The sequence below is a fragment of the Watersipora subatra genome, chromosome 6, assembly GCF_963576615.1.
Source record: "Watersipora subatra chromosome 6, tzWatSuba1.1, whole genome shotgun sequence".
Classification (NCBI taxonomy): Eukaryota; Metazoa; Bryozoa; class Gymnolaemata; order Cheilostomatida; family Watersiporidae; genus Watersipora; species Watersipora subatra.
The window spans coordinates 5,757,799-5,829,887 of record NC_088713.1 but is presented as its reverse complement, the minus strand read 5'-3'; the positions used below and the strand labels follow the sequence as shown (position 1 = coordinate 5,829,887).

At 36.7% G+C, this 72,089-nt stretch overlaps 2 protein-coding genes and 1 long non-coding RNA gene across 3 annotated transcripts; 2 read left to right on the top strand and 1 right to left on the bottom strand.

Annotated features, from left to right (window-relative positions):
• The first annotated feature begins 19,335 nt into the window (after nt 1–19,335).
• On the top strand, nt 19,336–26,172 carry LOC137398946 (uncharacterized). Its single transcript, XR_010979075.1, has 3 exons — nt 19,336–19,453; nt 22,031–22,094; nt 25,981–26,172. It is a non-coding gene; the product is annotated as an uncharacterized lncRNA (long non-coding RNA).
• Nucleotides 26,173–40,777: 14,605 nt separating this feature from the next.
• On the top strand, nt 40,778–42,094 carry LOC137397983 (piggyBac transposable element-derived protein 4-like; the record flags this gene model as incomplete). Its single annotated transcript, XM_068084083.1, has 2 exons — nt 40,778–41,837; nt 41,943–42,094. Coding segments are annotated over exons 1-2 (1,212 nt in total), but the record flags the coding sequence as incomplete, so codon positions are not given.
• Nucleotides 42,095–64,498: 22,404 nt separating this feature from the next.
• LOC137397982 (uncharacterized) lies at nt 64,499–68,824 on the bottom strand. The gene is given in 1 exon segment (XM_068084082.1): nt 64,499–68,824. A coding segment is annotated over 1 exon segment (4,326 nt).
• Nucleotides 68,825–72,089: the final 3,265 nt, after the last annotated feature.

Genomic DNA, 72,089 nt, shown 5'->3' with positions numbered 1-72,089 from the left:
GAGATGTGGCAATTCATAGACAATACAACATCGTATAAGAAACACTTACCTTTTTGATGTGGAAAGTAGGTGAGAAATGTGTTTTTCCAGTGGCTCCAAGAAACAAACGTTTACGTGACCTTCTCGGTACACGATGGCAGTAAATATTAATTGCATGAAAATAACTACTCGTTAATTTATTTTATTTAATGAATAGTAAATTTGTATAGCTGTATAGACACCTTTGTATAGGCCGCAGAACTCAGGAAGGTGCTTTCTAACACGGCAGAAAATGGTTTTTTTAAAAAGCGTGCTAACCAGGGATTTCGGTTAATGCGCCCGAGCGGTGAAAAAAGAAACAACAGAATCACCGCACCTTTATATAAGCCGCTTGGCTTAAATCGTCAGAGAAAAGTAGCGGCTAATAGTCCATATTACGATATTGAGTATTCATATTAGTTCGGTTGGCTTCGTTCGACTGAATGGAAAAAGAAAGACCGCTCTATAATTTATTTACCGTTACTACACATATTAATTCAGTTTGCTTCGTACGACCGAAATTCATACGACGATAAAAGAAAAGACCGCTCTATAAGGCGGACAATCAATCAATCAGACAACGATTGCAGTTTATATAGTAGATAGTTTCTCAAATATTAAAATACCTTAAACAAGTTTTATATTGCTACATTAACAATTTTTCACTTTCTATTTATTTCTATGTTACAAATTTCAATATCCATCCATGCTACTTGTGAGTTTGTGCTTTCCAATTTGAAATTGAATAATAATATCCAATAGTTCTTGTCTACTTCGACTGTAAAACTTATGAATGTTGATTCAGCATTGTAAATGGGGAATATTCACTTAATATCCAATAAAGTAAATGTATTGGAAGTCGACCACAAAGTATATTTACTTAAAGACAATCACACATTTTCGACTTTGAGTCAACAACGCTCGCTCACTTTCGCAGTCGATTCAACGACAATCGCACCCATTTCAGCCGAGTCAATGACGATCACTCGCTTTGGCAGTCGAGTCAACGACGATCGCTCGCTTTCGCAATCGAGTCAACGACGATCGCTCGCTTTCTCAGTCGAGTCAACGACGATCACTCGCTTTCGCAGTCGAGTCAACGACGATCGCTCGCTTTCGCAGTCGAGTCAACGGCGATAGCTCGCTTTCGCAGTCGAGTCAACGACGATCACTCGTTTTCGTCGTCGAGTCAATGACGATCGCTCGCTTTCGCAGTCGAGTCAACGACGATCGCTCGCTTTCGCAGTCGAGACAACGGCAATCGCTCGCTTTCGCAGTCGAGACAACGGCGATCGCTCGCTTTCGCAAATGAGTCAACGACGATCGCTCGCTTTCGCAGTCGAGACAACGGCAATCGCTCGCTTTCGCAGTCGAGACAACGGCGATCGCTCGCTTTCGCAGTCGAGTCAACGACGATCGCTCGTTTTTGCAGTCGAGACAACGGCAATCGCTTGGTTTCGCAGTCGAGACAACGGCGATCGCTCGCTTTCGCAGTCGAGTCAACGGCCATAGCTCACTTTCGCAGTTGAGTAAACGACGATCGCTCGTTTTTGCAGTCGAGACAACGGCAATCGCTCGTTTTTGCAGTCGAGACAACGGCAATCGCTCGTTTTCGCAGTCGAGACAACGGCGATCGCTCGCTTTCGCAGTCGAGTCAACGGCCATAGCTCGCTTTCGCAGTTGAGTCAACGACGATCGCTCGCTTTCGCAGTCGAGACAACGGCAATCGCTCGCTTTCGCAGGCGAGACAACGGCGATCGCTCGCTTTCGCAGTTGAGTCAACGACGATCGCTCGCTTTCGCAGTCGAGACAACGGCAATCGCTCGCTTTCGCAGTCAACAACGACGATCGTTCGCAGTCGAGTCAACGACGATCGCTCGTTTTTGCAGTCGAGACAACGGCAATCGCTCGTTTTTGCAGTCGAGACAACGGCAATCGCTCGTTTTCGCAGTCGAGACAACGGCGATCGCTCGCTTTCGCAGTCGAGTCAACGGCGATAGCTCGCTTTCGCAGTCGAGTCAATGACGATCGCTCGCTTTCGCAGTCGAGTCAACGGCAATCGCTCGCTTTCGCAGCCGAGATAACGGCGATCGCTCGCTTTCGCAGTCGAGTCAACGGCGATCGCTCGCTTTCGCAGTCGAGTCAACGACGATCGCTCGCTTTCGCAGTCGAGTCAACGACGATCGCTCGCTTTCGCAGTCGAGTCAACGGCGATCGCTCGCTTTCGCAGGCGAGTCAACGACGATCGCTCGCTTTCGCAGTCGAGTCAACGACGATCGCTCGCTTTCGCAGTCGAGTCAACGACGATCGCTCGCTTTCGCAGTCGAGACAACGACGATCGCTCGCTTTCGCAGTCGAGACAACGGCGATCGATCGCTTTCGCAGTCGAGTCAACGACGATCACTCGTTTTTGCAGTCGAGACAACGGCAATCGCTCGTTTTCGCATTTGAGACAACGGCGATTGCTCGCCTTCTCAGTTGATTCAACGACGATCGCTCGCTTTTGCAGTCGAGACAACGGCGATCGCTCGCTTTCGCAGTCGAGTCAACGACGATCGCTCGCTTTCGCAGTCGAGTCAACGACGATCGCTCGCTTTCGCAGTCGAGTCAACGACGACCGCTCGCTTTCGCAGTCGAGACAACGGCGATCGCTCGCTTTCGCAGTCGAGACAACGGCGATCGTTCGCTTTCGCAGTCGAGTCAACGACGATCGCTCGTTTTCGCAGTCGAGACAACGGCAATCGCTCGCTTTCGCAGTCGAGACAACGACGATCGCTCGCCTTCTCAGTCGAGTCAACGATGATCGCTCGCTTTCGCAGTCGAGTCAACGGCGATAGCTCGCTTTCGCAGTCGAGTCAACGACAATCGCTCGCCTTCGCAGTCGAGTCAATGATGATCGCTCGCTTTCGCAGTCGAGTCAACGACAATAGCTCATTTTTGCAGCGAGTCAACGACGATCTCTCGCTTTCGCTTTTGAGTCGATGACGATCGCTCGCATTCGCAGTCAAGTCAATGACGATCGCTCGCATTCGCAGTCAAGTCAATGACGATCGCTCGCATTCGCCCTCAAGTCAATGACGATCGCTCGCTTTCGTAGTCGAGTCAATGACGATCGCTCGCATTCGCAGTCAAGTCAATGACGATCGCTCGCATTCGCCGTCAAGTCAATGATGATCGCTCGCTTTCGCAGTCGAGTCAACGAAAATCGCTCGCTTTCGCTGTCGAGTCCATGACGATCGCTCACTTTTGCAGTCGAGTCATCGACGACCGCTCACTTTCGCAGTCGAGTCACTGACGACCGCTCGCTTTCGCAGTCGAGTCAACAACCACCAGTCGTTTTCGCAGTCGAGTCAGCGACGATGTCAAAGCGATTTTGCATCGAATCAATTAGGTTCGAGTTGACTGCGATCGCATATTTTTGATAACTAGTATTATTGCTTTTTGTTTGTATAATATTTAAAACTACATTCGTTTGATTTTAAATTAGTGTTTGTAGTTTTTGTATTGTTTTTTTACAGATGCGCTCTTGTCCGCAGATATTGCTCTCCTGGATGTATGCGGGCCAATGTAGTTCTACAAGAAACTGTGGTTCAATTGGAAGTGTCTCGAGGCGGGTAGATTATTAATTGATCCTGTCGACACTAACGTCATCAGCTGAGGTGGGTCGGAAGTTCAAGCTGCATTCCATGGGAATAGTGCTGTACGATAAAACGATATTGTACCATAGGTGTTGATTTTGTGTGGGGCGATATCATTTAGGGCATTTTGGAATTTGATTCTGTAATCGGGCATATTGACGTTTTCGATATCATGTCGAGATGATAAATATGTGCTTAATTGGCAGAACCAACATCGACTACGGCTTTCGTGACTTTTGGCTTCCGCTATCCTCTAGAAACGGACAAGCAAGGTAGAAATAAGTTTCATGAAAGTTTCCTAATTAAAGTTAGAGAGAAAAGACAACTCCTTTTTTTGCATTTGACGCAATTATCTCCTTTGTATCTCTATTTTTGGTGAAGCGTCACAATAATCTATATCCAGAGAGCATAACACCAAAGTTTTGATGCTGAACGATATCGATAGCTAAAAGGGTCAATATATCATTTTGGTACGTGGTATCATATCGCGCAGCACTGCATGGGAGTAATTTTTACCATATGCAATAATTACTCAACATATTAGCCTAATGCCTTTCAAAACCGAGCTTGTATGTCAGTTTCTAGTATTCCATATCAATATGTCTGTTATAACATAATTAACTACTTTAACATAATTACATAATATTACAACCCTTAGCCAAATACCATTAAAAACATGATAGCAATCATAATACATTAAAAAAGGTATTTAGTTCACAATGGTTCTGGTTAACTAAAAGTTCACTTGTGGTTGTGATCTGCAACAAACTGTAACAGTATTATGTAGCATAATATGGAGCAGTAGCAGTACATAGCAGTCTATACAGTAAGTAGCATACTGTATGGAGTTCTTACTTTGGAGACAGACGTAGCGGCTAATCGTAGTTTGAAATAGACATGACAGCGACATGTGTGGTACTCCACAATGTTGTGACACTAAGCAACATAAATGATTTTACATTATTTTATCTTAAGCTACCCAAAGCATAAATCTAATGTTGTTTTTAAAATTCAGTTTTTGTACTTTTCTTCAGACTTGAAACTTGTCATCGTGCTTTCACTTTTGACTGGCTTCTTTGAAACTTTCAAACAATGCTATTCTCGTAAGCTGTCTCTAACATCCTAGTCAGGTCGAAAACCATTTCCTACCTCAAATTTGTTTGAGGTAGGAAACGGTATCTCAAATTTGAGATACAAATTTGTGTATCTCAAATTTGTATCTCAAATTTCTCATTGGTTGAACACTCGTGTGTCGAGGTATAACTGTATACTCGTGTGTACACACTGCATGGATCTCGTAAGTCGATAGGTGCTTTTGAAACAATGTTTACTTAAATATGTATTACTCATCCGTAAGCCGACTCTAGTATTCTACAATGTTCTGGAACAATTATATTTTGAATTCGAGTCAAGTTTTGCTATTACCGAATAAAAATCAACTTTCAAAGTTTAACTTTTTCCATTCAATACAATAAATAGGGTTGTTTGAGATGTTTAGAATGAGCTTGTGTATGACGCACACTATTAAACTGGAGTTAACTCTTTCCCCACTACAACCGCGTAATACGGCTTGGCAAAGGGTTTCAGTACAACAAAGAACTGCATGATTAGTGGGTTTTACGGAATATGTGATTACGTCCCGTTAAATAAATTAATTTGGTGGCCAAAGAGTTACTACTTTATCACTATTAACTGTTCTATATCATTTATAGCATTTTATACTCTAACCTATAAATTATCAAACAGTAAACAGCTCCTACAGAGGACTAATTAGTCTCTTGGCTCCATGCCAATTGACATAGTTAGTAGCCAATAGGAAGAGATACTGTTGTAGCAACAGTAGCTGGCTTGAGAAGACGTTATGTCAGACACAATGTCTCAGCTGGTGTTGATCACAGCTTAGATTTTAAATTTCACTGTTCTAAATTCGCTGTTCTAACCAACCTAATTCAAACAGAGTTTTGAGAGGCCCATTTCGAAAACAGCATCGCTCAGGCTTTCTTGCCAAATCAGGTTGAAAAAGGTTTTATTAAGATCGCATAAAATTTACTGTAAAAGCTAGGCCGGAAACACATCAGTGATAAAAATCTTGTGATGGCAGTGTTGAACTTTATTAAAATAACTAAAATACATAATGAAACTTAGCATCAAGTATGTGTCTAGTAAGTTAAGTTTTTCAAGTTAAATTCAACATTTAAGTTATATGTCTGCCTCAAAAGTAAGCACTCTAAAGGCCGGGCCACACGTATCGTGTAATTTCAACTAATCTGGGAAATTCCATTCGTACGAAATTTCTGACCTGCCACACGGAGTTTCCCCACCACGGATTTGTACGAAACTAACTTTCAACTAGCCAATCATAACGCGGTGATAAATTGAAGCCGATTCCGTTTCAATCATTTGCTTCAGTACAAACACGCGGGTCAGATCTAAAAAAGATAACGATTTGTGAGTTTCCAGTCGCAATTCCTAATTCCTAAAATTGGTTGCGGAATGTACACGTAAATTAATTTCGGCGCCTACAATATAACTGCGCGTTAATAAGGTCGTTTCTATGCAACTACAAAACTGCTAATGCTAGTTGCACTGAGTAGTTGTAGTAGGCTGTTGTTGTAAATGGTTTTAGTATACTTTTGAATAGAGCTTGTACATTAATAATATTATTACGAACTATTACGTATGTACTACATTGCAAAACGGTTCTTTTGTATGACTACAACAGGTTTTGGCTTGTCCACAAAACCGTTTTACTTTTTCTTCTAATTACAATACAAATTTGAACCTGACTTTTCAGCAATTATTAGTCTAGCTACAAAACAGTTATATTTCTATTAAATAAATCCATTACGTCCATGGTGCTACTGATTACATATAATCGCCAACACAGTACACAGTTTTCAATCCGAGTTAGGAACTGCGGGCTAGAAACTCGCAAATCGTTATCTTTTTTAGATCTGACCAAACATGCGCAAAAGAAAACGGCCTTCAACATTCAACTAACCTTTTCAACCGACCAATCAAACAACGAGTCGTAGGAATTTCAGACCTTTCGTCCAATTCAGGATTCGTTCATCGTGCGCAACCATCGATGGACGAATTCGTCCAAATTTCAATTCGTACAAATCGTTTCGTCCAAATTTCGCCGATTTCGTGAGAATTTTGTCTCGTGTGGCCTTACCTTTACAGTAGGTATTGTCCTGCTGTTGATTTTTATGACTCATCACTATGGAGTAATGAGCAGCCTACTAGCCCCTTAATAGCCAGCTTGCAGCCTACTGGCGAGGCAGACGCCTCACCTTTATATCTATCAGTACTGGTGCAAAACCGAAAACAATAGAAAATTTAGACAAGCAAGTTAATGTAAGTTTAGTAAAGAATCAAAACTCAGCTTAAAGTGTGTGTTCAGTGAGCTAAATTAATTCAGGTAAGTTTCAAGTTTTCAAATTTAGTGTACCGAACGCATAGCTGTCAAGTCTCTATTAGACCTCCTCTGGCAACTACGTCTGTCTCAAGAGAAAAGTCTTGTAGTAGCGCATATTGAATTGTTACATTTCATTTCATGTTTTAGCAACAAAGTATTTGTTACTTTTTCAGCATGGCCAATAAATTATAACAACAAAATAACGTTTTTTCACCGTAATATTTTTTTTTAATGTGGGGTGTTTTCATAGTGTAGTAACAAATCAATTTGTAATTAGTTGTTGTATAAAAGAAATGGTGCCTTGAGAAATTAGTAAATTGTCACACGAGCTCAGTCTTAGAATGCATTAAGCTCCTATGTAGAAGTATAATATATTGTAGCATACTTGGTACTAGCTCACTGAGTCTGGACATCAGTATTGTATGTACTTTTGTGTATTCAATTAGCTTTTAATTTATTTGTTGTTTGTATAATCAGAAATCAGTTGCTTTCTGTTGCCAAAATCCTATCTTAATGTGAGTTCATTCAATATGCTTTTACGATGGCCATGTTTGCCTCAATCTGCAAGGTGAAACTGGCAAAAATCGCAAGTCAACCGATTTACACGTATGCAAATTTTTATCAAATGTATTATGTTTGCGAATGATGGAAATGGCACTTACAAATGATGCATAAGATAATAGCGAGCAGGATATTACATTCTAAACATTCTTACACTTCAGTTGTTTTATTTTGATTAGAGTAGTTCTAAATATGCTCTTGTTCAGAATGCTGCTAAGTCTGACAAGATTGTACTACTTATTGACCTGTAGGTCAATATTTAGCACAATCTAATTAGCATAACATCATGCAAATGTCCATTAAAATACTTTTTAATAATGGACATTATAGAACTCGAAGAGGTCGCTCAATGTGTGCACAACTCCAAATCATCATCATTCGCGTCATGGCAACTGGTATTATCTCTGATAAGCTTGACCTTTGGCATGTAAGTTTATTTTAAGTGTTTCCCTTCCTGTGAGTGAGTTCATTTCAAATAAATAGTTGTAACGTTTTGAGATCACTATTTTGATCATAACTCCAAAATTGTTAGTTTGGTAGTAATTGACCAATCAGAAAATGATCAGTAGAAAACTATAGAATGATACTAATTTTAACAAAATTATATTCGACTACTATAGACATTTGTAACATAGACTTGTCAAGACTATTATTGACATTTAAATATACTTAAACTTTTCCATGGATGCAATCGGCTTCCTCGCGTTTCAAATATGTTTTCGAATATGAGGCTAGCGCTAGCATCGCAATCTTTAGCCCATTTTCGATATCGGCATCTTTAATATCCGCATCTTCGATATCGGCATCTTCGATATCCCATCTTTGATATCCACATCTTCGATATCCCATCTTTGATATCCGCATCTTCGATCCCCCATCTTTGATATCCGCATCTTCGATATCCCATCTTCGATATCCGTATCTAGCATCTTCATTTAAAAGCGTTTTTAAATATACGTCTGCCTCGAAGGTAAGAACTCCCTACGGAACATTTTACATTGTAACGTTATATTTTATTGCAGTTCATAATCGCTAAATACATAAACTTACCGTCGGTAACTATAGTTGCTAAAGTTAACATTTTATTTTGTTACTAATTTTTAATATGTAAAGTATGTATTTAAAATGCTGATGATTCTCACAAGGGGCTGTTTGTATTAGATAATCACGATGGCTTTCTATATCCTGCTATACAAAATTTTCGCCTTGCAATACCAGCACTGTGTGATAACCCGTTGCTAATGTCCTTCTTAGCAATGTTACCCTTAGGGGGCTTCTTCTGTTTAAGCCAATGTTTGTAGAACTGTTTTTCTACCACAAGATTTAATACTGCGATAATGAGACAGTGGTTGTATTTAAGAACAGTATATTTAACGATCTATATTACGTAGTGAGAATGTATCATAGAATATGAGCGTAAGAGTATCAGTATGAATGTTGAACTAAAAAGACTTCTCACAAACAAGATCGGGTTCTCTTATATAGGAGAGAATGACTTGCATAAAATATGTGTGGCATGAGTCAAACACAAGATACGAAAAGGTTGCAGAATAATATTTACACAATTAGTTCCAGGCGCACAGACAAAGATAAGCAAGCGATGCGGACAGATAATTAGCGTAGTTGGAATGTTTATGGAGGCTGACACGAATGGTGACACAGACAGTCTTGGCAGGAAAAGATGTTGGTCTTGTAGTAATTGTCAGATGTCAAATGATGAAATGTTATAAAAAAAGTGTTACGTTCTTATTTTTTGTGTATAGTAAAATAACAACTTAATGTATAAAAGATATGTAGCTCTGACATGAGAGTTGTTCTGACATCGGTATGTAGAAACCGCAGCTAGGCAGAGGCAAGATGAAACTAGGTCATAGTCAAGATACAGGTATCTTACACCTTCCTCCTTAGACGACGATACGGCGGTAAATCTTCTTAAGGTAAAAGGAGCAGGGGTGATGAGGTTGGAGGTTCGACTGTCTATTTCTTGAACGAGGCAAAAGGAATGGGGGTAGAGTGTTGGTGACGAGGGGTTCTTCTTTGTATTGCTACCATCGTTCCATGCTTTGGTAATGTCTTTGTAAATGTAATCTGCGCTTACGAGTCTCGCATGTGGCCTGGAGCAGATCGCTGCTACCAAATATATCACAACCAAGGCTGCACCTTCATGTATCTTGTCGATGACTCCCAATTTGCAGTACCCGCTATCCATCAGCATATGTGGTTACTGCTCCTAGCAACAAAAAGCAAAATCTCAGCAAAAGTTGTATCAACATACAATAGTACATTGAGTGACAGCCTAACTATATGAAGCCTTACCTACTAATCAGGCCTCTGACTAAGGTCACTCAGGTGAACATGAAAGAAAAGGAACATAAACTGTAAAATATTAAAAAAAAAATTACAACATGATAAAATACAATAGCAAATAGGTTGCATATGTTGCTCCTCTCCCCTTCGCTCAAGAAAACTTTAGGTGCAATAAAGAAAAATATTAAGGGAGAGAATGCACCTAACACTCAAGATCAAAAGTTCAGCACTAATAATAGGTGTAACATATGCCACGATGCATTTACAGGAACACAGAAAATGCGTTTTCTCTTCTTTTTTTTATATATATATTTTTTTATATGAAACTACCTAACTTTGTGGAAATGAGTGAGTATAGTCTCCGGGCAGCGGCAGTGAACCGTTGATGGCGTCTCCTAGATGCAGTGGGAAATCCTAGTCGGTGTCAAGGTTGTAGTAGGCTGGCTTCTTTGGTTGATGCAAGGGGAAAACGAATTTTGAATGCTAATTCAGCATTCAAGAAGAGTTGCATGCTCGCTAATGCATGCTAATTTTGAGGACCAATTTAGAAAGGGTAAGCCAATTCCTGTTTAGCCAAATCAAATACTCTATGCAATAACCAGCTATTGATAAGAACTCAATATGTTCTAGCAGACTGTATAGTACAATTTATCAATTTCGTACTCGTGCATCCTTACTATTTTCCACTCATGTTTTGCTTATTAATCACCGTCTGCTTTTGTTCCAGCACTTTTTTAAAACTGATTGTTCCAACCGTAATTTAACCACCAATGATTTATCCAAAATTGATTCTCCTGACTTGTACTCTCCTTTCAATTTACTAAACATAACCGAAAATCCAAATTTATTATTTCTAATTGTACCTCATCGTCTCCAAGTAATTACTGACAATCCGCATCTATTGATCCAGAGAGGTATGTAAACTTACAAACTAAACGAGTTTGACATAATTTTGCAATGAAATGCTCTGCTTTTGTATTGGACCAAATTGGGCTTATATAAAGTTAATGTCAAATCGTAGGGGTCGTGTGAGGCAGTGGTGTCTGGCAGTATGCAAGGAGGCAATTTCGGTAATTGAAATTTTGCTACAGTATGCCCAGTCCGGCAAAGCATTGGGGACTGAGCTTGGCACATAGTCAAGAGCGCAAGGAATGTAAACAAGAAACTCATGGCATGTGACATTCCAAGCCCACTACCAACATTCCTTCTAGTTACACTAGGTGGTCTAGAAGGGTGATAATTAGCCTTATTATCGCTATTAAATTGCCTCTGCAAACCGCTTGCACTCACTTCACTTGCACTACTCTTAAGGTTAGTCATCACTTGCTCAGTTTCAGCTACATCAAGTGAAATCAATTCGTAGGCTTGTTCCCTGCTTACCCATTCGCTAGACACAGTAGGAACTACCTTAGCCCTACTGCTGACCTTACTTGTCTCAACATTTATCTGCGAAACCTGTGCTACTTCAAAAACAACCGCGGGTACTATTGTGGCTACACGGTACATTATTGGACCCATTACTTTTGCTTTAACTTCCTGTGCAACTGGTGCCTCAACGTATTCAAAAGCCATGTTGTCAAAAACCACAGTTGTATTATCTCGTGCCTGGTTGAGCGCTACACTAGCTGGCTGTCTCATAGAATTTGCAAGGGGCACTTCGGCCGAAGCATATGCTGCTCGCGGGGGATTTGTGACAGATTGCTCAGTAACTGGAGATTTTTGACTCGCTAGCCAATCCTTGAACCATTTCGGCATCTCGTTTTGCTGGCTATTTACTCTATGCTGGCCTCTATTGCTGCTATTTTCAAAGTTTGGTCTAGGTTGTTGGTACGACTGAAACCTACCCTGCCCTGGCCTTGCGTAGCCTTGCTGACCTTCCCTACTACTCACAGCCTTCTTGTCACAAAATCTAGCTAGATGTTTGTCCGACATACACAAAAAACATTTTCTAACTGTCTTGTCAAACCGTTTGTTTTGAACTGGGTGAGGCCTGCCACTCTGGTAATTTGCGGAAACGTCAGAAACATCAGAAACATTTTTATCTGCTACTAGCGCAGTTTCTACACCAATTGCAGCTCTCAAAATATCTGATAAGTTTTTGCATGGTGTGCCCATTATTTTGTCTCTAATAGCTGAATGCAAACCCGCTCTGAAGTGAAGCAAAATATAAGGGCTGTCTTCCCCAGCGCTTCCACTCGCAACAATTTTTCTGAAGCGTTCATAATACTTGTGCACGCTTTCCGTGCTTCCCTGTCTCACTGCTGAGACTTCCAACGCTACTTGCTCATCGCCTTTGCATGCATTCAACTTAGTTTTCATGAGCCTTTTTACTTTTTCATAAGTTACCGAACTGCCTTCTGCCCTAACAATTTCCTTTAAATATGCCGCAGCAAGATCTTTAAAATATAGCTGTAAAACGAGCACAAGAAGACTTGGGCACCTCATTCAATAAACAACAAGTTTCAAATTGCGTTGAGAAACTATCAAAATCTTCTTCACTTTTCCCAGTAAAACTTAAGCCAAACCTCACCCAGTCGCTCCTACGAGATTGCCTTACCTCATAGCCATTGCGATCTAATAGGTTGCCACCAAAACTTACCTCTGGATCTTCCGCTGGAAGAAAACGGCTCTCTCCCCTCATTGCCGGTCCTCTGTCAGCTATCTCTGACATCCTCTCTGTCAACGTTCGAATCATACGCTCAATACTGTCAGTTTTCCTGTCCACAGCGTCTAGTGCATTCTGCTGCCGGTCCACGACATCACCCATCTGCGCAAACCTCTGGTCGACTCGCTCCATTGGATCTTGAAGACTCACCAATGAGTTTTCCTCACTGTCTCCCATCGCACGCAAAAACTTCTGACACCAGTGTGATAACCCGTTGCTAATGTCTTTCTTAGCAATGTTACCCTTAGGGGGCTTCTTCTGTTTAAGCCAATGTTTGTAGAACTGTTTTTCTACCACAAGATTTAATACTGCGATAACGAGACAGTGGTTGTATTTAAGAACAGTATATTTAACGATCTATATTACGTAGTGAGAATGTATCATAGAATATGAGCGTAAGAGTATCAGTATGAATGTTGAACTAAAAAGACTTCTCACAAACAAGATCGGGTTCTCTTATATAGGAGAGAATGACTTGCATAAAATATGTGTGGCATGAGTCAAACACAAGATACGAAAAGGTTGCAGAATAATATTTACACAATTAGTTCCAGGCGCACAGACAAAGATAAGCAAGCGGATGCGGACAGATAATTAGCGTAGTTGGAATGTTTATGGAGGCTGACACGAATGGTGACACAGACAGTCTTGGCAGGAAAAGATGTTGGTCTTGTAGTAATTGTCAGATGTCAAATGATGAAATGTTATAAAAAAAGTGTTACGTTCTTATCTTTTGTGTATAGTAAAATAACAACTTAATGTATAAAAGATATGTAGCTCTGACATGAGAGTTGTTCTGACATCGGTATGTAGAAACCGCAGCTAGGCAGAGGCAAGATGAAACTAGGTCATAGTCAAGATACAGGTATCTTACAACTGAAACAAATTAAATTCATATGGCAAGGGTTCATTCACTGTACAGAAATTTGTGTTGTAAATCCATAAGACTGCTGGATTTTATTGAAAATTAAAGAAATCATAGACAGTTCCATGCTCGCTGTTTGTGCTATATAAAGTTGTCAAGTAATATATAATAATAACAAAACAATAAATAATAATAGGGCCTATATAAAATTAATATCTAGATGTTCACTAGTCATGTCAACTGAACTGCTGGTTTAGTCACTCGCATTTCGTCTGCAGGGGTTGAAGTAGCCTGTCTTGACAAGCTGTTGTTTTTGCGTAGTTGTCCCCCGTCGAGCGGCGAGCAACAACAGCTTGTCACAAGACGTACTGCACCTGATGTATCAGCTGCACTTATAAGGAGTTGTTCTCTTCCGTCTACGCGGCTCGGCTGCGATGTTATTCCGGTCGCTCCATTGGTAATCATAACGGATTTCACGCAAAATTAATGTAGAAAAGTTAAGATAAGAACGTTTAACTGGCGACCCATCTCTGCAGTAAACTTTATTAGAATTTGAGAACTTAGGCAACAACAGCGACTAAACATGTCGTTATTTGTGCGCTCAGTCAGTTTTATTTCTATTTTTGTATCAGTCAGTTTTATTTGCTCTTACGGATTTTATTTTGAGTTTATTTTATTCTTAAGTTCTACTAAAGTTTATCACAGAAACTGGTCTTTGGTTAAACGTTGTAATCTTGTTTTTTTCTACATAAATTTTTGCGTGAAATCTGTTATGATTACCAATGGAGCGACCGACATAACATCGCGGCCGAGTCGCGTAGACGGAAGAGAACAACTCCCTATAAGTGCAGCTGATGCATCAGGGGCAGTACGTCTTGTGACAAGCTGTTGTTGCTCGCCGCTCGACGGGGAAAACTACGCAAAAACAACAGCTTGTCAAGACAGGCTAGGGTTGAAGATGTTGATCAAAGAAAGGGGTCAGTAGAAAGTAGTGATTTATCTATCTCACACGGTTTTTATTTCTGTTATTGTATATTTACTGCTAAGGTTTATTAAACTTGTAAACATTTAAAAAAAACTAAATGATGATGCTGAGCATTAATATTTGATCGCTATTCATTCTGCCATTTTATATTCTACTCAAACAGTAAACAGCTCTCTAAAGAAGCCGAATAGTCTCTTGGTTGCATGCCAATTGACCTAGTTGGCCAGCAGCCAATAGGAATAGATACTGTTGTAGTGTTGGCTGGCTTGAGAAGACGTCATGTCATACACAATGTCTCAGCTGGTAACAGAACCTTCTGTTGATCACAGCATACATTTTAAATAGAAAACTTGTGGATGTCAATTTATATCACTAAATTTCCATGACTCAGTTAATCAGTGAGTTTGTATCATTCAAAAGATTGAAATGACCAAAACCAGCCAGTCAACCAAATTTTGCTACTCAAATTAATTTCTATTGTTTCATGTTACAAAATATGGAGACAACACATGAAAATGGTGTGCGAGAAAATGCAAGGCGAGCTATTCCATTTTAAACAGTTTTCATACTTGAGTTGTTCTTATTCCAAAAGCATGCTGCCAAGTGAGACAGAAGTGTTTCACTATGACCTCTGTTATAGAATTCCTCATTGTTTTTAACAAATTACCTTTGTAAATCTTCTACATGTGATTTCCATTCAACACTTATTGCATGGTTGCTCAACGTGCACACATTTTCAAATCCGTATCATTCGCACAATGGACAAACATTGTATAGCAAATATAAGATTCGATATAACATGGTTGGAAATTCCAAACAATAACAATAATATCACTTTTTAATCTTTGAAGAACAAAAAAAACAGTCAATTTTTCAAAGAGTTTGTTTGCCTGTCTACTATATCACTAAAATTGTTCAAACTGTTTTACTCAGAATTTTATACCTATAAAATTTTTAAATTTAGTCAGAATTGGTTTCTACAACTAAGTTCCATTTAATTACATTAAAGGTATAGGCTGTCCTACTTAGGATGAGTTCCTTATTGGCTATAAGAAGAGGTTTTACGGTAGAAACATCCAGGTATGGACTTTTTAAATGCTGGCTTTGTTACCAAAGATCATACCTTTATAATTGTTTATATTACATAGAAGTCATGAGCACACAACTTCATCATTTGTAGCTCTGAGCAGTAATAGTAGTATTAGTTGAGTTACATACTGTTATTATTACCATTGTTCATCAACACACTCCTGGTTCAAGATTATGAATGGTAGATCTTATAGGTACTGATATGGATTTGTAGCAGCTTAACCTTTTGAACCCTGGCCGTTCTTGTCAATGCGTCAGTAACCATGGGCAATTGGTCCAACGATCTGAGGTTTTTACACTTGTATTAAATCTATCTAAATGTGCTCATAACACAAAGATATTTGGTGAAACACAAGCAAGAAAGGCGGACAACCCGCAGCAAATGTAATCAAACAGCAAAAAAACAGTGTTTCACCAGTATTCTGACTAAAACTAAAAAATCTGTATGATTTAAAAAACTCGTAAAAATATTTACTTTTGATCTAATGCCTGTTCAACAATTAATTTGATTGGTTTATTCTGTCACTTATAAACAGCATATGTAAACAGTATCATGTGAATGTCGGTATTCCAGTTGTTAGGTTTCTGACATACCCTACAGAATGCTGGCCGTTAGGGTTAAAGTTCAAAGTACTTTTTTGTTCCTTTCGGTGTTTAAATATTAACATGGACTCTCCTAGCCAGTCATGACAAAGCAGCGGAAGTAAATATTAAGCACTCCAAGTACATACACACAAGTGTTTATCACTAGAGTCAGCTGCAGTGAATTCAAAGTCAGCGAATTATTTCCATTTTCCTGTGATACTCAACTCACAAGACTTCTATTTGTGAAATGCAAGATTTTAGTAGAATACTATCTAGCTAGCCCTATCCTTTTAAACTGGTAGAGCATTTATTTAACACTTTTAAATTTGATGAATTTAGCTTGTTTAGTAGTATTCTGCTGGTGAATGTAAGTTTTAACAGAAAGGCTTGTTAAGATAAATTGTATAAAATATTATTCTGCACCCATCTCTCTTTGCTGTTATACATAACATTTTACCTGTAGAACTTGTAGTTGTTAATTTGGGAGGGCCTCTGCCATTTCCATAAAAACACAATAGTCACAAAACTATGAACTGCAGGTTTTGTAGTATCATACTCAATTGCATAGCTGATTCTGTTTATTGTTGAATTCCTTGCATACATGTATTTGTAAAATTTTAACAATGTCGGTTTGTGAATTATTCTGTTGTATTGCTCATTGATAAGAGAGTGTAGTGATTTCCTATGTTCATTGTTTGTAGGTACATGAAGTACAGTGATAGGATTGTCTCACCTCTGCTCTACATCTGGTTGTATTCACATCAATCTCTACTGTTACTTTTATGGATCGTTTCGGCATGGACTGGAGGTGAGTGAATATCTGATGGATATATTAGCAGCTTGAGACTTGAAGCCTGGTTCTCATATACGTCGCAAAGCACCGGCGTCAGCACCGCAGGCTACTAGCGGTGCAATGGGAACCTACGCGCCAAGGACCACCGGTGGTTGCCAGTGACATCGCAATTGTTTCGCCCTGCTCAAATTTCGCAAAAGACCGCAGACAAAACCTTTCCGAAATGCACTGTACGGGTAAAGGTCACCATTATAGGAACGGCATGGCGAGCCTAGCGTCGCAAGCGTTTGGCTGCGCATGTTACCACCAGAGTCTCGCAATCGATATGGGAACCAGGCTTTACACTCTTTCATGTCACTAGTAGTAGCCATTTCATCTAAATAAGACTACTGAAATTGGCACTAGTCCAAACATCCTGTGCCAGCCTTCTATAAATAGCATAGGATGAGTAATTTAGTAATGGTCTGGCCACAGGTAGCGATTAATTGTTCTTTCTGACCGAAATCACAAAACTATATCATTCATCCTAAAATGAAAATAAAACATCTTATTCTTTGAATTATGAGTAAAATAAAAATTTACTTGTTCTTTGTTTGTGCTAAATTATAGACTGAGATCCTAATTATACGATGGCATAATTTTTGTAGAATATGTTAACTCTGTGACCCGTGATTAATGTTTTTGTGTAGTTACCTGAGCCTGGTTCTCATATACGTCGCAAAGCACCGGCGACAGCACCGCAGGCTATTAGCGGTGAAATGGCAACCTATATATGCTCAGGGTACCGCCGGTAGTTGCCAGCGTCACACAATAGTTTAGCGCTGTTCAAAAGGCTGTAGGGAAAACCTTCCCGAAATGCACTGGTACAGGTGAAGGTCACCATTATAGCAACGGAATGGCGAGCGAACTTTTTATTTGATTACGCAATTATGTTTAACGATGCTGATTTATATGTAAACAGATGCCGCCGAGCCTAACGTCGCAAGCGCTATCCTGTGCAAGTTACCGCCGGAGTCTCGCAATCGATAAACCAGGAACCAGGAACCAGGCTTAAGGTGAGCCGTTATAAAGCCAACGTATGCCAGCTTGTCTAGAACCTTCTATTATGTAATTAGGTAATGATGTGTCCTGATCACAGTACGGTTACAATTTTTATAAATTTATCATTTTATTACCAACTTTTATACATAATTATAATAATAGCGTGTATATTAAAGACAACTGTTCTCATTTCATATAGCAATTATACAGAGTCTAGTCTGTTCATAGCAGCTCTCCTTTCCATAGTGTTTCCATTGTAATTGACAAGCTTTGTTGTAAACGCCGTTGTCGTGGAAACTTATTCTATATCACTCGCCTCGGAAAAGAACTAAATTGGATGATGTACTAAAAAGCAAAGAGGCGCTTATAAAAGGTTTGAAAAGAAAACGACAATCAAATTCCAGCCGAAGCTTTCAAGGGGAACTTGAGATTAAATTATTTTAATACTTGATTATTTGAACAGGTCAATGTCTTTGTTTTAGCAGTCGGAATTGGGCTGCAATTGATAATAGTGGTGATTGTCTTCTCATAGATCAGTTGGCCGAAAAGAGAATTTAGATCCTGAAGCTAAAGTGATTCGGTAACAGACTGAATTCCTTTAGATCCTGAAGCTAAAGGGATACAGTCACAGACTAAAGCCCTTCAGCTTCAGGGTTTCAATCATAAATCTATTTATTGTTTTTCAGCTTTAGGTTTTCAATCATAAACATATTCATTGTATTTTAGCTTCACTAGTAAGCTCAGCAGTCCCATTCACCATGAGAGATCGTAATGAGTTATCAGCATGTGCATAATTAACTCTCTCGTTACCAACTTAAATTATTTAACAGGACATACATATGTATCTGTTAAAACCTAATAATTCACATGGACGTGTGTAAATCGTCATAACAGTTGTGCAACACGGTCTATATAAATATTTTCATATTAAATTAATCATAAAATTTTACATCGGCTGTTGAGAACGAATGAATAAGAACAAACACTTTTCCGACTGTTTCTAAAAGGACTGCGAGTGTCTCCTGACATCTGACGATTTATTAATATTAGTAGAATTCGCGGCATTATTATTATTCCTATTGATAAAATATGAATAATCTCTCTCATTAGTACTATTGCTCAATAAAATTCATCAAAATTTCATAGATCTATAAAATTAATAAAGTTTTGTAGATGTAATGCGTCTAATAAGACTGTTCATTGCTAACAACAAATTAAAACGAAAGTTAGTTTTTGCAAAGCAAATCTACCCTTATTCTCTCTGTTGTTGAATTCCTTACATATTTGTAAAACTTTAACAATGTAGTTTTGTGTATTATTCTTTTGTATTGCTCAATGATAAGACAGTGTAGTGATTTCCTATAGTTCATTGTTTGTAGGTACTTGAGATCAGTGATAGGATTGTCTCACCTCTGCTCCACATCTGGTTGTATTCACCTTAATCTCTACTGTTACTTTTATGGATCGTCTTGGCATGGACTGGAGGTGAGTCAAGGTCTGACAAATATATTAGCGGTGGGAGGCTTTACACTCCCCCATCTCACTAGCCTGTCTTGACAAATTGTTGTTTTTGCAGATTTGTCCCCCGTCGAGCGAGCAACACAACAGCTTGTCACAAGACGTACTGCACCTGATGCATCAGCTGCACTTATAATGAGTTGTTCGCTTCCGTCTATGCGGCTTGGTTGCGATGTTATGTCGGTCGCTCCATTGGTAATCATAACAAATTTCGCACAAAAGTCCATGTAGAAAAAACAAGTTTACAACGTTTAACCAGCGACCAGTCTCTGCGGTAAACTTTAGTAGAATTTAAGAATAAAATAAATTGGAAATAAAATCCACAAGAACAAATAAAACTGACTGATACAAAAATAGAAACAAAACTGACTGAGCGAACAGTCAGTTTAGTCGCTGTTGTTGCCTAAGTTCTCAAGTTCTACTAAAGTTTACCGCAAAGACTGGTCGCTGGTTAAACGTTGTAATTATATTTTTTCTACATAAATTTTTGCGCGAATTTCGTTATGATTACCGATGGAGCGACCGACATAACATCGCAACCAAGCCGCTAAAACGGAAGAGAACAACTCCCTAGAAGCGTAGCTGATGCATCAGGTGCAGTACGTCTTGTGACAAGCTGTCGTGTTGCTCGCTCGACAGGGGAACAACTCCAAACAACAACAGCTTGTCAAGACAGGCTATTATCCCACCAGTAATTGCCTTTTCATCTAAATAAGCTACTGAATTTGGCACTAGTCCAAACATAGTGTGCCAGCCTTCCATAAATAGCGTAGGATGAGTAATTTACTTAGTCTCTGTACAGGTATAGTGTAGGACACCTGGTTGAGTCAGTGTAGAAGGCTATGTTCTGCTGACAAGTAGATATGTTTTCATAGGGCTGTAGTAGAGTAATGGTTGTGTGACACCTCATATAGTAATCTGTGTCTGCATATGAAGTAACAGATAAACAAGACCTTTATGCACCTAGGAGTTTGACTAGTTTTTGATTTCAGGGAATCCTGCTGAACCAGTTTTCTTTTATCAAGGTTTTTCTTTTTGATGCAGAAAACAAAAATGGTTTTTGTAACTTGTATTTGGTTACTTGTATTTAAAGTATATATTTGTGACACTGTACACACAGTACTATATAGGTGTATACAATGTTTATACTTTACTATATTAGTTACAGACATACCTCTACAAATGAGTACTTCAACATGCGAGATACTCAAGATACGAGCTGACTTTTTAGCAAGTTCCTTCCTTGAGATACGAGTAACCTTTGAGATACAAGCCGTTTCTCGATGGCCACTATATGGCCAAGTATGCAAAGGCCGCTTTTGACAACAGGATCCTTCAGTATTTCTCTTTGAATCCATTTAAAGAACACTTTTCAAACGGTTGGCTAAAAGTTATCCACAATGTCTGTCTTGAAAGTAAAATCTCCATAAAGTAGTGTACATAATGATGTTACATTTTATTGCAGATCATAAAAACTGAATAGGTATTTGTTAGTTTTAGGGCGCATGTTCGGAATTGCAACAATTAAATACACCATGTTACTCATAATATCATGTTCAAGCGTTTTTTTTACGGCATACTTATAGATTAATTTGTAGTTTGATATTTTGAATAGGAAATATTGCCTTGAGACACGAGTAAATTGACATACGAACTCAGTCTCGGAATGTATTAAGCACCTATGTCGAGGTATGACTGTAATATACTTGAGTGTGATAGGCCTACATATGGGTATGGTATATACCTGTATACGGTTGTGCTGCACGATAAACCGATATCATTCGATGTGACGATTTATTTCCGTGGATGATTTTATACTTTGTCAGTTTTCAAGTCGATATGAATATCAAAACCGATATTTTATTAAGATATCGGCGTAATTTATTTTGCAAAACTTGAGTTGTCCACTCTTCTGATTGAAAGAGAGGACAATTTTTTTTAACTGATTTTGACCAATATCCTTTCATATCATTCATGTTGCAGCCTAACATTATATATTGATACAAGACAACTCCAATGTTCGATAATTTTCGATATTTGATATATTTAGAAACCAAATAATCAAATATACATGCAAAGATATCGTGCAGCACTAGTATACGGTATGTACCCATGTATGGTATGTACCTGTATAGCAGCCTGTGTATGAGCCTATGTTTGGTATGTACTCACTGGTTCATGGTACACGCTTGTAGATGCTATGCACCCATGAATGGTATGCATCTGTGTATGCTATGCTCCCGTGTATACTATGCTCCCGTGCATGGTGTGCGTGCATATATGGTATACACGCGTGTACGGTGTGCGCGCATGTATGGTGTAAGTTAATACATTATATGGTATGCTCCCAACTATGGTATGCACCCATGAAGGGTCTTCGTCCATGTATTGTTGGCCATTAATTGAGTTGCTGTTGTCTTCTTTTGGTGATTGGCAGTTAGCGTTAACATGTGGACAATGCCAAGTGTTACCCGTTACCTTGTGCCATTATTTAGCGTGTTGGAACATTGGATTTTAACAGTTGTTCTCTATACTAATTTGTAGATATGACTAGCACTAGTTAATCCACTTGAAGACTCGCTTCTGTCCACCACTACTACTACTTACAGTAAGTATGGCTGCCTGTATTAGTCACAGTATTATTACCTGTTGTTAACATATGCTTGTACTGCACACTTGAATCTATTCATATTTTTGTAGCCTCAGGGTTTCAACCATAGACCTGTACATTTTATGGTAAGCCTTGTAGCTTTACCCTTTAACTCCTATGGGTTAAGCTAAAAGGCTAAAGGCTTTTAGCTTGCCAGTATTCCCGGCTGCTAGGTGTCAGAAACTCTAGCAGCCGAAATACTGGCATTCACATGGCTCTGTTTACTAAAGCTGTTTAGGGTAACAGCCTAACCAACCAAATTAATTCTTGCAAACTAGGTTAGACCAGAAATTTCGCTTCCATTTGTAACAGATTTCAGATATCTTTACTCTCTTTGTTTCAATAACAAATTTTATTAGAACGCTGTCGCGAACAAACCGATACGACTTGTTTGGTGATAGGTCATGAATGATTGCGATGCAAATACAGGACATGATGATACTAAACTACAATTATCCAGTTCACTCTGATTCATGAAACAATGATGATCGTGTGTTCGATGGAAATGATGCTAATGTAATTGTGTTTTAGCCCACAACGGTGAAAGACTGTTTTTTGCTGTTTGATGACATTTCCTCTAAGTTGCCCGTCTTTTTTTACTTTTGTTTTACCGAATATCATTGCATTATGAACACATTTAGATATATTTAAAAAAAGTTTCAAAACCTGAGCTCGTTAGACATATTGCCCAGGGGTACTGACACCCATTGACAAGGTCATCTAGAGTTCAAATGGTTAAGGTTGTTAATCCAATACCTATTCGTAGGCGTGTAGCATTCAGTTTTTAGTCATAGACCTATTTATATCATTTTAGAATTAATATTTAGTCACCCTTAGCTTTATATATTCCGTCGTAGAGGTATCCATTGGTTGATTGTTTTCATGGCTCTGTAAAATGACCCCTGATTGGTCAATTGTTAGAATTTTTTCTGTACCCATCTTGTTCATTTTAATTGTGTATGTCTAGTGGGGTCCTACCACACAAAGCTGTCGTCAGAATAGTCACTTTTAAAATCACTGTCGTCACTTTTAAAATCACTGTCGTCACTTTTAAAATCACTGTCGTCGCTTTTAAAATCACTGTAACATTTTTCAAGTTGGTAACCAAAACAACCTCTTTCTTCACATTCGTTATTTTAATACAAATATATATACTGGTAGCACTGGGTTGCGTTAAAAATCTGAAACTCGCTCAGTTTGAACTTCTGCTAACCAAAAGCATGGCTCAACCAGCGACCTTCACAAACATATTAGTGATGTTTGGGAGCGTTGCTGATTACTCCGCGAAGAGTGACAGCCGTCTTAGGGTTTTAGAGCTATATTTCTTGTAGTGAAAATAGACCGAGATTGTCTTTATTAATCACTGTCAGTCACAGACTTGGAAACGCATTTGCTGTTAATGTTGTGGCGTTTCATTGCTTTAATTATTTGGCAGTCTATAAATGCTGGGCCAGATGCTTCAAACCAAAACTAGTGAAGCTTCGGTTGACCGTGGTGATTTATGAACAAATAATAAGTTAGTAAAGATACGGCTACACGTAACGAAATTTCTGTTGGTTTTAACCAAAATCACGAAATGATTGAAACAAACAGAATTATTCTGCGCTGCTAGAATCGTGCTAGCGAGCACGATCTCAGCAGCTTTTGCAATTAGTATAGTCCAAGAGACGTATAATGACACACAATAAAAGTATAAGTGCAAATCAACATAGTACACACGATGCAACTGCTTAGATTGCGTTATTGAATGTATTTATTGTTTGAGCGTTATAGCTACAATTTGTTTATTTTGTAATTATATTTATTTTTAGCAGCAAAAGTTTTGTGGTAGAGAATGTGGACATCTCTAACGCAAACAAGTCAGTTGCATCGTATTTACTATGATAACTTTCTGTAATATTTTTCTGTGTGTAACATTATGTTTTCAGACTACATATATCTTAAAATGTGCTAGAGTTGTGCTCACTAACCAACAATAGCGCGACTTAAACAGTGACATCGTGTGTTCTATGTTGAAATGCTTTTGTATTTTTATTGCGTGTCGTTATACGTGTCTTGGACTATACTAATTGCCAAAGCTGCTAGAATCGTGCTCGCTAATAATGTGTTTAATATGTTAAAAGCGTTTCGTCGACAAACTCGGTGGGCATGCACAGCTCAAATAATTCTGTGAATTTCGACCGATTAATTCTGCGTTTTTCGTGATTTCGGCCAGAACTCAGAACCAACGAAAAATTCGTTATGTGCAGCCGTACCTTTAGTAATCCCACTTACCCTAGGACACTTATATTTTGCTAGTATTTAGTTTCGTGAGTAGCTCACAGAGTAAAATTTCAAAGCAACTTAATTTCGCAGCTCTGATGAGTGCGAAAATATAGTGATGTGAAAATAAATGCAGTGGAACAAACATAATTATATTCCTCAGGTTCAGTTCACCGATAAAAAAAATTTCAATTTGCGACTAGTTTGTAATTGTGAACCGCAGGTAGAATGGTATGGGCAAGGTCGATAATGCAATTTGATCGCTTGCTGCCATTTGTTTCTTGGACTATCAACAGACCAGTTTTCACTGGGGCAGCTGGCCGGCTGAGCCGCCCCAACTTTTTGGGAATTTTTTACGGTAAGTACAGTCCAACTCGAAAAACTCGCCCTCAGATAAAATGTAACATTTCATCTCAAACACAAGGTCAACTCAAACGGATTTGTTTGGTCAGTTCTAACGCATTGATAAATTTCTTCAGATAACTCGACCTCAACATCCTATATTCGAAAAGTTATTTGCCCAACGGCCATGGACGCGGTTTTTATCGCTGTAGAATGTCACTTCATTCCAAGCCATAGAGACAAACATCAACTTCTAGTAGTTCTTAGGCATCATTATTATCATCATCAGAGGCAAAATATTTTTGTTAACGACTTTTATAAAGGTTTGCAAAAGATTAGGTTTTATCAATCACCCGCTTGGCCGTGTCCCATCGAAAGCGTAAAAAGCCTCCGAATGAACTTGAAATAAAATCCGCAAAATTGATCTTTGTTAAAACGCTCAAAAGGAAGATATGTTTTTTTTTTTCTGAGCGTATTAACTGCGGTCATGTTTTTTCTATTTTAATTTAAAAACGTCTCGTCAGTCACATCACTTAAAACAAAACAAATCTCAAAAAATTACAAGTTATTGAAGAGGTGTCAGTGGTGAATCCAAACCTTTTCAGAGCCATGCTGCTTGTGTAGTACTACGAGTGTCAGTGCATGTGTCTTATTTTCTTTCAACACACGGTGCTCACTGCATTGATTGATGTCCCCAGCAAACGATAACGCTAACTAATGCATGTGCATTGACATCAAATTCCTATCATTATAAATAATTCCTAATGGGAAAATAATCCTAAATAATTGCAAAATAATAACGTAATAAATTTTGACAGTCAAATTATTTTGTCAGTTCATATTTTAACGATGCTATAGTGGTCGTTAAAAACGTTAAAATAAATGTTGTTATAAAATTCAATTATACAGTATCAATGAACAAAGCTATTTAGTTTCGCTTTTTCGCTCGTTTGTTATGATAGTTTAGTTTCGCACATGAAACTTTCGCGAGAGGATGACACCGCGAAAACGTGAAAGTTAGATGCCGCGAATACATAAGTGTCCTAGGGTAGACAATCCTTGTCAACTCGTCACCTACATTGATAAATGGTTGTCTCGTCTGTCACGTTTTAAATATCCCTGTCTTCGGGTCGTCAGAATTGTCGCAAAGCATGGGAGGACCCCCTCTAGTGTCTTATAGACCTATTCTATATATCCATTGTCACTTTATATTCTCAGAACCATTTCATTCCTTTTTTAGAGTCGCGTTCCTATGGCTGACATAAAATCAAACCCTTATCGCTCAGTACTCGAAAAGAAAAACTGACAGCGTAGATGTAACAAAGAGATTGCCTCTCTGAAGGCAGGTCAAATTATAGTTCATTAAATGACACTTTATCCATGTATTACTATAGGGTCAACTCATAGACGGATTGACTTCATATTCATTTATAGCCTCATTTTCTCTCCAATATTAGTTCTGGCTAGTTTTGACGCTTACAAATGGCCGGTTTGTATACTCGGACTTTTTAAATTTATATGATATTTGTCACTTGAAAAAAAAATTTTTGACAAAAAAATTGGTGTTTTTGCAATTCTGCCAGATTCTTTGTTACATGCTCATATAAGTAAACACGTGATGAGTAATTTCATAAAACTATCATGAAGCCGTTTCACTCTATTGATATATTTCAATAGAATTTACTCAATGTCAATAGTATGCAGGAATAATAGGAAACTGACTGTAGTTTACTATGAATATTGAAATTATAGAGAAATACAGGTCTATGACTATTAAACATACTCTGATGTTAGCGGCTTACCTCCTTGATCTCTTGTTTGTCAAATGTATAACCAATAGGTGGAAGGATAAACATTATTGTCGGAGATCATACTAACCATTGCAGCATCGAGAGTGTACCATCATGAAGTCTTAGAGCCTAACCACAAAATACAAGTCTCTGTGATTGTGAGAGCCACTCGTAAATTGTAAGCGAGTCTTTTCAATGACAACAGAAGAAATTGAAGCAATCTTTTTTAGATTTAGCATGCATTGATGTCTTCTCAATAATACCAGTTGTTCTCTAATTATAAGCCAAAAACGGCATTCCAACGTTGAGAAACAAAACACTAGATAAAGTAAAAATGGCATGGCTTGATGTTGTGTGTATAACTACATATGTGGGTAAATAATCATGTTTTCATAAGGACTTATATAATGAATTTATGGAGCATTGCGTGATGTCTCAGCCCATCATCATGTGAAATATGGGAAGTTAGAGATGAGTGAAAAAGCCTAGCATAACTACAAACATTGAAAACAGTTGAAAACATAGGCCTACCATCGACAGCGAGTCATAAATACTCCATAGTTTAAAAAGAACAAAATTTGACCTAATTTTTCCTTTGGATTAACTTTCGAAATTATAAACCTAGCATTTCTATTGCTTATGCAATAGAAATGCTAGGTTGTTGAAAACAACTTTTTCTGATAAGAATAAATAATATCCAAACAAGCGATTCCATTGCGTATTAGCAAATGATGTCCTTTTCAGTCGATCATTCGCAAACATGCAAATGCATGGCGTATCAAGAAATGTCTTTTTCAGCAAATCATTTGCAAACAAGCGAATCCATGCTGACAAAAATGCATTAACAAAAAGCAAATATATTAGGTTTTGCTAAATACGTTAAAGTTTCAGAGCAGTTTCACATTAGCCAACAGGAAATCAGTTGATATTCAGTGTAGCTCTCCAGCTGCAGTTCTCTCAGTAGTGAAGTCTGGCCATATGTGACTGTGTGAAAGATTATATTTATTTCTGTCAGCCGGTAACTTGTCTTCAGGAATACAGTGACACGTCAGGAAGGTGCTTACTTGTATTCTCCCAAGCATACTCATCTCCTTAAAAACTGCCTCATCGTTTTGTCATTCTTATAATATGCAATAAATAATTAAAATGAATATATGTCTTTGAGAACTGCTCACGTTGAAAAGGGAACGAGCTGTATGGACTAAAATAACGAATGTCATCCGCTCTTTTGTAATAGAAGTTCTGATTGGCTGCCAAATTGCATTTAGACGCTTAAAATAGCATACTGTTTCATATCATGTATTTAAACACCTACAGTACTGCGCATGCTGCTAACATGAAGAGTGCTGCTGTTGGTCACACTTATGACAGGTCATCAAAAACACCAGCCCCTCGATTTGTAGCACTGTGCGTGTCAGTATAAATAGACCTTTGTTAGAGTAGAACCAACTAAAGTGTCAGGATGTTTGTAAGGTCAAAGTCATTGCTCAGTTTCCTTTTGGTTCTTTGGCGCAATGCTGTATTTGCTAGCATTGGTGTGTCCTGGCTGCAGCTGTCTACTCCTTCAGCTTCACTATGCAATTGATTGGAGTGTGTAGCCTGGCATAATGGCCGCTATTTTAATACTCAACATTTAATCCGTTTGCTTGACAGCTAAGGCTATGTTGACTTACTGAAATAGATTGTTTTAAGCCTGGCTCTCATATACGTCACAAAGCACCGGCGACAGCACCGCAGGCTATTAGCAATGAAATGGGAACCTACACGCCGAGGACTGCCGGTAGTTGTAACAACCACCGGCGGCAACGCAACAGTTTAGCACTGTTCAAATTTGGCAAAAGGTTGGGGGCAAAACCTTTCCAAAATACACTGTACGGGTGAAGGGCACCATTTTAGAAACGGCATGACGAGCGAACATTTTATTTGGTTACGCGATTAGGTTTAGCGATGCAGCTTATATGTGAACATATGCCGCCAAGCTTAGAGTTTTGCTGCGCAAGTTACCGCTGGAGTCTCGCAATCGATAAACCTAGGAACCAGGCTTAAATTAGTGTTTAATACTGCTAATGGATTGGTATAAGGTGGTTAGGCATGTCAAGAAGACGTGAAACTGGTTGAACAACAAGTAGCTGAACACGAACAATATGGCTAGTCAAGGAGACAGTGGCTGGACAAGCGGAGGGTGACTAGCCATCCAGAAAGTAACAAGACACACAGACATGGGGCGTGTGAGTGCTTCTCAATATCTGATAGGTTTATGTAATTTTCAACCTAGTTTAAAAGGAAAGTTTTACCTATTGAATTCATGAAGTTCATTAAACATTGAAAATAATTAAACTTTCTCGCTAGTGATTTGCAGATTGTTTTAAATTTATTAAAATAAAGGTTATTTTAATTGTTTATACTTTATAATTTACATTGTGGTAGACTCATTAAATTATATGCCAGACATTTCGAAAGGAGTTGTTTTTTCTTATAGGTTCAAGTCTGTGAAGTACTACAAACCGTTATGTGGTGCTTGTCTAAAATAAAAAGCAACAGATGATTTGTACTACAATATTTGTATGTCTTCTTGGAGTTGTCTAATCAATGTTACCAAACAGCTTTCACAAAAATGTACGTTACTATCTGCAGTAGACACATAAAAGCTAGTTATGCTTTTAATTTTCTCAACTTTTTTTGGTGTTGAAAGGCGCTATTAATTTACATTACAGAGCCTTTTTAATGCGGAGTTATGCAAAAATTTAACTAAAATTGATGTCCTGCTAATAATTTTAACAAATACTGTAGCAAATTTTGTACCAAAACCTTTTGAATAATTTTTGTGCAAGTTTAAATTTTCGTATATTGCTATTGTGTTTCGCAAAATATTCGTTTTTTTGTGTAAAATCATAAATTTGCTACTGAACCTGTATTTTATGTTCTCAAAGCTAAGAAATAAACACTTTAATTTTTCCAGTTGCCGGCGAGTAACTCATAACTATCCCAGCTTTCTTTAACCAAATGAAATTCGTTAAAATGGGTATTCTGTAAACTTAACGACATGAAGTCTTTGTTGTGGGAAAAAAAAAGGAAATTCAATCATGAATAGTCATGTGAGAGCAACTCCTATTTAGCTGAATATTTTCTATAATCTTCATTACTATAATATAAGCCATGCCTGTTCAATGTCATGGTTGGAAGTTAAAAAAAGATGGAATCGTTAGGGACTTGAACCCACAACCTCTGGGTTTTTGGTTTAAATCCCTGTAGTAGTACAAGTTAAGTCAGCAAATGACTCGCGAATTAGCAACCTCTTTGCTAATTAGCGATGTTTTTGCTAATTAGCAAATTATTTGCTAGGAAACAAAGAAGTTGCTAACTGGCAAAGAATTTGCTAGTTACCCACTTCTAGTTAGCAACTTTGCTAGTTAGCAAAGAATTTGCTAGTTAGCAGAGAATTTGCTAGTTAGCAAAGAGTTTGCTAGTTAGCAAAGAATTTGCTAGTTAACAGAGAATTTGCTAGTTTGCAAAGAATTCGCTAGTTTGCAAAGAATTCACTAGTTAGCAAAGAATTCGCTAGTTAGCAGAGAATTTGCTAGTTTGCAGAGAATTTGCTAGTTTGCAAAGAATTCGCTAGTTAGCAAAGAATTCACTAGTTAGCAAAGAATTCGTTAGTTAGCAGAGAATTTGCTAGTTTGCAGAGAATTTGCTAGTTAGCAAAGAATTTGCTAGTTAGCAAAGTTGGAGCGATGTTGTTGGGGACACTTATGACACATGTCAACAAAAACACCAGCACCTTAATTTTTAGCACTGTGTGTGTATGTGTAATAAATTTGTTGAGGCAGACCAGGTTAAGATTTAAGCCTTTCGCTGGGTTAAAGCCCTGCAAAAACAGCCAAAAATCCTGTCACTTATTTCTGAAAATTTAATAAAATCGTTATTCTATGAACATGCATAGATCAAACTGAAATTTATTTCTATTAAAAAATATTTTGGACGCAAACATCCATTTACCTACTATGTACTACTACAAAAAAGCTACAAATATGTACAATTATCCCTTTATGAAATGCTTGGCAGCATTCTTTTCGGTAGACTCAAATACTACAGCGTAACCGTGCGAGCAACCATAACGCTAAATTTTCTGTATATTTCAAAGTTTTAAAAGTTTATATCCTTTCCATCATCTGAATTATTTTTTGTACTGATCAGAGAAAAGATCACTAACCATCGCAAGATCAAATAATTTTATTTTATCGCTTTGAACGTCGAGCCGTATGTTGACTGGTTTTTTCAATTTCCATTTTTGCAAAGAAGTTGCGATTTCTATGGCTTTTAGCACGAGGCAGCGTCTCTCAGATAATCGTTTCATTTTGTAATTCATCGCTTAATATCCTGTTGATGATATTTTAAAATTTTATTAGCGTTCATATATTTTGTTTAATTAATGTTACTGGCGACAGCTTTATAAATGTCTACCGAAAACTACATAAAAGTTGTTTCCCCTCGCAACAGTTAAATGACATTTTGGTTGTTTCCCCAGGTAAAGGCTTAATTGGCCTTCAATAAAAATGGTCAATTTAGCAAAAAAGGCCAATACATCTTTTGTATTTGATTCTTTGGTGCGATGCTGTGCTTACTAGCATTGATGTGTCCTGGCTGCAGCTATCTTAAAGTTTATTATGCAATATCTTTGAGTGTATCCTGGCCTAATGGCTGCTAATTAAATACTCAACATTTAATTCTTTGTCTCATTGGCTAAGGCTATGTTGTCTTATTGATATAGGTTGTCCAAGTTAGTGTTTAATACTGCTAATGAATTGTTAAGAAGAAGTGAAACTGGTTAAACAAGTTGCTGAACATGAACAAGATGGCTAGCCAAGGAGACGGTGGCTGGACAAGCGGAGGGTGACTAACCATCCAGAAAGTAACAAGATACACGGATACATGGAACGTGTGAGTGCGTCACAATATTTAATAGGTTCATGCAATTTTCAACCTATTTTGCAGGGAAATCATCAAACATTCAATATATGAAGTTCGATTAGAACTCTCGAATTTTTGAACTTTCTTAAACTTATGCCCATGTTTTTAAGTTTTAGTTTCATTGTCTGATTGTGACATGCAAATATGCATAGTTGTATAGTTTAAGGGATGCTCTATGATTTACTCATATGTAATGCTACAGTTATACCTCGTCATATGAGTCTCCCAACTTACGAGAATATTGAGGCACGACAAAGATTTCTAACAAATATTTGCTTATAGATATGATGCAAATGTGAAATACGAGCGTACGAGGCGGTTCTCTACGTGGCTTCTATAGAGTTGGCCACTTACCAACAGAGAAACCACTTGCAAAGTAGCATCGTTCGGTTTTCTTGCTGAGCCAGTTTGAAAAGTTATAGAAAGGCTAAAATTGAAGACGAAAGGAAATCAAAAACAACGACAACAAAGGCAAGGCCACGGGTATGTCATATGTGTGCTGAAAGCCGGCACTTTTTACAACTCGCATAGTATTATTATAGATGGTTTTGTTCAGTGGGTAGGAACAGACTAATTTCAGTATATGAATTCACAGTAACGATAATTTTAAAATAATAATAGTTTCAATAATAAAATTAAAATTTACATATTTTACATAGTACGAATTGATTTGAGATAGAAGAGAACTGACATATGAGGTCAGCATCAGAACACAGGATGCTAGCGTGTTGAGGTCTGACTGTATTGTGTTCACTCAGAAGTTTTCATGGTGTCAATATAAATTTCTCAATAGGATGCTACCATTGTATGTGAGAAGCGTGTAAAACTTAGGAGAGCAGAGCGTATAGAGAAATCGTAGCGAACAGAGAGCAGCCACTGCCTAATGGCCATTCTTGTTCATTAGCTCTTGTTGCTCATGGCAGGGATCTCAGGCTAAGAATTACTCGAGCTATTCTTGCTATCCAGTGAGAATTTCTATCAGCATAATTTATGAAATACGATAATGCTAAAACACAAAAGAGCAAGTATAACGCTAATACCAAAGCAAGCAAATGTTATGTAATGTTATCAAACGCTAGCAAACCAAGGGAGGACAAGTCCAATTTTGTTTTCAAAGTAAATTGATAGATATAATAAATTGTCAGATCATAAAGTTATAAAATTAGTCCTGCCGCTAGACTAAAGTTTTTTGATCACATTTAGCTGACTCCCTTTTATATTCGCAACGAGTTAATCTACACCCCTGATAGACTTGGTGCTACTTAACTTGTTTCTAGTTCTAACTGTTTATAACAGTCCTTTATTATACTAAAGAAAAATTATAAATAAAATTATTATTTCACTGTTACTGTGATTATTCTGCAAAGTTTGCTCTGTGGCTTTTTATTTAATCTTTTGTCTGCTGGTTTTCGTAGGCTGCCAAATTAGTTGCACAAGAGTGCTCTCAAACAGTTTAATTTTACTTGCGCTAAAATATGCGAGTAAGCCATGATTCTTTAACTGTTTACTATGTAACTTTTCCCTTAGGCGTTAGAAAAGTTGTAGTAGCTTGGATTACTGGTAAAACTCGAAGGAAACTCGTCTTATGCAGGGGAAGTTACTCTTTCTTTTTCAGCGACTCAAATATCAATTTCTGTTCAAGATGGAACACTTATCTCAACTCAGTTCCCCCATGGGTTTCTTTCGTATCACCATCCATTGCTTGAGATTATTGCTTGCTTCGGATGTTTTTGCAACCAACCACCTTGTGTTGTCAAAGCAATCTACTGAAATTTTAAAATAAATAATTTTATGGGTACATTTCTAGAACCTACATTTTCTAAGTTTTCTAAGTTGCCTTTTTTATAACTTTAGATTTTAGGATTTATTATGAAGAGTTTTGCGTCGTTTGTTCGAAACAAAGTGAGAATTGATTTTTTTACAAAAATATTAAAATATCAAGTCTTCTCGGAGTTGTGTCTCCATTTAACAATTGATAGTTACAAAAACCTGTATCAATGTCTGAAGCATCAGACACGTTTAAATATTGTCAAGCTTTTTGCAACTTTTGAGGGTTTTTGAATATCCCTTTAAAGGTTTAAGATTTAATCTTTCATTAAAGAATGGTTTATGCATGTAATTTATACACATTAACCTGTTTTGCTGTACATGTATTTATTTATAGGTAACTAAGTGTATGTCCGTCATTGCACGGGTAATACAACAATTACCTAACAAATTTTAGTAACTTACCTAAAAAACTAGATCTTTACTAAAATCTTCAATAAAACAATACCTGCATTCTGGGCTGCCTTAACAAACATTACGTGTAATGGTTAACATAGCTAGTTATTAACTTCAAGCAAGCTTTTTAAAGCTTTTTTTGGGTTTGTAGACCTTTTACTGCTTCTATATAAACATGAAAGGGACTAAGAAACGTAAAATGTGCTGCAGCCTCTCATTATTTCATATATAGGACTTTATTTTATATCGTGACTTGACACTGGATGTTACAGGCTTGTATGCGCACACTCTCATAAGAATGCTTTGGAATTATTAAATCATTATAATTGCCACACCTTTTCATTTTACGGTGTCACTTGGTATAAAAGCTGTAAAAGCTAAACAAAAACGTTTTTTGTGTAGTGCTCATTTATTTTTCAATTTAAAATATCCAAGGTTGTTTCTGGCTCCTACTGCATTCTTTCCTGCAGAAAACAAATCCAGATGGCTCTTTGAGTGGAAAAGGTTGCAGTCTCCTGCACTAGAGCAAGTTTAAATTTAGCTTATAAGTAGATTTTCACACTTTATTTTAGGTTTTTACCAGCCTCACTATTTTCTGTCAAAAAGATCTGAAATATTAAAAAACTTTTTTAATATTTCAGATTTTTTAATATTCTCAAAATTTTTCAAAATTATTAAAAACCTACAATTTGATAAGGTAAAGTTGAATTTAAGTTTAAAATTTATTAACTCTATGTAATTGAAAAATTTTAAAATTTTGAAATTTTAAAATTAGCGAAGTGTAGAATTGTTTATATCAATGCCAGGGACAAAAATGTTAAGCTCATATTTGACACTCCCATGTTTTGTACACAACTCTCATGACGACTATGACACAATGAGAGCTAATTAATGTTATTGTCATTATTAGATAGTTTTATATGCCGATGAAACTGACTATTTAAATATACAATATTTAGTATTATTAGAGCTGTCTCTCTTTCCGTTTGTTTGTCTAAAGCCACAGTTGACTGCTGAACAAACAATTGGTTTTACAGACCATATACCAGCAATGGCTTCATAGCACCACTTTAAGTAATACTTACACGCAAACTAAACTTACAGTATTACCTAATTCGTTGCTTGATGGTATAGAGATATGTTTCTTGTTTTGCGGGCAAGAGAACTAGAGTTTAAACCTCGATGAAGACCGATCACTTTTTAAAGAATGGTCTGAAAGGGTGTCTCAATAAATTTGTTGTTGTTGGTTGGGAGGCTATATCAAAAGGTCAGATTTTGTTTAAATATTTCATGGTTCGACAGTTTCAACATAATAATGGTACTTGTTTTGACAGTGAGCAGTCTTGGCTTCAAATCTTGGTGAACCCAAAAGCTTTTTAGAACAATCTCAGTGTGTTTCTATATGTTTGTGTTGCTATGAAAACCCACCCAACCAGTTGAAATTTGTTGGTGACCTCAATATATATGTTATATTAGGGCTTGGTTGTCAAGAGAGGGCTGCTTCTAGGGCAAGGAACGTTTGGCAATTAATTTTTATAAAGGAACCACATCAGCAACTTGATTTGTCTCAGAGGGCCATCAACTTAGGTGTATCTGAGTTTCTTTTGATCCTGCCTGCTGTCTGGTGTCATTGCTTCGTTCGTGAGTTAAATTATAATCTCTTTTGTTAACTAATGTTCTCACTGTAAACTGGAATTCAAGTATGGAGGACATAAATGCAATTACAGACTATTAATCCTTTTGAAAGTACAGCTCTGAACTCTTTGAAGTCGTTTTCTATTATCACTTATCAACTGCTCAATAGACTATGAAAACTGAACTAGATAGAGTGTCCATCTCTCTCTCTTTGCCACCTACTGGCATATTTTTATGCTATGTTACTCATTGAACTGTGCCACAATTCAAAATATGTATGAATTCCAAAAATCATAAAATTGGTGTATCTACATGTAGTATTGAAAATATTTTAATGGTTAACTTGCAACACAATTCACATTACAGTTATTTGGTATCAAAAGAGTCACCATGTTTTACTCTGTTGTGTTGTAAGTGCCAAATATGTGGAAATGTGATTACAAGCTCTTAAAAGCTCAAAAACGGAAAGCCGCCGTCGATTGGAATCTCTTCATTTTGCCGACGTAACCACAAAATTTGGTTATCATCTTGTCACGTATGTTCACATGCAAATTGAAAGGTCAATACAAAGCTCGGTATAAAAATTATCGTAGTACTAGTTTATGACAAACACTTCGGGTTTTACCGAAGACCCCGTATCAAAAATAGATGCTCGCTACTTTACAGTTTTGTTTCGGTTTGGTCTAATTGGCAAGTCGTATTCTAATCATGTGACCTAATACTTCACAAATAATTTCTGCAGCACTTTTCGATTATCACAAGCGACCAACAGGCTCGTCATGATTATCAGACAATGATATGTACTCCTTCAAACTAAGGCTAAAAACTCAAACGAATTTTTACGGTAAGTTATAAGATATCACTGCTAAAAGTGACAGCATTACTATGACGATAAAATAGACGCGTAAGAACAATAGACATATAGTTTTATTGAACGTGTGAAGTATATTTGTAAAAATATTTTGTCGAATAAGGTTGCAAAAAAGTGTAAACAGAAACCATCTCTCACAGCTACACCACATTTGAGCCGTTTTGGAAAGAACATCCAAACTACAGCGGTCTTGTGTGGCTGGGATTTTCTGTTCGTTTTTGAGATTTTAAGAGCTTGTAATCACCTTTCCACATATTTTGCACTTACCACACAACAGAGTACGACATGGTGAATCTTTTCATATTAAATAACGGTAATGTGAATTTTGTTGCAAGTCAACCTTTACGGAGCAGTTTGCTCTAATTTTTGACACGAAATGAAAATTCGCTTTTTTATGGAACTCAAATGTTTGCACTCTCCTACTTTAACATACATATCCAAACTACTCAAGAAACACCACAGCACAAGCTGACAATAAATTTCAACTGTTATCCTTTTGAGGCCATGGTGTATTTTCTGTTTACAGAATCATACTGATTTGTTAAATCTTTAATTTTTGTCCTGCAGTGCCGTGTGAGTTTGGGTTTCATCATTCAACATTTTGGTTATATCTATAACACTAGTTGCTAATAATAAGCCACTAATCAGAACCCAGATATATGTGAACACATTCATCCAGATTTTGATTGGATAGTAAGTTAACCTAGTCATAAGCCAATTCACCGCCATGCCGAAGGTCACGTATTGTTGAGCGTCGTATGCGTGCTGTATGAAAAATAATAATTAGTTGTTATATGTTTAGATATGTAGAATAAAATGGAATTATAATTTGTTCGGTTGTTATTAGTCATGCGAGATAAAGGTTCATCGAGAATCAAATTCATAAAAAGGCATAAAGGGGAACTGACGAAAAAAGGTTTGGGGACCCATGGTCTAACCGATATAATCAGTCTGAATAAAAGTAAAAAATGGAGTTGTTTCCCATTTCTGTGCTCCTAAATTTGATCTTTGTTAGGTGTCAGCCGATGATGTGGAGACATAATCAGTCTACGGTTTCTAAAAAAGTTTTCTATTTTTTTATAAAGTAAAATTTATAACTTAAATTTGTTTTTTCAGTTTGTTAACTTGGTCTTGTAAATATTTTTCTATTTTCTAAAAAATTGTCTAGTTGCTGCACCAAAGAAACAAGTTCTTTTAAGATTTTTGTAGCTCTGATTTGAACGTTCATTGCTTGTATTACTAAAGAAATGCATATTTTGCTTTTGGTCAGCTCGATTGCCAAAGGATATATTTCCCACTTTTGGTATCCGGTTTGATCCTGGTGAAGCCCAATAAAATTTTTCTGGTTTTCATGAAAGTGTGTTTTAAAAATGCCTTGTTAGTGCCTTTTCAGATTTTCTTTACATCAATCATGGCTTGATGGTTTTTGGTATTATTAGTATTGGTTTGGTGTTAAAGGTCCTGGGTTCAAATCCTAGTCAAGTTAGTCTTGTTTTATAAGGACTTGGTTCTCCAAAATGTCAAGCGAGTAGTAATTTCAATATTATTATTTTATTTATTTAGTTATACATTTTTGTACTAAAAAAACATAATTTTTACATGCTTAATTTCTGATTCAAATCGAATCCAGTCAAAGCACAAATGGCTTGGTCACAGATTTTCTCGGTTTTGCAAATTTCCAATCGCGAACCGCGACCAACTCATCTCTCAAAGAGATATCTCAAAAATCGCAAAGCTAGGTTAGGTTTAGCTTGTTTCTTTTGATCCTACCTGCTTTATGATGTCATTCTTTTTTTGTCTTTGGAACTTGGACTACCTTACACTAGGGCTATTTTAAACTTGGATTATGTGCAATTTTCTTGCATTTCATTTTAGGTTTTCGCCAGTCTCATTAATTTCTGTCAAAAATATAAAATATTCGCAAACTTTGAATGTTGAATATTGCAAATTACTTCCAATATAGAGTCAAGTACCTGCTGTAGCGTGTCATTGTATGTTTAAAAGTTTGTTTGTTTGTTTGATGAAATGAGCATCAGTAAAGGTTTGACTGTATCCAATTTTTTCATTTGCAGGTCGCTGTGAAATTTGGAAGGCTGCAACACAATGGCATAAGATTGCGCACATTTTTCAAGAATCTGTTGGTGCATATGCAGAAGCTTGAATGTTTTCATGTTCACAGATGTGGGAGCTTATTGATGTTTGCACCCAATGACTGGCAGGTATGCCTAAACAGCATATAACTGAACCTACATGTAAGATGTTTTTAGATTTACCTGTAGGTGATGAGCTATTCAGTATGTGTGAGACCTATAGGTTTTGATTGCATAATCCTCAAAATTTATAGAAGAATAATAGTGGTGTCTTCTTTTTAAGAAACCAAAAAGCGCGCAAAGCATTCTTAAATGCTATAGCCCTAGGACTTTTGAAAACGTTGTTACGTTTGCAGGCTCAAATAGTTCAACTCTGTATTCATACCAAATCGGTTAGTGTGTATGTTTAAACTGTTATAATTGATTTGTTTATCACTCTTTAATAAACAATAACTGTGTCTAGCACATATCGCTGTAAGTGGCGTGTAGGATATAACTCCGAGTTGACAAATTTGCAAAGAGCTAAACAAAATTAATGATTATCGAGCACCCAATTCCACAAAATTCTGTAATAATTACCTTGCAACATTTTCTAATGTGAGCACTTATAGACTTTGCATAGAGAATCCCAAACACTTGTGTAAAACCAACTCATTAGCAACAAGTTTGAAAAGTCAATTACTTGCAACTATTTAAAACATTTAAAGCATTTTTTTAAAATGTTACAGTGAATGATTGTTTTTATAAATAAATTAAACACAAGGTTGCAAGGCATTTGACTATTTGGGTATCTTCTTTCCAGTGTGAGAGTGGGAGTTTGAGAGGTCCAGGGTTCAAATCCATCAAGTTTTTTTAAGACTCGGTTTCCAAAGAAGTCAAACCACTAAATGCAAAATAATTTTCTTTGTTTAGTTATTAGTCTTTGCACTGACAAACTACATGTAGAATATTTCCATGTTTCAGATTATATTTGATATGGAACTATCCAGAGCGCAAAAGATCTTTTCGGATTTTTTGTACCGGTGTTACATAATTCTAAGTTACTTAATACAGGTTCTCACTGTAAACTCAAACTCGATTAAAGCAGACATAACCCAAATTATATCCTGTTAATCCTTATGCAAAGCTATTGCTTCGGATTCTTTGAAGTTATTTTCAATTCTTTCTTATTAACTGCTTAATAAACTATTAGAGCTGAACTGGATAGTGTGTCCATTTTTTTGCTGTCTACTGGCAGATTCTGATGCTTTTTGTTATGGAGCTACTCCACCATTGAACATCTACATGTATATGAACCACCATATATCATTAATCGATAAAAAAGAAGGTTTGCTTCTCTATAAAGTTATAATGAGTAAGGTGAAAGGTAACTTTAGTGACCATTGCTTGACTGTATAGCTACCAAATATTCATCTATTAGAAGTTGTCTCTTCTTATGCTAAAGATGGTTGCACCCGTCATTCACTCTGTGGATGAGAATACAAGCTACAGACAGTTTTATAGTTTACAATATTGTTAAGATAAGCATTTGCTAATATATTTATCTAAGAGCACATGTCATGCTAGAAATTGAGTAGGGCAAAGTATCAGTTCCTTACGCTGACTATTTACAGGTATTGCTTATGCTTGATGTTCTCGACTGTTTTATTCAATCATTCTTTATGTCTGTGACAACTTAGTGTTATAAAAGGTTTTTTAGATGTTTTGCACTCTTCTACCTTGACATACATGGGACAATTAACCAATAATGCAGCTGCAATTATTTAACATGAATTTCAACAAATATCTTAAGGAGGTCATAGTGTACTTTCCTATTTCTGCACCACGAAGGAATCCCTACGCGCATGCTGAACTTATCCTGATGGGCAGCTATGATGACCTGCAAGCTAAGTGCTCCATTGACAGTTTATACAGTGCCCCATATATCTACAGTTAACTAATAGTTTTAGTCAAGAAAAGTATTGTTATTAGGAGTTGTCAGTCCAATCCGCTTAATTAGTCTGAAAAGTTCGAAATTAAAGCTGTTCACTTTTTGTTTGTAACCGTGGAGATCTTTTTATTCCATTAAAATTTGTTAAGTGTCAGCTCATGTGTACATAAGCACTCTGCAGTCTTTTAAAAATAAACCATCATGACGGAATATATTTATTGCTTCTGTATCTGCAGTGTAATTTAAGTACTCCTTTAACCTTTTGACTCCCGTTCCCGTAATCTTACGGGCTGAGAGCGCAGTCTCAGAGTACCAAACCCGTAATTGCCCGTCAGATCTGAGTCTTCGATACGTATTTTTTAAATTCATTTATTTATTTTAAAAACGGCACTAAAATTTTTAATTAATATTTTTAGGAGTTTTAAAAGATATCACACTACTATTTTGAGGCAATAATGAGTCCATTATACGCATGTGCAAAAAGAACACGTTGCTAAAAGTTGATCGTTCTTTTTGGAAAGCTTATCATCATGAACGGACGCGATATTTCAAGCGCTGCTAAAAAGATTCGTTTACAGGAAGATATCGACTGGTATGAAAGTGAAGCAGAGGATTTCAGTGCAGAAGAATATGAAGAAGAAGATGAAAGTGAAAAAGAAATTCGACAGAGTGAATCGGAGTACGAAAGTGAGAGTGAAACGGCCGGCGTTGAAGGAGGGAGTCATGACGGATTTCAGAGAGGAGCCGATTTAAAACCCAAAGAATTTCATTTTGATGACAGCTTGGCAGGTGTAAGAAGCCGAATTCCTGGTCAGATAAGTATTTTTGGCTATTTAAAGCTGTTTATTACATCGGCCATCATGAATATTATAGTTAATGAAACAAATAGATATGGCCTTCAAAAACATGGCGATGCCTGGCAGCTTGTCGATGAAAAAGATATTTGGCGAATTTTTGGTTTAATTTTGCTTATGGGTATTGTTAAAAAGCCTACTCTGTCATCTTACTGGTCTACTGATCCTTTGTTATCTACGCCAGTGTTTAGTAAAATGATTTCAAGAAACAGGTTTCTAATGGTTTTAAGCAGTTTGCATTTCACTGACAATTCGGAAAACCCTGCTGGCAATAAATTGTTCAAATTAGGAAGTGTTTTTGCCATGATATGTGACCGGTTATCTTCTGTTTTGCTGCCTGGTAAATTTATATCTATAGATGAAAGCTTGCTGGCTTGGAAAGGGCGACTCAGCTTCAGACAGTATATTCCATCTAAAAGATCTAGATTTGGAATAAAGCTGTTTGCTCTCTGCGATGCTGTCTCTGGCTATGTGCACAAGCTGTCTGTGTACATTGGTGATGAGCAGGAGCAAGCCGAAGGAACTGGTAGAGGAGTCACTCACAACATAGTCATGAAATTAATGAGTGGTTTACTAAATTTAGGTCATTGTTTATTTATGGATAATTTTTATAATTCGCCAGAGTTAGCAGCTGAACTTGTAAAAAATAATACTCATGTTTGTGGAACTTTGCGTCCAAACAGAAAAGGTGTCCCCAAAGATTTGAAAATGTATAATGGAAAATTAATTAAAAAAGGTCAGACAACAAGCTTTTCTAATGGGGAAAGTATGGTTGGCTGTTGGAGAGATAAAAAATATATTTCTGTAATTTCAACTATGCATAAAAACATGGATGTCGCAGATACAGGCAAAGTAAATTATAAAGGGGATAAAGTTTGCAAACCAGCTGTTGTTTTGGATTACAACAAATACATGGGGGGAGTTGACAAATCGGATCAAAATTTGCATTATTATATTGCTGCGCGTAAAACCATGAAATGGTATAAAAAACTATTTTTTCATTTATTAGATATTTGTGTATACAATGCGGCCATAGTTTATAGAATTCATAGCAGCTGTAAAATAACTGACTTGCAGTTTCGACAGAAATTAATTCATCAGATATTTGAATATACCGGTTCTTGCCGCAAAAACAGTACTCCCCGCGCTTCAACTTCTTCTACTCATCGAATAGTGACAAATAGTCCAGGGAAAGGTAGACCGGCAAAATACAGAATTTGTAGGCACTGCAAAAAGCGCGGTGATGACAACAAACCTAAGCGAAGCGAAACTAAATTTAAATGTCTAGCATGCGGAGTACCTTTGTGCGAGTCGTGTTTTGATGCTTACCATGCTAAATAAATTCATTTTAAAACTTATTTAGCGTGTGCAAATTCTTCATTGCTTTGTATCACTTGCTTTTGTACATACACTTGCTAAAATGTCATTGTCTATGTATTGTATTTGTTGTACATTTACAGGTTGTACTTGTTGTGCATTTACAGGTTTTATTTGTTACAGACTGCCCTTTTTAGGGCACCCATATAATCAAAGAGTTCAGTTCACATGCTTTCTAGCAGTCCATGATTTGCTGTTTGTGCTCGTAATAAATGTTGCCTTCTGTCTTGTGCTGCTTCACCAAATGTGCCAATGCAGGCTCACAACTCAATTCATTTTATGCACAATAAATTTTGCTGCAGCACACATGAATTTGTGCAATGTGTTTATATGCAAAATAAATAAATATAGTTTTGAGAAATGCATAAGATCATAACTAAAATCAGCAAAAAATCATAACTATCAATATATAGATCTCAAGTTGTAAAGCTTTGCAAGCTGTCTGGAGGAAGAAATCAGTCTAGAAAATAATCTCAGCTTTCAAATGCATATTCAGTTGCAGCTAAATGCCAATTTGCACGAAAGTTATAGCATTGATGGCACAGCCTGTCAGGTCTTGTCAGCCCTCTCGTGCTCTGCTTACAGACATGGCGTCATGAGCATTTCTAAGAGCTGCACGCGCAATGCATGTGAGCGCATAACTCTGCTTTTGATGCACTTGGACAACCAATTTTTTTTGCTGCGTGTAGCAAACATATTTGCCGCCGTGCAGATGCTTATCATAAACTATTTTCTTAGAGCTATTGCTTGTAAAGAAATATTTATTATCGATATTTTACGGTAAAAAGCTGACAGCTTCGTCGAATCAGGACACTGACCAAAATTAATACAGCTAATTTGCAGGAAATAAACGGCAGTCTCTTGAGAAATTTCTAAGCTTTCTAATGCATATTTATTTGTGGCTGTATGCCAGTTAGCATGAAAGTTATAACTAATTTTAGGCGGCCATGTCAAGGCTCCATTTTTCGCTTGTCATTAGGGCCACGCGCTGAGCATTTTGAGCGGCGCTCCCGCATTGCATCAACGATCATAACTCCACTTTCATTGCTCTTGGGCGACCAATTTCTTTTGCAAATTGTTGTGGACATGTGAATCCATAGAACTACTGTTTGTACAAAATTTTCAATTACTTCTATCATTTAGAAAACACAATTGAAAATGACGTACGAAAATAAAATATTGAGAGCTTCAACAAGTTGAGACTTCTGCAGGATAGCAATTGCAAGCTATTTACATAAAAAATGTATCAGTTTGTAGAGAAATTTCTCAGCATTCCTATGCATGTTAATTTATGTATCTACCTCAAGTTTACTGGACGTATATTCAGTTTTTACGCAGTCGAGTCGAAGGCTCAGATCGCCGTAGTAAATGCTCTGGTACGCTGGGGAATTCCCAGCCGTAAGCGCCCGGTCGCTAAAGGGTTAAATTGAAAAGATTGAAATAAAGTAATAGAACCATTAGCTCATTCTACTGAACCTGGGTTTGAACCTCGGTCACAACCATAACTTTTTTAAGAGCGATCTGGAAGAGCGCTTCAATGCATGCTTTGTTGTTGCGTGGCAACACTACTAGGAAATTAAATTTTATTTACCTAATTGGATTCGGTATCCGTATCTTGATAGTTCAAGGCATAATTTTTGTTTTCGGTGCAAGAGGTCCAAGATTCAAATCCCGGTGAAGCCAAAAAACATTTTCAAGATTTATTTGTAAGTTAATTTTGATTCATGTTTTTTTTTTGTTTGGGAGACACTAACAAAGAGTCAGATTTTGTTTGATTAAAATGATTAATGCAAAACTTGATGGTCTAGAACGTGATTTTTGGTTTGAGTAAAAAAATTGATTTACAAAATTGAGTTATTGGCTTTTTACGAAGCCATGCTTGATTGTTTCAACTGAGTACAGACAAATACCTAGCATTACTTTGCAGCCTGTTACTTTTGTACACAATTATTCTTGCAACTTACTCTGCCTTATAGGCCTACTAGGGCAACTTGAAGCTAACTTACCGTGAAAGTTAGTTCACAGCTCCTAACTAGAACTAACTTTCACAATAAGTTAGTTCAAGTTAATTCAAATATGTATTTGAATTAAATATATCTTTCTACATTTAATTTTCAGTTTTTACTAGCGTCATCATTTTTTCCTAAAAAATTTGAAATATTTGAACACTTTTCAAGTTGAATATTACAAATTCTTTCTACTATAGATTCAGTATCCACCAGCCATTGTATATTAGAAAGTTTGTTGGTTGCAGTGGAGGTAAGTATAGGTTCGACTGCATCAGCTTTATTATTCGCAGGCTGTTGTAATACTTACAAGATAACTGCAACACAATGAAGTAAGATGAAGTGCATTTTTTGAAACAATCTACATATGAGGCTGCTGCAGCTGGTGAATGTTTTCATTTTCACTTGTCTAAGAGATGCTTTAACTTTGGCACCCAATGACTTGTAGGTACATTAAAACACATTGTCACTACATTTAAGGATCTCTTATATTTCATATGTATGTCATACACTATTCAGTGCCTGTGAGGCATTCAGGTTCCGATTGCATAATCCCTAAAATTTTCATATAAAATAACGATGATTTCTTTTAAAAATAACTTAATGAGTTCATACGTTATTTGTCACCTCATACTGGCTCTCTTCAAAGGAATTTGTACATTTTCACATGTATGCATAGAAAATTTTTTAAAACCATATATTCCTGAATGTGCGGTACACCATAAAATTTTGTACATACACTTGGAGTTATCTTTTCGTATTTCTGTCGTTAATACGTGACTTGCAGAGTAATTGGTTTATCGATTTTATGAAGACTCAAGTACCAATGCAATAAAAACCTCTCTTCTACAAAATTGAGTTCCCTGTTATACAGCAAGTCAAACCATAGTAAATTTGGGTGGCACAAAAGCTCACGGCAAAATACTCCTTTAAAAATTTGTAACATGAAATTTTATACTTGTAAGTTTGAGTTTATCTTAATGTATAACTGAGCCTTTTCATTCATCATGTACCATTGTAAATCCATAGCTTAGCCCTTTCATTCATCATGTACCATTGTAAATCCATAGCTTAGCCCTTTCATTCATCATGTACCATTTTAAATCCATAGCTTAGCCCTTTCATTCATCATGTACCATTGTAAATCCATAGCTTAGCCCTTTCATTCATCATGTACCATTGTAAATCCATAGCTTAGCCTTTTCATTCATCATGTACCATTGTAAATCCATAGCTTAGCCCTTTCATTCATCATGTACCATTGTAAATCCATAGCTTAGCCCTTTCATTCATCATGTACCATTGTAAATCCATAGCTTAGCCCTTTCATTCATCATGTACCATTGTAAATCCATAGCTGAGCCCTTTCATTCATCATGTACCATTGTAAATCCATAGCTTAGCCCTTTCATTCATCATGTACCATTGTAAATCCATAGCTGAGCCCTTTCATTCATCATGTACCATTGTAAATCCATAGCTTAGCCCTTTCATTCATCATGTACCATTGTAAATCCATAGCTTAGCCCTTTCATTCATCATGTACCATTGTAAATCCATAGCTGAGCCCTTTCATTCATCACGTACCATTGTAAATCCATAGCTTAGCCCTTTCATTCATCATGTACCATTTTAAATCCATAGCTTAGCCCTTTCATTCATCATGTACCATTGTAAATCCATAGCTTAGCCCTTTCATTCATCATGTACCATTGTAAATCCATAGCTTAGCCTTTTCATTCATCATGTACCATTGTAAATCCATAGCTTAGCCCTTTCATTCATCATGTACCATTGTAAATCCATAGCTTAGCCCTTTCATTCATCATGTACCATTGTAAATCCATAGCTTAGCCCTTTCATTCATCATGTACCATTGTAAATCCATAGCTGAGCCCTTTCATTCATCATGTACCATTGTAAATCCATAGCTTAGCCCTTTCATTCATCATGTACCATTGTAAATCCATAGCTGAGCCCTTTCATTCATCATGTACCATTGTAAATCCATAGCTTAGCCCTTTCATTCATCATGTACCATTGTAAATCCATAGCTTAGCCCTTTCATTCATCATGTACCATTGTAAATCCATAGCTGAGCCCTTTCATTCATCATGTACCATTGTAAATCCATAGCTTAGCCCTTTCATTCATCATGTACCATTGTAAATCCATAGCTTAGCCCTTTCATTCATCATGTACCATTGTAAATCCATAGCTGAGCCCTTTCATTCATCATGTACCATTGTAAATCCATAGCTTAGCCCTTTCATTCATCATGTACCATTGTAAATCCATAGCTGAGCCTTTTCATTCATCATGTACCATTGTAAATCCATAGCTGAGCCCTTTCATTCATCATGTACCATTGTAAATCCATAGCTTAGCCCTTTCATTCATCATGTACCATTGTAAATCCAGTCAAAGTTTAACTAATGTATTTTTTCTTAAAATGTGAGAAGAACACGATTAGAATTCAGACACATATTGTGTATCAAAATCACATACGGCCTGACCAATGCGTACTGAGTCTGAAACAAGCGTTTGAAATTTTTATTTATAGAAACAAGTTTGTGTATATGTGACTGCACAACCTTTGTGATTCCCATTGATTGACAATAATAAGAATTTGTATATTGCTTAAATTCTTTGTGACGAACTGAACTCATATGCCTGACGCCCGCAGAGTTTTAGTGACTACTTGATTATTTCTGGATATTTATCTAACTTAGGTTACTGAGTCTTGGTGTAACGTTAAATGAAAGTGAAAATATTAAACAAGTTTATTAAGTGATGCCCAGCGTGTGTGTAAGTTTAGTAGGTGTTTGACTATGTCTGGTCATGTGATGTAACCTAAGATCAAAGAGTCTGGGTGTAACTCTAAGTCTCTGTGTCTCCAATGTTGTCTGACATCATCGTCTCATTTGTGAGTTGAAGTTATATTTCTTACAATTGACGACTCTCACAAGAATAGCTGCTGAACATCTATGGAAAGCGTCTCACTAACTTTGCCCTTTTAATATTTCTTTAAAAGCAATTATATTATAATCTTTGAAGCTATCCTAATTTTCTGACTATGTTATTATTGTGCAAAAATTCAAACATTTATTTTTCTCAGTGCCTGTCTCGTTGTGACCACCTTCTTCAGCAGACCAGAATTTCTCACATCAGCAAGAAATATCCATGAAATAAGTTGCTACATTATATTTTAATAAGACATGACGTCCCAGTATAATTTATTTAGCATAAAACATTTTGCAGCTCACTTAGGCATATCACTGTGGTAGGCATATTACTGTGGTAGGCATATCACTGTGGTAGGCATATCACTGTGGAAGGCATATCACTGTGGTAGGCATTAGAGGTGGAACGAGACAGGTTTTTTAAGTTCGAGACGAGACTCGAGACACTGTCTTGTAAAAATTCGAGACTCGAGACACGAGACAGTAAAATAATGAGCATTTGGTGATGATTTCACTACACAAGTACTAGCGTACTTGTTATATATAAAATTGATAAACCTTTTTTAAACTGAATTTTCACCTGGTGTAAACGATTTAAATACAATATTTTAATAGTGATATGCATGTAGTATTTGTAAACAAAAGTGACACAAACAGCTCTAAAATACCGAAGTTATATATTCTAAGAATTTTGAGCTTGATTGATCATAATTATTATAAACATATTGCTTTGTACATGTATATTTTTACCATCTATTTAATAGGTCTTACTTTTTAATGTAATGTGTAATGAAACCGATAGCCGTCGCTCTACAAAGAAATACCGCAACTAAAAAAACACACGATAACACTTTCATTCTCATCGTTTCATTAATGTTAAGTTTTGTTTGTGTATTAACTTTAGTATGTGAATTATATTTAAATTGTACTCATGAAAGTATATGAATTACTGTATACATGTACATGTATATTCTTATATTAATAAAAATGTCATTGTTAACCGAACACGGACTATGGTCGACACGGCCTTTCGTTCGTTTCTCCGTGTCCGGGCAAGTTTTACCCGCAATTGGTAGTATATAAAAGAGGCCCGAATTTTATGAAGGGCAGTTGGTGTTTAGACACGATACGATAAAATACAGACATTTTACCCGCAAGACTTATTTATTAAATTGGATTATCCTGAGGGTAATTGGATACGACCCGGTATCTGTTTTAAGGACACAAAACCCGAACTACAATATATTAACAGGGTCGTTGTCCTGACTACATGATTAGACTCGCTGGCCAACATAATCAATAGCCACAGGTAGTAACGGACCGGGTATAACTTTGAAGGTAGTTGCCCGCAATCCATTACAATATATGGAGTTGTTGCTACCGCCAGAAGCCATGTTTTAACAAACATGCGCAGGCGCTTTAGTTCTATTTCCTGTCTCGAGTTTGGCAATAGTTAAGTCGAGACGAGACCGATACGAGATGAGACAGGTTGATACTCGAGACGTCTCGTGTCTCGTTCCACCTCTACTAGGCGTATCACATATCACAAGTGTCTTCATAATGACCTTCCTTTTACAAGTTAAAGATGTAGTTGCGTCAAATTTAAGTTGATCTTAAAAGAAAGCATTTTTTTTTCTCTATCAGTTGATATGTTGTTTGTTGTGTTACGCGATCGCATTGCCAAGATATTTGAAGATTAAAACCGAAAAAATCTGATCGCCGTAAAAACGCTCAGGCCACCAAAACGTGCCCAGACTTGCCCAAAATGATGTCACGCGTTTGGCAACCTGTCTCTATCTCTCGTATTCACATCGGGTATTTGCGATAAAACTCTAGTCTTACGCGGCTCTATTGGCATATATCTTATTTTGTATTTGCTCATGTTGGCTAGAATAAAATTTTTCATCCTGCTACAGATGCATTATTATGAATGTTTAAAAGGCCTCAAATAACGAAAATTGAAAATTTGTTCTACTCACTTTCTCCAAATGTTGTGTAAACATTTGGGTACTGACTACCAATTTTACCGGTCTACGGTAATTCTGTCAAGTCACTTTATGTAGAACGCGGTCTTTGTATCAGCACAGTTCTGCAGCTACCCATATAAACGATATACAGCCTCCCATAAGCCCCGCCCACATTATGTCGCCTATTACCTATTGCCTACGTACTAGTTTCTTACTAGTATTCTTACCGAATACTAAATAAGTGAAATAAGCAAGCCACCTCTTTGAAAAGAATATAGACAGGGATAGAGTTTTAAGGATGAGAAGTCTGCTGCAAACTGGATTTGAACTCACATTCTCCAGTTCTGCGGACACCCATATACCATATCCGATTCACTACAATATTCTGCAAATCATGTTTTGCATTATCTTCAATAATATTATTTTATTATATAATTTTTACAAGCAAAAATATTTTCATCTCGGCATAAAGCTTTTATTAAAAATATTCATCAAGTCGTGGCCACTCACATAATATTAGCTGATACAATAAGACAAATTCATCTACTGCAACAAACTCAAACAAAACATCATCCAGCACACATTCAAGTCTCGCTTTCTCCTTTATGGCAGTTTCCACACTGACAAAGCTTCTTCGGCTGGTGGGACGACATAAACATTCTGTAATCAGTAAAACAAGTAAATGTAAACAAAGTAGATGCAATAAATATGTCATTCATAGATATGTCATTCTAAAGCGTATATATTGACAGCTTCCAAATTGGGAGTTAAATAGATTGCGAGTGTAATTTTAAAAACGAATAAACGATTAATAATGGCACAAGTACGCCAAGCCAACGATTCGAAGCTTTGGTTCTGGAAATTAAAGATTTGCAATGATCAATCGATTTTACCCACTTCCTACGAGTGAAAATAATTTGTAATCATGACTCTAATTTACCAAAGAAAATTCGAAAAAAATATTATAGCTAGGTAAAACGGCAGATAAGCTATGAAACGATGATTGGAGATAGCAAAGAATTATCATTTTATTAATTAGTATATGTATTTATGACTATAAAAAATATTACATTTACTAAAGTATAGAAGACTCTAAGTTAATTTACCTCCATTCTGTCTTCTTCTGCAGCAAAACGCTGCTGACGCCTGTCAGCTTTGGCCATAGGCTGTCTACTCTAATCTTTTACTAAAGGTTGCTCAGATAACTCTGAGTAGCGGTCGCTCGAACTTGAAGCTATTTTAAAACTATGTATAACTTAGTAATTGTTGAAACGCGTTGAATCAGTAACGATGAGAATGAATTCTCTAACGATGAGAATCTTCGAGATCACAGACAACGCGTTTTACGAGTGATAACATTTATTACGGCCTATATAAAAATTTCGCACGCATGATTGGCTAACGAATCGACCTCATATTTATTGCTCGTGGTTTCGTTTCAGATACCTTGCTTGTGACGTCACGAAAAAGGCACCCGCTGGAACGTGAGTTTTTTAAAAGAGGGCCTCATTCAAACGCAAATATCTCTGGACAGGGTTAGTCTACAAAGACAAAAATGGCATCAAATTGTAGCTGATGTTTTAGCCTTTTATGAGTCCTAATTTCATTTTTGTCGCAACTACATCTTTAAAGTAGATACCAGTAGGGCATGAAATCTCACTGCGAAATACTGGTTGCAATTATTACTGAAAGTAACTTTGAAAATTAATGACACAAGATTTAATACAGAATTGATTGTAATGTTTTACGTAGCTCATCTATGTTTATAGGTTACCACTGTAAACCGCAGACAAGGTTACACTACTGCATTCCTACAAAATATACCCAATATGTCTTAATGAATTCTAAAAGTATACACTTTAATGGGAGCAAAAATCATATGCCCAATATGTAGCGCCTGAGAGCGTTTAGTGACTTCTGGCTATTGATCGGATTCAAGGTTAGGGAGTCACCGTGCGATGTGGAACATTGAATTCTTTGTGTCTCCAATCTCGTCTGATGTCATTGTCTTATTTGAGAGTTAAAACTATAATTCGTACAATTGATGACTGACTCAATAACAACTGCTAACCAATTATTGCGAGTTTCTCACCAATTATGTGCTGGTAATACTACGTGTACTTTTGAAGTAATTATGTTATAGTAATTGAAGCCATCCTAATTTTATGGCATATTTGTTTTTTTGATTAAAGGCAAGCAGTAATTTGTTTTAACAATGCGTGTTTGCTCATGGCCATCTACATCAATGAGCCAGAACTTCTCAAGAAGTTATTTCACAAGATATGTTTTTCAAGAAATTTTTCTCAAATAAAAAGGCCAACGTGATGAAACCTAGAAGATTGCCTACTTCGTCAATTACTGAGAATGATAATTGCTGGTGCGCTGTAAATGCTGGTGCAGTGCAAACAATTGCCAGCTAGCTAATGCTCATGAAAAGATTCAGAGAAGTTTGTAGTTTGTCTTGTATGAAATGTGCTCAAGAATTACTTTAATGAATAATGACCTTTTGTTTTTATAATAGTTGCAGTTTTCTTTCGAGCCAGGGGTTGCGACCATGTTCCATGGCAACGTTAACAATACGGACACCTTCTTCGTCTTCATTTATTATCTACTTTGTTGTCACAGGGAAATCATTTGTCCTCCCTTCTGTAACATTTTCACCAATTTCAGATAAATGTATAATGAATTAAATATACACTGTATATTTTTGTTATATTTGTATGGTGAATACAAGTATATAGTAAATATGAGTATAACGCTAAATACGAATATTCGCTCTCCCTCTTTTCACAAAATATTTCAAGTAGAATGCTGAACTAAAAGAAATCGGTCCTCATATCTTTTTCAAATGTTGTGAAACATTTTTTTTCAAACAGCATCTCGGTGTCTTTGTTGTTTTGATGTATGTAAAAAGTACATCAATGGGCAAATTCAAACTCGAGCAAAGATTTTGAGTTTGTATGGTGAAATAAGGTTTAGATGTGGAGGTGGACAACTCATCATGTTTCACTTCGTAATGGGAAAAATTTTATAGCAGTATAATCGTATCCTGAAGGTGCTCTGTATATATTAAAGTTGCTTGATGTTTGCTCTGGCCCAGTTGCCATGATTGGCTAGCTAATTGTTAGTGAGTAGGTTTATAACTGATATTGTTGCATTTATAATGTAATTCAAAATAAGTTGCTTTAAAATGATAATTATTTAAAAAGACCATTTAAAGATTGCACAAGTTATTTTAAAACAATTTTAAATTTTTGAATTTTGTTTCAACTTTTGTTAAATTCTTTAAATTAATAAAAAATGAATCCTTATGATTTTAAGTCAAATGAATGTAAGCTACTTTTTTGAATTTTTAAAAAATTTCAAAAATATAAAAAGTTTATAAAGTAATATTTAGTTTAATTTTAAAAGTAATTTAACTATTTTATAATTTTAAAATAGCTAAACATAGATTTATTTATACAAATGCCAAAAGAAAAAGATTTAAACTGTATTCAACAATCCCACGTTGTCTGCATAACACTCATTGCATGGCTGTTGCCAGTACCAATATCTTCAGCGCCTCTTCCTTTAACTCAAGTTTTATTCAGCCTTGTTTCTCTTAGTATGTGATAATAGTAACTATTTTATATAATTATCCTTATTAAATATTTTATGTATCAATGAATCTGACTGTTTATATATACAATATTTAGTATAATTAGAGCTGTGTCTGTATATCCTTCTGTTTCTCTGTCTGAATCCACAGTTTCATATTAAAAAAAATATTGCATCGTAAAGGATTTGAACTCTTACCTCATCGAATATTTCGAAAACGTGGGCTCAGAATGTGAGCTGTTTCTGACTTGTTATCCTTCTACGTAAAGGGAACAAATGACAACTAGCTGGCATTCTCTAACAGTTTTCTCTGTTCTCATACCTTAATATTTTGTGAAAAAGTGTAAAATTGTCAACAGACAAAACAGAATATTTGGCAATTGAACTATATAGGAGTTGTGCCACCCTTGAAGTGTTGTAAAAACCATTAGAAATAAAACCCTTGGCTTTTTGTGCTGCAACATTTGTAACTAAAAAAATTATTCAGGTTTCAATGTCTTATGGAGTTCATCGCAGCTTCAATGACAGTTATTGCTAGAAATTAGATAACATAATTTCACATCCAATGTATGCATCTGAAAATCCACTTGTAAGACTTGCCTATAATACTGAGCATATCACTTGAGTTTTCTACAATTTAGTGTTTTTAGGAGCACTGGTACTAATTATTCTTTTAACTGCCACTCATGTACAAATTTGGCTATCGGCCTAGTGCCAGCCATTTTACCGAAAATTGCCGTTGTTGCTTTAAGATATGTATACAATATTTTTTCAGTTCCAAACTCTATCTAGAACATTTTTGTCAAATCTTTTATTTTTCCAACATTTTAACCAAAATCGCTATGCAAAAAAATCCAATGTATCTATACTTTGTGCGATGATAAAGCTATGTAAAGCTATGGTCGCTTCGAAGCTAAAACGATCCTCCACAATGTTCCTTCCCCTTACAAAACTATTACTTTCACCACTATCAGAGTAAGTGCTGCTACTTTAATTATCTGTATAATCACGAAAATCTGAATATGAAACGGCTATAAGGTCATCAACATAAGTAATTTCCTATTTTCTGACTCTCGCGGTACTTAACAAAACTACGTGTCCCAAACATCGTCTGACGTCATAGTCTCATTTATGAATTGAAATTATGTTCCATACAATTGACAACTCACTCAATAGTAGCAGCTGAACAATTATGGCAAGCATCTTACTAATTTAGGGCTGTTAATGTTAACTTTGAAGCAATTATGTTTTAGCAATTTTAAACTTCTGACAATTTTGTCAAAATACAAAAAAAATGTTTGTTTCCTCATAAACACATTCAACAAGGAGCCAGATGTTCTCACATCAGCAAGGAATTTCTATGAAATAAATTGCTACATTATATTGTAATCAAACATGACCTCCAAATACAATTTATTTAATATTGAACATTTGGTAGCTTACTTAGGCATATCGCTGTAAGCATATCATAATGACATTTTTCTAATAAATTAAAGTGGATACTGGTAGGGCATGAAAGCTCACCGCGAATTACTGCCTGTAATAATTATTTAAAGTATTTTATGAAACTAATGACACAAGATGTGATATATAATTGATTTTAATGTCTTGCATAGTTCGTCTTTGTTGATCATCAAATACTTCTGTAAACCACAGACAAGGTTAAACTACTGCATTCTTCCTATAAATGTCCAATATATGTAACAGAATTCCAAACGTACGTAAACATAAATGTCCAAAGAATCTGATAGCAGATTTTAGGAAGCAACCTCATAATAAAGGTTTTGGACATATTATGTCCAAAACCTAAAGTCTAAGAACCTTTAGTGACTTTTGACTATTGATTAAACTTGAGGTTAGGGAGTCATTACGTAACTTTTAATTATTTGCGTCTCCAATCTCCTATGATGTCATTGTCTCAATTGGGAGTTAAAATTATAATCCATACAATTGATGACTGACTCAATAACAACTGCTAACAAAGTACCACAAGTTTCTCACTAATTGTGCGCTAGTAATACTTTTTTTGAAATAATTATGTTATAGTGTTTTAAACTATTATAAATTTCAGACATATATGTTTTTTGAAAAAGGCAAGCAGTAATATATTTTCAATGCATGCTTGCTCATAGCCATCTGCATCAATGAGCCAGAGTTTCCTACATCAGCAAACATTATTTATGGAAGAAATTGCTAAAATGTCTTATTGTAATCAAAAAGTATGATTTTAAGTTGTTTAGTTTTAGGTTTAGTACATTTTTCATGTTTAATCAACGCAGAGTACAGGTGTAATCAGTTATGACACAGTGAATGACCTATTTATGAAAATAATAACTAGAGCAGTTTGGCTGGTATAACTACTAAAGTATTCAATTTGTCTTTTGGTTACTCTCATCTATTTGTTATCTCACAATGAGTTTTAACAGATGTTGAAAGAGATGTTGGCCGACAGATGGTGAATTCCTGCTTTGACATGATGACAGAATACTCACTTGCATGCTAAATTTATCGTGATGGGCAGGTACAATGATCTGCAAGGTAAGTGCCTATTGACAGTTTTAGTCAAAACCCATGTATAGATTAACTAATATTTCTGGTTCAGAAAATCATTATTAGGAGTTGTCACTCTCATCAGTCTGATCAGTCTAATAAAAGATACAGATTGGAGTTGTTCACTCTCTTTGCTTTTTGCGGTTGATAGGTTTTTAAAATAATTCCACTTTTGTTGAGTGTCAGTTCCTGGATAAAAAATTGGTCTGCAGTCATTTGAGAATGTGCATTGCGACACAACACATTTATATTTGGATTAATTAACTAGTGTGTTTTATTTCCTGCTAGTGCAGAGAGTGCTCAAAGAAAACAAGCCACTTGATCCAATGTAGAAGATAGCCTACTTCATCAATAATTGAGGATACTTGTTGGTGCACTATAAATTCTGATGCAATGCAGACAATAGCTAGCTAGCTAATGCTCATAAAAAGATCCAAAAAGGTTGTAGTTTGTCTTGTATGATGGGGTAATCATATCCTGAGGGTGCTTTGTATTTGGGTTGCTTGATGTTTGCTCTGGCCCAGTAGCCATGCTTGGCTAGCTAATTGTTGGTGATGAGGTTTATAACTGATATGGTAGCATTTACAATGCAATTCAAAATTAAGTTGTTTTAAGAAATAATTACTTAAAGTGTGAATTTAAAGATTAAATAAATTACTTTAAAACAATTTCAAAATTTTAAATTTTGTTTCAATTTTTTGTTAATTTTTGTAATTTTGGTTTAAGAAAAAGAGTCTCCTTATGATTCAAATTTAGCAGAATTCTAAGAAATTTTTTATGTTTTAAAATTTTAGAACGTTTTGAAATTTTGTCAAGTAAGTTTTAGTTTAAGTGTAAAAGTAATCTTGAATTAGTTAAATTTTAGAAAACTTTGAACTAGTTAAATTTTAAGTCATCTAACTAGTTTAAAAGTTTGAAATATATTTAATAGTATATACTGCAAGGGCCAGACGTTAAGCACGTTTTTATCAATCTCATGTTGTCTGCATACCACTCATTGCATGGCTGATGCCAGTGCTAGTATTTTCAGTGCCTCTTTTTTTAACTCAGGCTCTATTCAGCCTTGATAATCTCAACATGTGATAATGGTAACTATTTTATATAATTATCCTTATTAAATGTATGTATCAACAAATCAGACTATTTACATGTTCAATTTTAGTACAATTTGAACTGTGTCTCTCTATCCTTCTGATTCTCTGTCTGAATTTACGGTTAGATCTTAAAAATAGATTGCATCGTAAAGGATTTGAACTTGTGACTACATATAATTTAGGATATATAACACGTGGGATCAGATAGTGAGCTGTATCTGACTTGTTATCCTTTCTGTGTAAAGGGAACTGGTGACAAATAGCTGACATTATCTGACAACTAAGGCCTCTGTGCTCATAATTTAATATTTTGTGACAAATGTTAAGTTGTCAGCAGACCACATAGAAAGCTTGTCAATTGAACTGTTGAGGAGTTGTGCCACCCTTGAAGTGTTGTGAAAACCCATTCGAAAAACTCATTTGGCCTGTTGTTCTGCGAAATTTGTGATTTAAAATACTTTCAGGTTTTAATGTCTCACAGAGTTCATCGCAGCTTTAATGACAGTTCTTGCTAGAAATTAGATAACATAACTTCATATCCAACTTCATGCCAATAATCAACTTGTACGACTTGCATGTGCTGAACAATTCACTTGAGTTTTCTACAATTTGATAATTTTAAAGGCACTGCTGCTAATTATATATAAACTTGAAGGTCAAAAAAGGTTTTGAAATACTTTGCAGATTTTCTAAAATATAATTAGCTCGCAAAGCTATTTATTTTATCATTTTTAAGATCTTTGTAGCAATTATTCTGTTAAATTGATTTCAGTGAAGTAAAATATTATAGAAGAATCCAACGTGCCTGTGTAAAGTCTAGTACAATAAGAAAATTGAAGCTTGTTTGCTCATGAGATTTTTAAAGTTTTGAAAGCAACCTAAAGTCAACAAAAGTCAGCCATTTGCTTCTCATGTATAGAAACTACAGTATGTGTCTAATTGTGTCAGCATTACCATTTATTGGCATACAGTAAGTTAGATATTGTGTATTGTTAAAATATCTCTGTTATAAACTCAACTCATTTGTGCAGTACTAGCACCTGAGAATGTTTAGTGATTGCTTGATTACTTCTGGTCCTTAATCTAACTCAAGGTTAAGGAGTCTTGGTATGACTCTAATTCTCTGTGTCTCCCACCTTGTCTGACATCATTGTCTCATTTGGGAGTTAATTATAATCCTTGCTATTGACTGCTACTAACTGCGGAGCAATTATGACATCAGGGTTTCAGTATAATTTGTACTGCGCGCATTTTTCGGTTTATCTGATTTTGCAAATATCTTTTTTATAAACTTCTTTAGTGGAAGTGTTCCGCTCATAGGTTTATTATCTGTTTTCTGTCCCAAAAACTAAATTGTTTCGAGATTTCAGTTGCTCCAATGTGAAGCATCAGTACTTGCAACAGCAGAAAAAGTCAGAAACGATACAGTAGTTGCTTTATAGAACGTAGCAAAAAGCCAGGTTTTGGTTACATCCATCATTTGTGGCTTGAACGTTTCTGGGTGTGATTCTCGTTTCGGGTGCGACAGGTCCTGGGGTCGAATCCTGGTGAAACCGAAAAAGTTTTTCGAGGCTAATTAGACAAGAAACTTTAAATATGCTTTGTTATTGTTTTGGAGACACTAACCAAATGTTAAAGTTTCTTTACATAATTCATAGCGCTATGAGTTGTGGGTATGTTTCTAGCTTTCGCTGTAAGTGGTCCCGGGTTCAAATCCTTGTGTAGCCGACTTAAATTTTTAAGATTGATATGAAAAGAAACTTCAAATATGTTTGGTTCTTGCTTTGGAGACACTAACCAAATGTCAGAGTTTCTTTACATCTTTCATAGCGCTGTGAGTTTTGTGTATGTTTCTAACTTTGAGTGTAAGAGGTTCCCGGGTTCAAATCCCGGTCAAGCTGGTCACGCTTTGTTAAGAATTGTCTCCACCAATATTTCAAACAAGCAATCATTTCAAGGTTATTATTTTTAGTATAATTAGAGCTGAGTCTGTCAGTCTGTACTTTAGTCTGTCTGAGGCCAAAGTTTGATGTTGAGAAATAAAATGGCATCACAAAGGTTTCGAACTCGCGATCTCATATAACTTGAAATATTTTTGAAAACTTGAGAACAGATTGTGAGTTAGTTTTCACTTGTTTCACTTACTGACCTCTGTGCTCGTAGTCTCATATTTTGTGACAAAGTGTCTGGTTTACACCAGAATACCCAGAAGATAATTTTATGGTAATTGAACTTTTTAGGAGTTATGCCACCCTTCCAGTGATATGACAACTATTTATAAACCTCCTTTTGCAGCTAATAGAACTGAAACATCCTTCGTTAAAGGTGATCTTAGATTCCAATGTCCTACAGAGTTCATATCGCAGCAACAATAATAGTTTTTACTAGCTATTAGACAGCCCGACTCTATATCCAATCTATCCTTGTGACAATTCACATGGAAGACTTGCCTATAATGAACATTTCATTTGTGTTTAGTTGCTCTGTAAATTATGGAAGCACCTGTCCTAATTCTATATAAACACAAAGGTTACAAAAATTTGAAAATGTTCTACAGATTTTCTAAAATGAAATTAATCTGCAGAGCTATTTATTTCACTGTTTTTAAATTCTTTGTACAAATCAAGCATCAAGCATTATGAGAAGATTGTAGCTTTGTGTTTGTTTATTAACTTTTACACTTTTTGCTTATCAGGGGCTTAAATGTGGTGTGTACAGGGAGGGCTCACTTGGCATTGTTCACATACCAGCGTTCTAACTATGTCAACATTCATCAACCCACTATTCAATGCCACAAGCTAATTGACCCTGTTGATTATTGACCAATTATATCACTACAATATAGATAGACACAGTTACAACTGTAGTAGCTGGCTTAAAGGTTGACATGCAACAAAATTCACATTACCGTTATTTGGTATGAAAAGATTCACCAAGTCTTACTATGTTGTGTTGTTGGTGCAGAGTATGTAGAAAGGTGATTACAAGCTCTTACAAGCTCAAAAGCGAACAGAAAATTGCAGCTACACGAGACCGCAGTAGTTTGGATTTCCTTTCCAAAACGGCTCAAATGTGATGTAGTTGTGAGATATGGTTTCTGTTTACACTTTCTTGCAACCTTAGTCGCCGAAATATTTTTACAAATATATTTCACGCATTCAATAAAACTATGTCTATTGTTCTTATGTGTCTGTTTTATCATCATCGTAATGCTGTCACTTTTAGCACTGATATCTTATAACTTACCATAAAAATTTGTTTAACTTTTTAGCCTTAGCTTGAAGGAGTACATACCATTGTCTGATAATCATGACGAGCCTGTTGGTCACTTGTGATAATCAAAAAGTGCTGAATACGTGACAAGACGATACCCAAATTTCGTGGCTACATCATCGAAATAAAGAGATTCCAATCTACGTCGGCTTTTCGTTTTTGAGCTTTTAAGAGCTTGGAATCACATTTCCACATATTTGGCACTTACAACACAACATAGTAAGACATGGTGAATATTTTGATACCAAATAACTGTAATGTGAATTTTGTTGCGAGTCAACCTTTAAGCAGAGTTACACTAATTATCATGGGACGACGTCACGTCAGACACAAAGTCTCGGCATTAATGTTTCTGTTGATCACTGCAGATATTTTAGGCAGCAAACTTATGAATGCTTGTCTTTATGGCAAATATGTTAGTAATCAAGGCACTAGCCTATGCTAGCTTTTACAATAAAAACTGGCCTAAAAACATAGCAAAATATTGTTTTCAATTGTGAAGAAGTTGTGTGCCCCTATCCTAGCCTTACTGTAAATGTTGCCAGCCTTCAGTTATTTATAGAACAGAGTGATGCAACTATTTTTTGTTAATATCTGAGTGAATTGACTCAATCCAGAACTGCAGACATTAAAATCCTATTTATGGCTATGATCATGGTTAGGTGAACATAATTTCCTAATAACCATTAGAGTAACATCTGTCAGGATTGCCTGTTTGAGAATATTCCGGATTATGTATCTAATTACAGTAATACCTTGAAATACATATGACTGGCTTGACATAGGAATTCCGGGTGGCATTTTTTATTTGAGACACGAGCATACGAGACAGTTTCCAATACAGCCACTAGGGTGGCAAAAACAGCTTTGCTCGGTCTATCTTGTTGATAAATTCTAAAAGTATTAGTAAGGTTAAAAGTGAAGGAGAAAGAGAGTCAAAAGGGTCAAAAGGTTTTGTGTAGTGGAAAACAATTAGGAGAGAAAATATAAACAACTGTAAAGGTTTTCAAACTTTGTCAAAAACTGTAACTTTCAAACTTTATACCATGAGTCAAATGGGCCAAGCAAGAAGTAGATGGTTATTTAGACAAAAACATGTTTATTTATTGCTGAACGTGGCATGTAGGAGACAACTCCAAGTTTCTAGATATACAGAGAACTAAGCAAATGTTTATCACTGCCACAATACCAGAATAACTCTAACATAGTTATTTTGCAACATTCATGAGTCTATATTGACCTTCAGAGTCTATATTGATTTTTATATTAAAGTTGTTTGAATTTTGGACATGGCTAACTTGTCATAATTGGCTAACTAACTTTTATGAGTAGGCTTAAAACTGCTATGGCTGGACTTATAATATAACTAGATGCGTGCCCTGCATTTAGCACTAACAATAGTTTCTTGCACAAAAAATCATATTTTCAATATATATATAACATTTACTAGTTTAATTTTAAACTGAAGTGTTTATTCAGTTATATCTTGGATAATCTTTACATTTGCTAATTTGCAATTGACAGTTGCTAATTGTCTTGCTATTAGCAATTCAATTAGCAACTGCCATTTATAATTGCTAATAGCAATTACTAATTGTTGAAACTTGGCAATGTTTAAACTTTAAACACTATATTAAAACTATGTTATATAATCAGTCTGTAGTCTCTTAAAAATTGTCTCATTAATAAAATATATTAACCGTTTCACTGCCTCACTACTCTTCGTGCCAAGTGCCTCAAAACTGTTCAATTAAATTGTATTGGGATTCTGATTGCTCCAATGCAAAGCTTTAGCACTTGCAACAGCAAAAAGAGTAAAATAAATTGGGTTATCGCTAATAAAGCTGTACCGAGAAGTCAAATTTTGTTTATACTATTCATGATTCAATTTTCGCTTTTGGTGCAGAAGGTCCCTGGTTCAAATCTTGGTTCGGCCAAATATTTTTTAAAGAATGATCTGTAAGTGTGTGTCAATGTTTTGTTGTTGCTTGGGGGAGACTTTCAAGAAAACAGTTTTTGTTTATGTAATTTGTAGCTTGGTGGTATAGAGTATGATTCTTGTTTTGAATGTGAATGGTGTCGGGTTCAGGTTTCAGTCAAGCCAAATGGTTGGATAAGAATGATTTGAAAGTGCGTTTCGATTTATGCTCTCTTGTTGCTTGGGAGCCACTACCAAGAAATCAGTTTTCATTTATGAAATTTGTAGCTTGATGATTTAAGGGTATTATTCTTGCGGTTGGTACAAGAGGCCCTGAGTTCAAATTCTAATGAAACCAAAAAATCTTTAGAACAACGATCTAAAAGCATGTTTCAATATACATTTATCTTTTGTTATTGCTATGGAAACACAACCAAACAATTGGAGTTTGTTTACAATCTTCAGATATCTGATTAATTAATTCTTGATGGTTGATGTTTGGCGATTAATTTTATCAGGGTCCACATGAGGAACTCGAATTATCTCAGAGGGCCATCAACTTTTTTGAATTGTACAATGCCCTCAATCGAATATTTTGAATATGTTACTGATATTAATAAGGGCATAGTACTCTACAAATATTTATATTAAGTTATGTAAAATTGTTGTAAATAGAAAAATAAAACTATTGGTTCTATCAAATTATTATTGAACTGTAATATTAATTATTGTCCAAATTTAGTGTAAATTGTGCTACTGAACAGGACCTTATTTATTCATTTTGGAGTCGTGTGCACTCAACAGTGAAAGAGTAAAAATAAACTTGGCCATGACTACATTGGCATTAAAAATGAACTTACACAATATTTTTAGAGTTTATCAGAATATAACATAATTTTTCTATCATTTGCCACTGTTTTTGATGTTTGAGATTATGCGATTGCCAAAATGTTTCAAGATTAAAATCGATAAAAATTGATCCCGGTTAAAATGTTCAAAACTTTTATAATATTATGACTACTTATAAACAAATTACATAAAGCAGAAAGTTAAATATTTAGTTATCTATGCTCACATGGGCACAACGTTAGACAAGTGTGATAGTTTTCAGTAGCAGTAACTTAACAAGAACCATAATTATGGTGTTTTTGTGACGGTGGGGAGGAGTATTCTGCATTCATTTTTGTACCACTGAAATGTTAGTTACTGAACAAGAGGCTATTTCCAGATTGGCAGCATCACCAAGTCAATGTGTCAACCATTTTGCAGGTTTTAGCTAGGTCAAAACATCACTGACTTTCCCTAGCCAACTCTTGCATAATTCCTACGCCTAACAGAACACGTTTCGAACCAATCAAGACACAGCAGGGCACACAAGACACACCGTGTATTAACGCGGCAATGGTAATGCGACCTTCAAATCTATTCAATGCGTAGGTTACATACCAGGGATGAATTATCTCCGCCTCCTATACATTGAGGAGGGAGGCGAAGAGCTGATGTAAGCTGTGATTGGCTGAGGCTTTCTCACTGTTTTCAAGACAATAGCCAGCTCATGCCGTTCGCGTGCGCTTAACTACTGGATGTAGAAAATTTTCGACTGGGAGTAACAGCTGCATGCAAAGGTAATATTGAACAGTGTAGCATTTTCATTATGTTGTATTTAGTGCTTGAACCAGGTTAATAACAAACAGTCTACACAAGGACAAGTGTTGATCTAAAAGCTTCTCACATTATTAAAAAGTTTCCAATTTGTTTTAAAAAGGAGATGCAAGGATATCCGTAGGATTGCAACCTGAACTAGGTAATGAGCAAACCCAAGCAGCACGATTTACAGCAATCGGCATCTATAGAAAATTCTAATCGGTTGTTGTATATATTAGAATACATAATGTTAACTAAATTATGGTTTTACTTTGAATGAAACTGAGGTATTTTTTTTCCCCTGACCCCTGGTTTGGGTAGAAATGATGTCGTGTGCCAATGCATTCCGGTTGTAGAACATGTTTGTGTCACTCATGCATTGCTCGCACCTTTGGTTTCGGTTATTAATAATCAATCAAACTTTTGCTTCTCTACAAGCTCAATCGGAGTGATAATAATTGTCTTGTTTATTTAAAATCGTAAGATATCATATAAGTTAGCCTTGACTTTGTCTTCAATGTGAGAGTACACCAAAAAAAATTCAGCCTGTGTGTCACAAAGTGGTGATGCAATGTGACAGGTTCAAGATATCTGGTGTTGTGATTGTATCCTGATGTCTGCACAAGGCTAAGAGTTAAGACGTCCGGGTGTAATATTGCGGCTAACATGTATAAGTAATAATATGCAGGAGATTGCTGTGAGAGTATGATATAATCCTTTATTACTGACTTGTAGCCATGCACGCTGTAAACTGAATTCTTCAATTCTCATGAACTGCTGCAGTCAGGCTATTTATACCTCCTTACAATTATTCTAGAAACTTCCAGAAAATCCATTCAGGAAAAATCTAGTAATAGAACAATGCTTCTAAATTTATGATCATGACACATCAGCGTATTGCGCAATAGCTATTGTCCTGCTATAACATTGTTTATGATACTATATACAGCACTCAGAATCTGTGACAACTCCCCATTCAACAGGAAATTTATAGTCAAATTTCCAGCATTAAGATTCTGAGTCTATTCTGCTCATGTAGTCCGCTCCGACGTTGTCTTTCCCTTTGATCGATTCCACCGTCATGCGATAATTCTGTAGATATAGCGCCCATCTCATCACTCTGCTGTTCTCATACTTTGCGCGATTGATGTAGGTTAGTGGTTGGTGATCCGTTTGTAGTATGAACTCCACGCCGTAGAGATATGGTAGATATTTCTTTACAGCCCATACAATTGCCAGGCACTCTTTCTCTATTGTTGAGTAATTCCTTTCACGGTCCAGTAGTTTTTTGCTAGCATAGCTGACATGAAATAGCTTTCCATCATGTTCTTGTAGTAGTACAGCTCCGAGTCCAGTGTCTGACGCGTCAGTCCTTAGGGTGAACTGCTTCGTTATGTCGGGTAGTTTCAGAACTGGTTTCTCGGTTATGGTCGCTCTTAATTTCCGGTATGCCTTCTCTTGCGCATCTGTCCAGATAACTTTATTAGGTTGTCCTTTTTTAGTCAAGTCCGATAGAAGACTTGCTATCGCCGCGTAATTTGGGACGAACTCTCGGTAGTAGCCTGTCAATCCTAGAAACGACCGTACTTGAGTCTTGGTCAGAGGCCTTGGAGCTTCAGTGATTTTCTCCACATTGTCTTCCATCGGTTTCAGTTCTCCCCGATCGATCTTGTGACCTAGGAACTCTATAGATGTTCCACCGAGGTAGCATTTTGTCGGTTTGATTGTGAGCTGTGCCTTGGCCAAACGAGTGAAGAGTTCTCTCAGTGCGTCCATGTGATCCTCCCATTTGGCAGTGTGTATGATGATGTCATCGATGTAGTTGTCTACTCCTGGTAAATCCTTTAATAGCTTCTTCATGCCACGTACAAATGTTGCTCCAGAGTTGACCATCCCAAATGGCATCCTGATGAACTCGTATTGTCCATCTGGAGTGACAAATGCAGTCTTCGGTATGTCATTCTCTTCTACGGGAATCTGCCAGTAGCCCTTAGTTAGATCTACCTTCGAGAAGTAGTGATCACCGCTCATCTTTTGAAAAAGATCGCTTGCTGTTGTCATTGGCTCTGGATCAAACACTGTTATTTTGTTCAAGTTCCGGTAGTCAGCACATAGTCGATTGGATCCATCAGGCTTTTTCACGAGTACGACTGGTGATGCATATGGAGAGTTCGATTCTCTGATGATCCCTGTGTTCAGCATATCTTTTATATCTTCTCTAAGTGATTCTCTCACCGCATAAGGTAATGCGTAGGGTTTGGATTTGATAGGCTTATTACTGGTTAGAGTAATCGTATGTTTGATGAGATTGCAGTTTCTCGGTCTGTCTGTGAATATATCTGTGTAGTCCTTGATGATGTCCGTGATCGGCTTTCTCTGCTCATCAGATATATTTTCTCCCATCTTCAGATCTTTCACAGTTCTGACTGACTTTCCCGAATACAACTCCACCAGTGTGCCTTCCTCTTCTACTTCTCCGATACCAGCTACCTCAGTTATTTCCTTTTCACTATCTCTCACATAGTATTTCTTCAGCATGTTAGCGTGGTAGGTTCAGCTTTTACCTTTGACCTGAACTCGGTATGTGTTTATTCCGACCTTCTCTTCTACGTTGTATGGTCTCTGCCAGTGCATTAGTAACTTGTTGTGGTTAGTAGGGAGCAGGATGAGAACTTTGTCACCTTCTTGAAATTCCCTTTTCTTTGCCTTCTTGTCGAAGTAATGCTTGTACCTCTGCTTATTTCCTTCTAGCGCTTTCTGAGCCAACTCCATCGTATCTTCCAGCTTAGCACGCAGATCAAATACGTGTTGGTAGCTACTCTTGGTCTCTCCATCGACATCATCCTGTGTCCAGAGCTGTCGTATAATATCCATCGGCCCTCGTACTGTCCTTCCATACAGCAGCTCGAATGGTGAGAATCCAGTAGATTCCTGTGGGACCTCTCTGTAGGCAAATAGTGCCGGGTTTATGTATCTGTGCCACTGCCTTGGCTCCTGATGGCATAACTTTTTCAGCATTGACTTCAGTGTGCCATTGAATCGCTCCACCAGTCCATTAGCCATAGCATGGTAGGGGGTTGTCGGCATCTGCTTCATGCCGAGTAGTCTGGCAAACTCCTCCATGTACTCAGATATGAATTGGGTCCCTCGATCACTGATTACTTCTTCAGGTATTCCAACCCGACTGTAAATGTCGATTAGAGCTTCAGCCACTGCTTCTGAGCTTATCTCTTTCAGTGGAACAGCCTCAGGGTATCGAGTAGCGTAGTCCACCAGAGTTAGTATATATCTATGCCCTTTTTCACTCGGAGGGTTAATCGGTCCAATCAAGTCGACAGCGCAGCGCTTGAATGGAGTCTCAATTAGTGGAGTCCGCTGTAGGGGAACCTTCTGTACTGAACCTTTCTTTACAGTGCGTTGACAGATGTCGCAGGATCGACAGAATCTCGTAACCTCATCATGTAGACCCGGCCAGAAAAGGTTGGTTAGGATTCGATCAGTAGTTTTACGGATCCCCAGATGTCCACTCAATAAAGAATCGTGGGCGTGTCTCATCACAGCGACACGTAGAGTTTTCGGTACAACTACTTGTTTTATCGGCTGTCCGCTGTTGTACCCTGGGTGATAATATTCACGATAAAGGATGTCCTTCTTCACCATGAACCTGGTTTGTTGTTTGCCTTTCGTTATTGCTTCTGTAGCGTCATACAGCCTCTTTAGAGAATCGTCTTCTCTCTGTGACTTGATGAGGTCTTCTTTGTTTACTTTGATGTTTTCATTGCTGACAACTGATAGTGGTTTTGCTCCTCGTTTATTTTCTATAGCTTGTGCGCGTGTAACTACAGAACACTCTTGATCCTGTTCTGGTAGTGGATTACATGGGGATCGAGCGCCTGAAATATTTCCAAGCATTAGATCGTGAATGGGTGTCTCCATAACCATCGCCGTTACATCTCCCTGATAGAATGGTGTATCGATGCTGATTTTGGCAAATGGCAGTTTTCTAGCAGTGTTATCTGCCATTCGTAGATATCCTTCCTCTCCTGTGTACTGATCATCTTTTACCAGTGATTTCTTGACCACCACTGTGGTGCATCCAGTATCCCTAATCATCTCCACCTGCTTACCATTTACATAACCTCTAACCAGGTTTACTCCATTCTCCATTTTACCAACTTTACCTTTACAACATGCTACTTGTACGTAATGCTTCCCACTTAGCTTAATTTCATCCGTATTCTGTCCTTCTGGATTTGTCTCCCCTTCAGCCACACCCGCCTTGTGCGTAGGTGTCTTGAGTCTTCGACATTCGGCTAAGTTATGGTTATTCATCTTGCAGTGTGCGCAGTACTTGTGAGGCTTCTTATTACACCGATTTGCAATATGCCCCTTTTTGTTATAACTGTGGCCGGTGATGGTTGTCTCATTTGGAGTTGTCTTCCTTATGAATGACATCTTGTGACCATGAGCTGTCAGGTATCGGTCAGCAGCTTCAGCCAACTCGTCACAGCTGTCAAATTTCATCTCCTCTAGATGTACAGCGAGATCCGTAGGACATGCCGCTATGAACTGTTCTCGCAAGTTGAGTTCTTTCAGGTCTTTGCAGTTCGATAGCTCCACCCACTTGTCAATGTAGGTACTGAGTCGAACTAGAAATTGTTGTGGTGTTTCGTCGTGCTCGGCTTTACTCTCTCTGAATCGCTTTCTGTAGCCTTCCTCCGTGAGATTGTAGCGTTTTAACAGAGCTTCCTTCACCTGATCGTAGTCCTTCCTGTTCTCTGCCGCCATTATAGTGTAAGTCTCTGTAGCCTTACCTTTGAGATATTGGCTCAAATGGAATGACCATTCAGCTTTACCCCACTGATAGTTTTCAGCTATCCATTCAAATCGCTGCAGGTAACTATCCATGTCGTCTGTTTTCTCATCAAATACTGGTAGTTTCGGTCTAGGTTTATTGCTACCCCGTTCCAGTCCTGTACTCTCATTTTTGGAGTCATTCATCCTAATATTCTCCACTTCCAGTTTTTTCATCTCGAGCTCATGCGCCAACCTCTTTTCTTCTATCTCTCTTTGCATCTCCAACTCTCTTGCTTGTTTTTGGCTGTCTATCTCCATTTGCTTCATTTGCATTTGGAGTTGTCTGTCCTCAGCTTTGGCCTCTTTTTTGGCTTCTCGTTCCATTCGTCTCTCCTCGCGTCTCTCCTCGCGTTCAATCTCCGCTGCGAACTTTGGTTCGTTCTCTTCAATGAATTTGGCTAGCTCAGCATCCTTTAATCCGAGCTTCTCGCCCATATCCATTGCCCTCTGCATACTGCTCATACTAGTCTCCGCCATTACTGACTGTCTTTTGGTACTCTTTATGTCTTGCGTGAGTTAGACTGATATAATCCTGATCAACGGTAGATATTCCCGGAGCAGCCCCCAAGTTGTCACAAAGTGGTGATGCAATGTGACAGGTTCGAGATATCTGGTGTTGTGATTGTATCCTGATGTCTGCACAAGGCTAAGAGTTAAGACGTCCGGGTGTAATATTGCGGCTAACTATGTATAAGTAATAATATGCAGGAGATTGCTGTGAGAGTATGATATAATCCTTTATTACTGACTTGTAGCCATGCACGCTGTAAACTTAATTCTTCAATTCTCATGAACTGCTGCAGTCAGGCTATTTATACCTCCTTACAATTATTCTAGAAACTTCCAGAAAATCCATTCAGGAAAAATCTAGTAATAGAACAATGCTTCTAAATTTATGATCATGACTCATCAGCGTATTGCGCAATAGCTATTGTCCTGCTATAACATTGTTTATGATACTATATACAGCACTCAGAATCTGTGACACTGTGTAGCAAAACCTTGGTACGCGATAGCTGTACTAATTTGACCAATAAAACAGCGGAATGTAGCGTGTAGCCTGTTTTCCATATTTAAAGAATAGAGAAAGCATAATATTATTATGCTTTATTAGTTATCTTGAGGTGTTGACTGATGTTCTAAAAAAAGAATCAAAGAGATTGACCCCATAGAAGCTGAGATATAGACAGACAAACACAGGTCTACCTAATAAAGAATCAGAGGAAAACCCTTCGAAAATCCCGAAAACTGTGACGTATAAAATCGACTTAATGGTCATGTGCCAGAGTTGCGCACCCTTACCGCCGTTATGTATAATGATTGTTTTGGCTACGAGATTTGAAACGCTTCTCGCGATAGTAAATAATTTACATACTAGCTCTGGTTTCTCAGGAACATTGTGTGGTAAAGGCATTTGCCCACAACCCCTCGCCATGATTTTTCAAAGCAGAAGAGCAGATTTTGACTATTGTGCTTCAAATTTTAACTCGATCTCCACGGATATGCTCCGAAAATCATCTGTTCAACGAACGGCGCGTGTATAGTCTATATGCGATATCCGCGATTGCAGTTTGTTTAGAATAAGAAATAGGAATGGGACTTTTTGTTCCTTCATCATTTTTCTACTGTGTATCTACTGCAGCATTCAGTTGATTTTCATGTTTATCGTCACTATTAACAGACTGGAAGTTCACTACAGCCATAATCTTAAAAAGACTAACTTGACCGTGCTGCTCTTGCTATAAGAAAAGAAAACGATAACTTTTGCTTTGATTTTTCTATTGATCTATTATCTTATCTATGATTATTTTTTATGATTTATATAATATTCATAATGCATATTATACAAAATAATAATATAACTGCGTATAGAATAAATGATGTAACTAATATAATTTGTAGAAAATTCCAAATGATAACCGAGATTGATGATTGATTTAATTGATTCTATTTATTAGCTATAGTTAAAAAATCTGAACAACGCTAAAGATGAGTCTGAATAGGGAAGCTAAGTAGGAGAACAACAAAACTGAGCTGAACTAGCAAGATAGCGAAATGTTGCGAAATAATAGATGGGTGTAATTATTTTATGCTAAAACTAATCTACACGTCAGAGGGACTGGTTCGGAATTCTAGGAGCGATGATTGTTAGGCCCAATTTGATTGTTCTATGCTTCCAGGGATTAAACCAATTAAAACGCCGTGATTGTTATAGGAGAGCGCATTAGTTGGCTTAATTGACCAATGGCATACAAGTCGATTTCATACGTCATATATTGATGATTACCAAAACACTTTTGTTTTTTGGTAGACCTGTGTTTGGCTGGCTATATCTCAGCTTCTGGTTGGTCAATCTCCTTGATTCTTTTTTTAGAACATCAGTCAACACCTCAAGATGAATAATAAAGCATAATAATATTATGCTTTCTTTATTCTTTAACTAGTTTAATTCTGTTAGTCTTTCATACCAGTGACAACAATAATAAAACACTACTTACCTGGTTCACTAAGAGATGAAAAGAAACAGTGCATATAACACCTTAACAGGTTTTCACTTGTCTATTCATTTTTATGTTACAAAGTTTAATATCCGTCAATGCTACTTGAAAATTTGTACTCTCAAAATTGAAATTAATTAATAGTTTTAATGGTTCTTGTCTAATTTGACTGTAAAACTTTTGAGTATTCGATTGAGCTTTTTAAAGGTAGAATATTTGCTTAATAGTCTATAAAGTAAATATATTAAAAGGCGACGACAAAGTATATCCGATTCAACACACTGTTGCAGGTTTTTGCATTTGAGGCTGATAGTAATCACGCTCCTTTTGCTTCCAATTCAACGGCGATCGCGATTCTGTCTTCGAGTCTACCGTGATGGTGCCCTTATGCGCTAGAGGCGATGGCGTGCTTTTGCAGTCGGGTCGACAACGATCAAGTTTTGCCTTCGAGCCGACGACGATCGCACGCTTTTGCCTTTGAATTGACGACGATTGCGCGCTTTTTCGTTTGAATTAACAGCGATCGCATGCTTTTGCTATCAAGTCGACGATGATTGCGCACATTGGTGTTTTGAGTTGACGGCCATCACGCTTTTGCGTTAAGATTGACGGTGGTTTCGCGTTTTTGCCTTCCAGTCAACATCAATTGTTGACATTCGCATTCAAGGCAATGGCTCTTCTGCATTGGAGTACACAACTTTTGCGTATTTTTGATGATTGGCCTATCATTGCTTTTGTTTCTGTAACATTTAAATCTATAGTTGTTCTATGTTCAAATAGTATTTGCAGTTTTTGTACTTTTTTGCAGAATTGCTCTTGTCTGCAGATATTGGATATATATGGGCCAATATACATCTCCAAAAAACTGCGGTTCAATTGGAAGTATCTGCAAACGACGACGATACATTTGGGTAGTTGACAACCTGACTCAGTTGACACTAACATCATCAGCCAAGGTACGTCAGAAGTTGACGCTGAACTCTATGGGAATACTTGTTACTATATACAGTAATAACTCGACATATGAGCCTAATGCCTTTCAAAACCGAGCTTGTATGTCAATTTTTCGGTATTTAAAATCAATTTGTCTGATGTAGCATAACTAAATACTAATTATTCTGTTTCCGTCATTTTTACCAAATATTTAAAAACATGATGGCAGTCATATTACATTAAAATAATTTTGTTTTGTTACAAATCACTCCCTACGCTCATGAAGTAACAAATACTTCTCTAGTGGTTGT